This window comes from Neopelma chrysocephalum, unplaced genomic scaffold (assembly GCF_003984885.1).
Source record: "Neopelma chrysocephalum unplaced genomic scaffold, ASM398488v2 Primary Assembly neopelma1_26, whole genome shotgun sequence".
NCBI classification, from domain to species: Eukaryota; Metazoa; Chordata; class Aves; order Passeriformes; family Pipridae; genus Neopelma; species Neopelma chrysocephalum.
The window spans coordinates 16,844,891-16,916,979 of NW_020897695.1; the positions used below are offsets into that span (position 1 = coordinate 16,844,891).

General features: G+C 38.6%; 1 long non-coding RNA gene across 1 annotated transcript; it reads left to right on the forward strand.

Moving 5' to 3' along the window:
• Positions 1-15,875: 15,875 nt before the first annotated feature.
• Positions 15,876-34,243, forward strand: LOC113964206. Its single transcript, XR_003533097.1, has 4 exons — positions 15,876-15,887; positions 25,205-25,208; positions 27,821-27,901; positions 33,903-34,243. It is a non-coding gene; the product is annotated as an uncharacterized LOC113964206 (long non-coding RNA).
• The last annotated feature ends 37,846 nt before the right edge of the window (positions 34,244-72,089 follow it).

Sequence of the window (72,089 nt, forward strand, 5' to 3'; positions counted from 1 at the left end):
CGAATAGTAGCTGTCGCATCTGCACTTAGAAAATAAACTCATATTTGTCTGCATTGGGAAATCTTCAGTGAGGGAGCTGTTTTTTCATGAGCAGCAGAAAGGAATGCAGGAAGCAGTACCAATAACATTACATCTGTTTGCACACACTACAGCTGTAGAAAATCCTTAGGCCCAGACATTTTAAGACTAGATGGGACTACTGAGAGCCATTTCTCTGACCTCCTGCATCACATTGATTTTCACCCAGTAATTCCTGTAATCAAATCCAATGCTTCATGTTTAAAGTATGGTATAAATTTAATGAATGTCTGTAACTTTGATGAAACTTTTTCTGAAGTATGGAGAGTCTGCTGCATTTCTTGGTAATCTGCACCCCTGAATAATTACCTTTGGTGTCATGTTTTTGTGCTTTGCTTGCAATTGTAGTTTTGTTGCTCTCTTTGTACATACGAATAGACTGAAATTTGAGTTGCACTTTTTAACAATAGGAGCAATTTCACAAATGCTATCTGTAGTGGTTTGAACCAGGTTTTCCCCCTGAAACTAAGAAAGTGGTAACCCCCGAGGGGGTGGTGACCCTTGGGGTTTGACCCAATCAGTGCTCCTGCAAAATATAAACATATCTCTCTGGACCGGAAAAGAAGGTGTGGTACTTGTTGTTAGAAGAAGAGGTGGCCATGTTGTGGTGAGGCCACGAGGAGCCGGGGCGAGAGCCCTGGGGGCTCTGCCCCCCCAGCCCCGGCTGGGGGGCTATGGGGACTTGGAACGGTGTTGAACTGGGCTAAGTGCCTGTGGCTGAGAAGCCGAAGGAGTTTTCTCCACTGTGAGTGGGCAGACGGAGCAGCAGCAGACACAGCAGCATTCGGGAGCAGTGGTAAAGAGCCAAGCAGATAAGAAGAAAGCAGCAGAGCTGCCAAGCAAGAAGAATACAGAGATCTCTGATGGAGAGAGACAGAGACAGAGTTTCGGGGTAAGAACTGGACAAACTAAAACTTCCCCCAAACTCCTTTGAGACCCCTCCGAGGAGGAGGGAGATGGAAGAGCCTCAGAGTGCTACCACACTGCTGCAGAGAGGAGCTAAGAAGCTCATGGCCTCCTGAGAGCTACGCCAGGATGGTCAAAGGAATGTGTGTGGGGGGTGACCTTGGGCCCCCCTTGCTGCAGCTTCAGAGAAGCTAGCAGCCATCTTGAGACAGAGCACAGAAGCTCTGACAAGGGGCTTGAATTCCCTTGAGGATACCAGACCGTCACGAAGGCTTTCGCACTTCGTTGATATGACCGTGGTGGAGCAACCTTGTCTGGGGTACCGCAGCCCATGGAAAGACCCCTTGTTTGGAGACGAGGGGCCGAGAGAGGCTTGGAGGCCTCCCTCATGTGTGCTGGCAGAGAGCCAGCAACTGCTTCTGCTGATGGAAGAGAAGAAGAGACACGGCTGCTCTAGAGAGACCTGCTGCTAAGAGACTGGAAGGGGTCTTTTCTTCTTCTTCTCTCCTGGACTTTTATTTGGAGGCAGAAGAGATTTGGCCCATTGTAAATATTATTGTCATGTTAGAGATAGAGTTAAGATTGTATGTAATGTATTATACTATTTATTTGTTGTATAGTCCTGTAATATATTCCTTTCCCCCCATATTGAGTCTTGTGTTTTTGTCTGGAAACCCATCTCACACTGGGTTGAGATGTGGGAGGGAGGCTAGGAATCAAGAATTGGATTTTGAGGCTGTTCAAACCATGACACTATCTAACAAAGGGAATATCGCCTCCATAGTCCTGTTCATGACTCCAATTCAGATGATGAAGGACTATACACACATTTTGTATGCAGACTGAATATTTGTGGCAAATGGATGTGCTGCTAGCATGTACACAATCTGAGAGGCAAGACCACCCAAACCATTATTAAATCCAATCTTTCTGTTTATGGTGTTACACTGTGTTTCATGTGCATCTCTTTGCTTGTAATCAGAGGTACACATTTCACAGATTTGGTCCAGTACATATGATCTGCATGTGTTTGTTTCTAACTTTGTGGTCTTTCAGCTGGCTGCATGAAAAAAAAAACATAGTCTTTGATTGGAACCACATGGCTCAAGTATTCTAGATTTTTCTCTATGTCATATAGCTAAACCTTTCAATCCCTGCAGAACAAACCTGTTACAAGCCTAGAAGTCACAGCAGATTTGCCACCTTTTGTAGGTTTTGGTTTTTAGGAAACTAGAATAATCTCAAGGATAACTTCAGTCAGCTTCTAATTTATTTGTCCTGCTTGTGGAAATTCTGTGATTATACAAATTATTTGCTCTTGGGCCAAGCAAACTCCAAATACTTAGTCTCCTTTTTTGTTTAAAACTATTCAGAGATAAAGCTGCTATTTGGGTTAAATTTTCTCCTGTGCTGCATCGTGAGCTTTAGTGTGTTTAACAGTATACCAGGAAAGAGATACAAGCACTGCAATATGCAGCATTGCCTAAGAGCTTTGCAGCTACTTGTGGGATCACAGAGCTCCAACAGCTATTTCAGGACATTTAGAAAAAGCATTTTGCTACACATGCAGTGCATTGGGAATGCCAGTACACTCAAGAAGATTAGGTGGTCCTTTGTATTTCACCTCTGTACCCATGTTCCAACAAATCTTACTGCCATTGAACCTCACAGGAAAAGCTAATGGGGAAAGAAAGCACTCTTTAGGAGGCTGCCCCTTCTGCCAGGGGTGAATTTTGATTTAATGTGCAAAAATACATCTTTGGAATATGTAAGAGGTCAATCTGTCTGGAGGCCCTTGGGAAAAACTCCCTTACGTTCCAGTGTTTAAGATAAGCTTCCCTTGCATCATCCTGCTATGAATAAAACCCCCAATTTCGTACAATCCTTGCCCTAAAAAATTAGAAGATATTTTAATTTTTCTTTGTGCTGCCTGTATACTCAAAAGAGTTTGTAGGCACCTGTCTGTCAAGTGTATTTTGTTTATGGTTATTATGGAGATTTGTAATTGCTATTAAAATTCAAAAGACAAAGTTCATTTTTTTCCCCAATGTCACTGAGACATTTAAACAATAGCAGTGATTAATTTAAACTGAAAAATATGTTGTGGTTCCTTGTAAATCCAAATGTCTTTTTCTCCCATTTAGTGCCACTAATTATCTTAGTGACTTATGAATTCCTTGCTGGGCCTGGAATATTATGATCAACCTGTTGCTATTGAGAGAAGTTGTCTGTTTCTCCAGTCATTTCCTTGGGTCAAATTCAGCTCACACTGACTGCAGCACACACCATGCCCCTTGGCCAAACTAAAACTTTCATTCTTCAGCAGTCAGCATATCGCACAGGTAAATAGATTTTCAAATTCTGTATATAACTACTTACAAATCACTCAGTATTAGTACTCACTTCCCACACATCAGGACCAGTTGTTTGCAAGTGTATGTCCTACTCACGTATACTCACGAAGAGAGGACTCTATAAGGATGAATCCTTATGCAGGGTGAAGAAAATATGAGTTGTTCCAGCATCTATCTCCTTGTGATTGCTGACAGTACTTATCAAGTTGGTGACATGTGAGCATTGTCCAGTGCATCCATCTCTTAGAAGTAAAAATAATAATAAAAAACCTCACCTGATTAGAAGTCGAAGTGAACCACAAGAAAGAAAACCAGTGAAAGAAATCCAGTGTTCAAACAGTGATGGTGGTGGTGTTCTGTGATACAAACTTCAAAAGGAAAAATTTCTTTGCTGAAAGGGTTGTTAAGCACTGGAACAGGTTTCCCAGGGAAGTGGTGGAATCACCATCCCTGGCAATATTCAAAAAAAAAGAAAAGATGTGGCACCTGGGGATGTGGTTCAGGGGTGAATATGAATTTTATGATTCTACATAAATGAAAGACATTTATACATTCTGGAGACTGGTAGAAAGTCTACAAGAGACTGGAGACTGAAAGGAAATCTTCTCCCCACATTGGAGGAAGTGCAGTAACTTGGGGTGGAAAATTATATCATGTGGTAATCCTAGCGATATTGTTCCACCTCTGTGGCCAAAACTAAACTAAAGGACAGAAAGAGTTAAATCCTCTGGAAACAAATGACAAATAAGAGTGAACAAGCAATGATAAAAGAGCTCAGGTGAACAACGTTAAAGATTTCTTTTCAAAGGATTTGTCTGGCTACCAGTTTGGAAAAATCTGTCTACCTAGATATGAAAATGGTTTTCTATTATTAAGCACAGGATGAGTTATTTAACAGTTACAGAGCCTCAAGCCAGAGAAGAGAGTAAGTTACCAACAAGAATATCAATTGACAACAGTGAGTCATGCTGTAAGAGACGGGGAAAAGAAAGAAAAAGAAGGTCCAGCAAGGAATTTCACTCAATTCATCCCAGAAATGGAGGTGAACAGGCTACATACTGCACCAAATATTTCAAGAAAATAATAAATATACAGAAAGGCTTTTATTATTATAACTTCATGATCTATATTCTTCCTAACTCTAGATAAATAAATATATACAATGCTAATTAAAAGAAGCCTGTTTTGCACCTATTCTTTCTACTTGCTAGCCCCACCTTGCCCAGAGAGCAAGGACTTTCGGACTCAATATGCATATATAACTATTGCAGACAGATTGCTTGGAGAATGGAGAACACCACTATCTGCCTCACCCTCAAGAAATTCAGCCTAGTGTACTTGAACCAGGAGCTTCATCAAGAGTGATGAAAAGAAATTCAGGGCCATCTCCAAAGTGCATATTCAGTAATACTTAAAAGGAGTGTAGTACTGGTGGTTTGCTTTGTAAATGTGACACCAAGACGCTGTATGTTAAGGCAGAAAGTATGTTACATATTGCCTCTCAATACCCAGAGAGAGTTCTTTCCTTCCCACATCACAAGTTTAACTCAATGAAAAATGTGAGAAAAGTGTATGAGGTGCGAGGCCTGAAACATGTTTGCAAGTCCTACTTGTCATAATTCATGTGTCTGGGAGGTCACTGTTTTGTAGGTGTCTACATCTCTTGTAGGCGTCTTCTAGTCAAATCAGATGGTCAACATAAGCAAGACAAGCTGTCAGGCATGTGTTCGCTTATTTGTTTTATTTTGGTGCAACTCTAATAAAAGTCATACCCCAACCATAAACCTTTTCTTACTTATTTGTCCTTAAACGGCATCGTTGGCCTTACTGCCAGCCTGCTGTGTGATGATGTCCTAAAGAAGCTGCACAAAGCTTCTGAAATCAGGACATCTGCCTGTGGGGAAACTGGTTCCTCTTTGAGAGATTAAGGCTACCATCAAAGCAGGACCATAAACCATTACAGAATGCCTGCACCGTATAAAAGGAGAAGACTATATAAAGTGGTGTGGGTATAAAGATTTTTGCTCCTTAAAGTGCAGCAGTGGACTAAATTCTGCTTACTAATATTTGTAAGACAACCATATAAAAACATTTCTTACAGAGATGAATGATGAGAACAAATTCCTTGAAGTTTGAGTCATTCAATTCCCACCGTGTCATGTGAGTGCCTATGCATTAAAGGCACTGGTATGCTTTCACACCTGTTCTGTCATGATGCTCAATATGTTCTTCAGGGAGACTTCTACGCTTACAGAAATAGGTCACAAACCATTCAGCCACAAACCTTTATGTTGCCTTCCAAATTGTCCCATTAGTGATCAAATGGGACTAAAAAAATAAAAGAATAAAAGCTCTCAATGTTTTCTGTGTTCACTGACCATGCATTCCCATCAGGGCAAGAACGAGCTCATCTTTCATCTGTTTCAATAACTAGATACTAACACTGGCCACAACACCGAGATTAGAAGATATTGAATGTCAGGTTTCCTTACATTAACCAGGCAGTTGTTAATATGGAGGATGATGTTCATATCTTCCAGCATCCTCATAAAAGTGTGTTTTGTTTACTCTTGTTACGTGAGTTCCACATTCTGAATGAGGTATCGCTCACTTAAATCAACAAATTATATACACACTCTGTGAGATGGGAAAAAAAATATACTAAAGGGGAAGAGATAAAAAGAATATGTCATAGATGACTTCAGCATGGGTGTAGGAGTACAGCTAGCAGACAAAAGCCACACGTAAGGGAAACAAAATGCTGAGAATTTGGGCCTAGAGCCAGAAAAAGCCTTGGTGGATGCATCTTTTTTCAATAATAACTCCCACCAGAGCCTACACTTTATGAGCCTGACACATCTAAATTACATTCAGCAACATTTAAATGCTGAAATAATAGGATAAATTCAAACCAATTAGAGAGCATATGGAATATTGCCTTCCTAATGGTATGCATAAGAATCTCCTGTCAGATTTATCAGATTAAAGACCCCAACTGCTGGCAGTGATCAGATCTGTGGTGATAAACGGGCACAGGGGTATGAGCAGAGTTGCATGTGATCTCTGAGGTGGGTCTAACACAGAAGGAATCTGCATTGCAGTTGGAAGCTTCTCCCTTTGTTTCAAGGAAGCAGGCAAACTGCATTGAATTCTCAGCCCAATCAAAGGCCATTGTTTTGCCCGGTCGATTCCTTGGATGAAGCACATTTTTCTTTTGTTATCTGGGCATTGCCGTCCCAAGATGAATGTCCCAAAGAACACCCCAATTAACCTTCAAATGACAATGAAAGACTTTTCTTCCATTCTTCTTGGATAAAGTAGTAACAGTCGAAAAAAAATATCAGCTTTAAGCAGAAATGGAAATGCTAAATCCTGAGACTGAAAAAAGGTATATAAATCTCCTTAAAATATCATAAAGCAGAAAACAAAGCACCAGCAAAGTCATCAAGCCATCAGCCTCATGTAAAAACCAAGCATGAAAGTTTTTGCCCAAATTGCTGAAGTTTGGTAAAATTACAAGCAACTGAAAAAAAAAATAAAGGGATATGTTGCCACTTTCGTGTTTGATAATGATAGATTTTAAATAAACCATCACAGGTGTATAAGTCATGTTTTGTGCATATTAAATCAATCCAAGGCTTTTAAGACCCTTGTATGTGAAGTCTGAGATTGTCAGTTTGGAGTTTCAGCCTGAAGGATTGCAGTGAAGTTAAATTAGGGCAGGTCAGCCTGTATGTGCCCAGCTGAGGACCTGGTGTGTGCAACTGCTTTAACCAGTTGAAAATGCCCTACATGTGCCTTGCATGTCTACAGCTTTGATCTAAGATGCACTGTGCCAATTGAAATGCTTACAGGTGTTCTTTGAGTCTCTCCTGTTACCCACCTGCTAAGACATTCAGCAGCATCCTGAGGTGCTGTCCTAGGTATGGTGTCAGCATCGTCTCAGCCCCAAAGCCCATCTGATGAGAAGATGCCCCCCAGAGAAAAGGCCTTGGTTCTCTGGAAGCACTTAGCTGATGGAATACCTCCTCATACACCAGTAACCCTCTGGCTCATATTGGTCCTGCGCTGGGGAAGTTGCATACATAATCTCTAGCAGCATGGACTGGAAAGTATTCCAAGTTAGGCATGTAGACCTATTAGGAAAAAATGCATCCTTTCCTCAATAGCGGCATTAGCAGGACTACTTGAAATATTTAGGATCCTGGCACAGATATGACATAGGACTATTTAACCCGCCCACAAATGACCTAAAAGGCAGCCAGTAAGAAGAATGCAATTCCCTTGCTAATCCTTAGTTCCCTCTTTTACAATATACTTTCCACCTGTGTTCCTTCATCTCCAACTCTCTTCTACTTCTCAACACTTTCAGGAAGTACCTTCTCCAAAAGGCAATTCAGAACCAGTGATTTAAGTAAATGCAGGCTGGAGACTCTCAGAATTAAAGTTTTTTTGCTTGTCACACAATACTTGGCATTTTCTTTTTGTTCCTGAAGGCATCAAATTAAATGATCCATTCAGTTTGAATTTAAACACGTTAACCTAACAGATTTTTTGAAAATGTTATGATTGGCTTTTCAACATCCATGATCAACATTGTTCTACACCATTACCTGGGGTCAAAATGAAAATCTAAGAGTACTTAGTGAAACCTATTTTTCCGGCAGCCTATGCGCTTGGAAAGTGTCATTACATCTGTTTCATGTTCTGAGAAGCAACAATATAGTGTGATCAAATACTGGCCTGTTTCAATCCCTGACTGACACAAAACCCTTCTTCTATTTACATATTTCATCTGACCTCCTCACTTAGTCAAAGAATAAGTGTACAATCAGCCACGTAACCTTCCCTCGTGTTGTTTTGCCAATATCTCATTCTTTGCATGCAAGACACGTTTGCTCCAGGAGCAATCTTCTATTGTCTCCAAAGCCTCACTTCCACTTATGGCAACAGGGTCTAAGCACAAGGCTGAGACCAAAAATCTCTCTAGTAGGCGAAGTAGCTAGATTCCTAGAATACCACTGAACTGATGCCACCGTGCCCTGCCTTTAAATATTCTTTTTTCCTGCTATTAGAAAATGATGATTAAATTAATTAATGACTGGTCAAAACACAATGTAATGCAAACAATAAAGTAGTTTCTGTTCATAGCTTTAATTTCAAAACCTGACAAAAACTTTGGTATTGGCTGAGGGATCAGGTGACTCAAGAAATAACAAGGAAAGCTTATTTCTTTTGATCAAATTTTAGTACTGCTCTCATAAAAGACTATGATGTTAGTTGTTTCAGAGTGACCCATCACTTCCTCCCTCTGGTATTCATATGGATTCAGGATTATGTCTCTTGTGTTTATTTTGTGCTTTGGTTGGAGGAACAGGATGGGAATTTCCAATCTCAAAATATAGTTATTAGATGAACACAAGATAAAAAAGAAACATCTTTTGCAGGAAAATGAGGAGTAGGGACAGATGAAAAATGTTTAGCTTCACTTAAAAGAGCAAAATTAATAATTATCACACTATTTCCTTTAATCTCTCCATGTTGAAAAGCAAACATAGCATGTTATTTTCACACATCAGAATTTGTTTTTACTGCAACTACCAACAACAGTTGTTGACAGAAAAGGGGGCAAAATAAGGTGACTTTAAAAGCATTCCTTCCCTAAAGATCCATGCAAAAGTTCCCAGGGCATGAAACTGGAATAATGGCCTGCCATAAACTCTGCCTCCAGACTTGATAGTAAAATTTGACGAGAGTAATACATCTGCATCCTAAAGCAGCAGAATCCAGTCTGTTTGTTTTCACTTACTCAGTCAGAAAAAAAAAAAACAAAACCTGTAACCTAGTTGTGCTCATACCTTCTGCCATGTGAAAGCGAAATTTCAAAAATCAGGATGACTGTATAGCAACACAGGCAACAAACCCAGTAACTTCTTTACGCCTGTTGCCCAAATAAAAAGAGAGTAAATTAAACTTTTGTCTTTTCTTTCTTTCATTCAAATTTCATGGCCACTGTGTCACACATTGTGGAATCTCACCAGCCTCTATTCTTGTTTGCATAAATAAAAGCTATTGTGACAGAAATACAGTGCAAGTACATATGTCCTCAGATACTCTTGTTTCTCTCTGAGACACACTATTCTGGCAAAAGGCAAAGCCAAACATAGTGCCATGCCAGCCAGAGCTGAGCACAGCTGTCATGGAGTACTGGACAGATAGCCAGACCCAGAGAGGCAGAGCAGCGGATCCACGGTGTTGGCATGCTTGGATTATTGCCCCTGCCCTTAAATCGCTCTGTCTTTGCACTGGTGTGTCCCAAACCTCCTGCAACCTTGCAGGAAGTAGGATGAGTGGATACCATGGATGCGCGTATTTTTTTCAATGCTTTATATCAGCCTGCCAGGAACCACACTGTTAAAAGTGGAGCAGCTAAAGCAAGCACAAATACAGTAAGCTGCAGAATCATTAGTGGGAAACAAAGGAGTCTCCAGACTCAGAGGTTTGACCCCAGAAAACTCTAGCTGTGTACTTACTTTTATATTATCCTGCTTTTCAAGCACTTGCTCAGGGCAACTCTGGCGCAAGAGGTGACAGCAGAGTGGCCAGCGTGTCACGCAGCCTGTTAGATGTCTGGTCCTCCAAACCCCTGAGACCAACAGGGATTGTGCAGCACAAGCGCAAGCACAGAGGCTCAGTTCTTTACACAGAATTTGGGATGACCACGCTTGACATTCAACATGTGGGTGGGGCGGTCGAGGCAGATATCTCAGAGAAAATACACAGAAAATCCTTTCGGAAAGCTGTGGCCCAGAGAATAAAGATTTAGTCACCCAGCTGCTCCTGGTTTGACTCTTCTCGCTTTTAGCTGGCTGCTACACAGTGCCCCAAGGCAGTCCTCTCCCCTGCTGTTCCAGCACCTGAGATTCACACTTGCCAGGAAAAGAGGGCCCTGGAGACTTGACCCCTCCTGACATCAAAAGGAGCTGGGCCACTGTACAGATTGCCTGCTCACCTCCATCCCTGGGGAGGCAGAGACAGCCTTTGCACCATTTTGCAAAGCTTTGTCACACTGTGTTGTTACATTACAATGTGCAATCATCAAACAGTTTGTTCAATTTCTTCTTGATTAAATTCAGCTTCATTAAACCTAAGTAATGTCTCTGTTTAGTTTTAACAGCAACCGTATTTCAATTCTAAGTGTCTTTCTGAATATCATCTTCTCCTTTTAGACCTTTCTGTGACCTCAGAGCATATCATGTCCCATCCCATTTTTTATTTCCTTTCTCCGTCTTTTTCTTTCCACGCAGGCAGTTTCCTCCCTATGAACTTTGTTGAAGCATCTCTCTGGTTCCTGCCTTTTAGTATCTCCAGGGGTCTGATTGTGAATGTAGCCCTTGAAGCTGAATCAAACAGGCACCTTTGTCCTGAGATGATGGAAAGTTAGCTGCTTTGATTCCTGTTGCTATTGCATGCAGCGGATAAAAGTGGTAATGCTTAGACAAATCAGCTGTTTTCCTGGTGATTGTATAACTCTGCTCAGGTTCCACTTTTACACAAACATGATCTTTCTGCACAGACTACCTACATCCCCTAATTATCATTCCTTCAATACATTAATTTGCATTTAACATACAGTGTTGCACACTAACAGGCTACCATGCAAATGAGGGGGAAAGGATGTTGAAATAAAAATCTATAGGTACCTAAAATAGGCAGAGGAAGCCACAGTCAATGCAGCTGCAGCTCTCTTCACTGAGTTGACAGGAGCTGAGCACAAAGGTGTACAGGCAATAGTACCTGCCTAATTGCCCCTCAGAGATTACTGTACCCTCTCCATGCACCTTATTCCTGTAACCTGGGTTAGCCTTCACAGATACTCCACGTGAGAAATGGTTGCTTTAAATAGCTGGAGGCTTTAGTAAGGAAACACCTTTTCAGTGACTAGATTGCTGCCAGAACAGGAAAGAACTTTAGAGTAAATGAATAACAAAGGCACAGCGCAGTTCAGTGTGCCAGGTACACACTGGTTGAAGCAGGGGAGCTCTGCCCTCCTTTTCACTCATCAGCACATCTTTCCATCTCTCTTAGAGAATGTCCTTGAATTCTCCTTATAGGTACATTTGTACCGTGGGAGAACAGGGAAGTTTACTTTAGAGCCATTTTAAAGACTTCTTTTTTAATGACACTTTGAGCCAAGAGGGGTCTGCTTTCTGTTTTGGATTGCATATATAATCCAAAGGGGATTAATGTGGTGATGATTGCTAGGCTAAACCAGATCAAAAAATGTTAAAGCATAATGTACTCTATCTAATGTTTAATAATAGCTGTAGTTTTAGAGTACTTCTGTCATTTTAGACTTTTTATTCATTTTAGTAGCAATATAATCATTCAGTGTTAAGATTATTCCTACATTACCTGGGATGACTTGCAGAAAAGCAGAAGCTTTTATAACAATATGTCGGTCTCCAAAGCAAGGAACTGCGAAGACTTAGAGCAAATTTTTACCAGAGCCAAGAGGGCTCCTACTTTGTACAATTTCCTTACACTGGACTATTTTTTTGTTGGCATTGAAGTTTTTATTTGTAGGTGAAATAAAGCAAATTACTTTGTTTGGTGAATAGTTTTTAGAGAATCTGCAGATATTTTTTCACAAACCTGGATCATTCCATGAGCTGGCTTACAGCACATCTCCTCAAGACTATATTAGCAAAGAGATAGGGAGAGCAATCTGTGGGGGGGAGAAGTCTATCAACCAGTGAGTGTGTGGGTAGGAACTTAAAGTTGCTTTGATCAAAAAATTGCACTTGATCCAAAAATGTCTTGCAGTTACTCCATAGGTGAGTATAACTGACATAGCTGAGAAACAAGGCATCACAAGTCAAAATGAGGGGGAATCTAAATATTTTTTTTAATCATGACTGATCAAATAGCTTTAATCATTATGTTTCAGCTTGACACGATAGCAAAGAGAACAGACCTCAAATCTGAAGAGCAAGTATTTACCACTGAAAAGTCAATTCCTCTGTCACTAGTGCTGGCAATAGTATCACTATAATTATGAGTTTAATATCTGAAATTCGTTGATTTCATATTTGCATGCATGTATGCTAACTAAAATTAATTAATTTTAATTGCATACACCAATTACAACATCAGGCTCATTTTCCAACATATTATTCCTCGCTGATTACATATCCTCTAAGATTGCTTTAATTTTTCATTTTGTGCTTTAAAGTCAAAGAATAATATGTATTTCTAATTAAGCTCACTTACATATCTCACTGCTGATTAAATCACTATTTAATATTTTATAACACAAGCCACCTTTAATTTCCCCCACTGAGAGTAAAAGCCTTGCAAACTCTTTTCTTTCTCCCCTCTATTTCACCGACCTTGCCATTGCTGTGTTGCTACAGGCAGATTTCTTCCATCTGCACAGCAGAATGCCAATGAACCACCTTGTTGACAGACATTCATCCCTGAAGGTAGAGGCAAGCACCTTTCTGACCACAGGACTCGCTCGAAAGAGATCAGTAACCTGCCACCATCACTAGGAGCAAAGAAACTCGGGAGAGATTTTTAGCAGCGTCTTGGGGGATTGCAGGTCTTGCTGAAAGTCTCTGGAGCTGACACATTTAAAACCTTTTAGGGGATCCTGGAAGTCCCCTGTTGGTGCCTACCAAGGGCTGAATGTTGAGAAATTAAGAGGAAAAGGGGATTCTTCTCTCTTTCCCAGCCACCACTGCAGAGTGAAACTTGCCCATCAGTCCTGATCCATGACTCCATTGGTAAATCCAAAATCTTAACAGAAATTGGCAGAAAATCTTGAGAAGTCCCAAGATTGCTTTTACATACCCAGGGGTATTATGCAATTTGTAATGTACAAGATAAACATCTCTTTTCTATCACATCAATCCTGGGGTAGTAGAAAAGAGGAAGCTAAACCAGATTAAATTCTTAACAAATTTGACTTCTTAATAACCAAGAGAAGAACTTAACTCAGAACTTGACCCAAACTTTATTGAAATTAATGGGAAACTCCTGATCATGTTGTTAGAAGCATGATTAATCCCATGCATAATGGATACACTTACTTGTGTCAGTGGGATAGATTTAGGAAGACCAGTGCTGACTTGGGGTCTGAATGAAAACAAAGCATCTCAGTATCTGTGGTTTTATGCCCTGCACTTTCCCCCACTGCCCCCCACTAGTTATTAGAAAAAGGTAATTTTACCTGAATTACTTGTTAAACTATATCTTTGCAGCAGTTAACCCTTTGTTAGCATCTAATTAATTGGCTAGAGACTCATTGGCCCAGACTAATCACATCTCACACTTGGTATGTCAGCAAAGCATGGAATACCTCCCACAGGGAGGCAGAAGGAGAGAGGAGTCCCCAGGGCATGGTTGATCCCCACTAAGCTCTGAATTCTGCTCTCCACTGACTACCAAAGCTTTATCTGATTCGATACATCTAAAACTAGTTAAGTGTGCCATTGTGATAACGTCAGGTCAAAAAGCAGGGTGGGATGCTATAAGTGAGAAAGTTTCTCTTGAAACTACTGAATCAACTGGGAGAAAAATCACAACCAGAATACTCTGCACACTAAGTTTCTTACTGAATTACACTAAAAGTTATATATTGGCACAAATATTTGGTGGTACTAAAACAGGAAGACACAATCAAAGGAAAAATACACTGTCCAAACCCTTAAAATACTATGCTTCAGGGAAAACAGAAAACACAAGGAAGAAAAATGGAGATAGAAATAAAAAGAGAGGGAAACTTTTCTCCCCCTCCAAAAAAAAGAAAAACAACAACAACAACAACAAACCGGGAGGAAGGAAGAATATATTTTTTAAAACATCCCTGTCTCTCGTCTCTCAAAAATAGTCATTTATATTCTTTTTTCTTCTCAAAACTGGATGATTATTCAGGCTACATTCAAGATGTAGGTAAATGCTGTTGCTGTGTCCAATAGGATATCACAGTCCTTCCAAGGAAAAAATGAGCTCTCTGTAAACTAAGACTGATGAGCCAGCAGACTTTTTCAGACAATAAATAGAAGAAAAACAAAAGGGAAGAGAGCTCGTGTTTGAAGACATATTGTGGAAATTAGCTCAAGTCCCTGCTCGAAGTCCCTCTAAGTTTATTTGTCGCCATCTAAAAATAGTGAAATTAGAATGAGAAAGGAGCCTAAATTCAGGCATTAGTTGGCCTGTCACACTTTATCAGCTGTGAAATGGGGCTCATATTCCTTTACTTCCCTCAGACTAAAATCATATATATTAAATATATGTGTCATTTCAGGTAATATAGTAGAAGAGACAACATTGCATTTAAAAAAGAGAGAAATAATATAACCAATTTTTCAGATTTCCTTTGGATTAATTTCCTTCTTAATGTTAAGTCAGGACAGAGAAAGAGAGAAAGAAAGAGATAGAAAGAGAAAGAAAGAAAAAAGAAAGAAAGAAAGAAAAAAGAAAGAAAGAGAGAAAGAAAGAAAGAAAGAGAGAAAGAAAGAAAGAAGGAAAGAAAGAAAGAAAAAGAAAGAGAGAGAGAGAAAGAGAGAGAGAAAGAGAGAAAGAAAGAGAAAAGAATTTTTTGTTTATCTTTACATGTCAGAACCAATACAATATGTATATTTTGGCATACAGGTTTTTTTAAATGTATAGTTAAATTGCGAACTTTTTTGTTTTGCATTAATTACACTTTGCACGTTGCCTAGGTCTGTGTGCTATGTCAGAAGACAGTATTAAATAGCATGGGCTTAACCTTTCTTTAGTCTATAAAGTAAGTCCCTACACACAGCCAGCTGACCGGACTGCTTACATTGTCAATGGGAACAGATGTTCAAGAGGACCGTTTATCTTCAGTACCTTATGTGGAGGAGAAGAAATCGGACTGGGAGAGATATAAAGCCTGGTATGAATTATATGGAGCCTGAAAGGACTATTTGGTTATGGACATTCGTGTTATTCCCCAGTTCTGAACCCAGTCTTATGTACCCTCACAATTATCCCCTTATTACTCCCTATGGTTTATATTGTTTAGGGCTTGTTCAGACTTGCCCTCACAGTTTTCCCTCCAAAAGTTGTTTACTCCCTTGTTCTCCCCTGCTTTCCCGCTCCTCTGTCACTGATTGGCTGAAGTTTGCCGCAGTCAGTTGTGGAACCTCCCCTTACCCAAACCCTATTTAAGTCAGTGTCTCCCTCAATAAAGTTGCCATTGCACCCTCACCTTCTACCTGTGTGAGAACCCTCTGTGCAGTGCTGCGTCCCTATTCCCCTACCCTCGGGCCGTGGCACCTTAGACATCCATCTTCCACAAATGCCTATTGAAAGATCTCCTCCACTGGCTACAGTAAACCCAGATAGGTATTTTTTAACAAAATACCTAAGGTTTAAATACTAATCCCATGATAAAATGAATTCTGTGCTCCTGGGGAAAAATATGACTAGATTATCCAGAGTGTAACCTTTAGGAGACAAGAGAAGAATGTTTCTTGGAAGGGACAACATTTAAGCAGAATACAGAGACATCTTAAGGTTCTGATGACTGAGCATTTCCAGGGCAATGACAATGCCCATGGTTGGACATTCTTAATATGAAAAATAAAATCCTTCCCAATGAACCTAAACAAGATCCTTAAAAATTATTTGTGTTTATCTATAGTAGGAGACAGAAGACAATTTCTGCTGTTTATATTTTCATTTCCTGTGTAGAAACAATATCAGAGCTGGGAACATCATAGTTGATCCTGTGTTCGTATCCCATATGCAAGGGAAGCCCACAGCAACAAAAGAACTGTTCATAAACAATATTGATTCACCTTTTCCTAATGCATGGACAAAAATGTCATCAACAAGCTGGTCAACAGCCTGAAGCAATGAGCCTTATAATAGTCTGCTAAGCCAAGAATAACACAGTATTCCTTTATTTATTCAAATGTCACATCAAGTGCATGTAATCCTCCAAGAGATGAATGGATTTAAAGCAACAGGGGTATGATTTACAACAGCTTCTTTTGTGGGTGTCGCACCCACATTGTTCCCCAACATTGTGTTGGCTTTATAAGTTACTGAGCTGGCTTTACCTGATTCTCCACCTCCACCCATCTCTGCTGTTCTGTTATACTTTCAGTCCCAAGAGTTACCATTTCAATTTTATTTTTTCTCTTTTACAAGGCTATTAAAAGCTGTATATCACAGCAATTATGAAAGGTTTTTCAGTTTTGCTACATTAAGCATGATACAAATGTAGGAAAGTATCTTGAGAGAGAAACTGTTCATCTTAGAGCCTTTCCCACTATGTTTATTTCTCTCATTAAAATAAGTGATCATCCAGGGGAGTGGACTAGAGCTACCCACAAAAGCCTATTGATCTCTTCTAGATGAAAACTTTACTAACAGTGACTAGATAACACTTTTCAATTAAATAGTTCATAAAGGCAAGGCAAGCAGAAAATATGAAAATCCTGTAATATCTCATTTCTAAAACTACATTCAACTGAATAATAACATGGCATAAGTATAATCCTATGAACCTTCCACTGTAATTGCTATTTGTTTAATTTATAAAAAATCCAAATATACTACTCTGGGAGGTTGAAGAGCTTTGGGGAAGAGGTGAAATTTTTTTTTCCTTCACTTTAATCCCATTACAAGCTTTTCTTTGTGTCTATATATTTATACAATATTCATTACCATAATTTAAAAACATGTGAGCATCACAATAATGGGTTTATGATTAAATGTTTTTAATATTTTCCTAGTAAGAAATTTATATTCTGCTCAAGCCAGGATATTTGGATAGAGAGCAAGCATCCAAATATCAATCCATGGTAAATCACCGAATTTCAGTTACGCCCTGTAAGAAAACTCGAGTGATTTGATGCAACTTGAATCTAAGGGGGAAAAAAAGCTTTTGTTTTGAACCCCTCATGTCCACCCTAAATAAAGAGCTGTTTTTTTGAGAGCTACCTTTTTTCTCCATAGAGTTTCAGACATCAATAAAGGTGACAGAGAATGTCCATTTCATGGAATATGCATGGTTGCATAAATAATAAATATAAGTACTCAGCAGCATGGCATACATGACTCATACACACAAAGCAGTCTATCTAGCAAGCTAAAAATAATATTCTGGCAAAATTCTGGACAGAAATTTGAACAAAAAGGTTGTTAAACATTTCTCAGGTACACAGAGCCAAAAAAAATCCCCAAATCAACAAACTTTAAAATAACCTCAATGCCATAGAATTTTAGAATCATTTATGTTGGAAAAGACCTTTAAGATCATTGAGTCTAATTGTTAAACCAGCACTTCCAAGTCACCACTAAACCATGGCCCTGAGTGCCACATCTACACGTCTTTTAAATACCTCCAGGGATGGTGACTCTATCGCTTTCCTGGGCAGCCTGCTCAAACACCTGACAACCCTTACCATAAAGCAATTTTTCCCAGTATTCAATTTAAACCTTCCCTGGCACAACTTTTCCCTGGCCAAAAGGCCATTTTTTTTGTCCTGTCACTTGTTACTTGGGGCACTGATCCCCACCTGGCTACAACCACCTTTTGAGTAGTTGCAGAGAGCTGAGCCTGTTTTGCCTGTTTTGACTGCACAACCCCAGCTCCCACAGCCACTTCTCATCAGACTTGTGCTCCAGACCCTTCACCCACTTTGGTTGCCCTTCTTTGAATATGCTCCCTTCCCACTGCTTGGGAATCCAAAGAATTATTCAAAGAAAAGCAGTCCTGTAAAAAATGGCAACATGCAGTTCAGAAGTTAATGTCTCTCCGAAGTTTAAGATCAAATGTGTTTGTTTTAGAGAAAGGCTATTTGCTTCCCATTTCCTCTCCCAGTAACAATTCCAAAAAAATTACTGTGCATTTAAAGTCAGCCTAGATCCTCCCTCTCTGCTACATTACCATCAGTAAACAACGTTTGTGCAGAACTAATTAGGTGTGTTACCATATCTTAGTAATTCCACTGCCATCAATGTATATATTGACCCATCACAACATCACTGAGTCGGATACAGTCTCTTGAGGCTATCTGATGTATCCTTTTAATTAAAACTCAGAAAACACTTCTAATGATAAAGATACACAGAAAGGAGAAGAAACACAATCTCTTCATGGAGCCGTGTCACTTCTGGAGGATGAACATGAGTAAAACAAGCAGTAGAGACATATTTTTCCTGCAGAAGTCAGCAGATAAAACTCTGAACACATATGGAGCGGATCTGGTAAGTTGAACGGTGACACTTTAGTATTGTTGCTTTTCAGAAGGGAATCAAACTTTGAGAGCTTATGTCCTAAGTTGTTTTCAAGAAATTTTCTGGAGTGGTTAACAAATTCATTTCGTATAAGAAATGTCTAGCAAGCATTGTAAGATAGACACCATTATTTATGTGATCTTAAAAATATTCTATGTTCATTGTTTACCATTTAAGAAAGAGAAAAAGGGAAATAATTACATTCTATACACTGGTGAATGTATGGCGTCAATCTCTTCTTTAACAGTTTTGTTACATTTTTGTCACAACTATCAAAGAGGTCAAACAAAAATGGCATTCACAAAGCTATGTGCTCTGGTAGAAACCACAGAAATGCCAATTAATTGTGAAAGTTCCTCAGAACCTCTTGAAAATTGGAGTATCCAAAGATATACAGTTGGCCATTTCTTTACTGTCTAGTCTTACAGTTTCTGTCAGTAGGATATTAAAAAGCATATTATTTTCTTCCTTTCTGTTATGACCAAGCTGTCTATGTTAAAATAAAAATAATAAAAATTCAGAAACATGTTTTGATTCATCCAAAACTTATAGACTAGCCATACTCAGTTAGATGAAAGTTCTCTCTTGATCATTCTCTGATATTGGACACTAATGTATGAGCAGGTGAAAATATAGAAACAAATAAAATTATGGAATGCTATTTCCCCAGTATAATCAAAAAATAATAATTGGTTTTAGTCTCTCAACTTCTGGAGATGCGATCTGAAGGTAACATACACTAATACAGCAACATTAGTAGACAAACTGAATAAGTTAATTGATTTAGTGTCTTATTTTTTTCTGTATTTGGAAAATTCAGAGACCACAACCATCTCAAGCATCTTTCAAAAAATGTGAAAGCTCCCTCCCTATGACAAGACACCAAAGACCTTTCCTTTTCCACCTTGTTTTCCTTCCAGAGGGTTACAGATGTTTTGTTAGCTGCCACCAGCAAGACTACTTAATTAGAATAAAGGTTTGGTTCTCTTAACAAAAAAAAAAAGAAGATATAACCTCCACAGCAGTTATTGAACAGAAGCTTTAGTGAAAATTCCCGGAGGAGACATTGCAAAGATCAGAGACAGCTAAGCCTTATATTTAGTGATAGACAGTTTGATTAACTGAGTTTTCACATAGTGTTCCTCCTTTTCATTATTCTAAGAAAAGACTATTTCAATGTTGCTTCAAATGGCACTTTCATTTCTTTTCCAAGAACACCTTTGCCCAGCATTCTTCATTCTGTCTGATAATCTTCGAGTCCCAATGCACTACTGTTTGGCACATAACCTCTTATTTAAATTGCCATAAGCAAGCACATTTGGATTCCTGGTTTACCACCAGCTTGATTATTTACAGTGTTCAGGTTACACTGTTAGATACAGAGGTTACTTGTATCCCTTTTTCTCTCTTTGGATTGAGACCACCATAGTTATTACAGTTCACCAAATGTGCCTGAGACTCTTAAAGGCAACTGGAAAAATGCATGGTTACCACTCAAAAGAGAAAGAAATTTGTTTAGATGGAGATTTCCAAAACATTTTTCTTTTGAACACGGAAAAGTCCAAAAATTCTGCTTGAAAAGAGCAGTTACTGAACTTTTCGAAAAGATCTATTGGATCTGAACACCTTCGTCCTGTTACTATAATAGTTTACTCACTTAACTATATACAAGTGTCAATGTTTAACACATTTACCTTTAGACTAGATATTCTCTGTTGTGACATTCACTTCCTTAAGAATTTTCAAAATCATTACCAATTCCTCCCACAAGAACCTTGTTAAAATACAAGGAGAAAGTCAGACAGATTTGACCTTGACGAGAACACTACTGATTATTTTTTCAGGTATCTTCATATCACAGCTTATTATTGAATATAGTGGGTTCTGTAGAGTGATGTTTGTTCTATAAAATGCAGTTTACAGTTTCTAGTCTTTGTATCTCTTTCAAATGACAACTTTATTTCCTGCTATATTTTTCAAAACACTAATTAAGGGGAGATGTGGGGCTCAGAGAAGGCCTTTTAAAACTTCAAGCAATGAGAAGAGACTTTTCCCTGTCATTTGTATCATTTCAATAATTTAAGAAAAAGAAGAAAAGAAGCTGAGGCTTCATATTTACAATACAGGGATTGGATAATTATGTTTCATCAGATCCTAAACATTAGTGCTGTAGGTGGGGTCCTATCACAGCCTTTGGCAGGAGTAACACAAGGCATATTAGAACTCAGTAATTATATCTTCTTTAAAACTACTGCTTTAGAAACAGCAAGGAATAACTTGTAGATGTCTTTTGAATAAATGGGACAGTTTAGTGTCTCGCAAGAAAAGGGACACATGACATTTGCTTTCAGAGTGGAATATGGGAGGAGTAGCCTCAAAATTTAGCTTTTCTTTTTTCCTCTCTGCAAAGTGTTACACAATTAATCCCACAAGTTTTATTTAATTCTAATATTGTAGTACCTACCTAGTAGGCTCCTCTTCCCTGGAAAGCAGTTTATCATGATGGCTACCATAATAGAATCCATCAGAATCAACACAAAGCAGGTGCTCTTGTATGAAAATTAATGAACAGTGGTGAAACAAAAGGGGCCTTTTTTTGTTTCTACTCATGAGAAAGCAGAAAAAAATATTATCCTTGTATTTGAACTCTGCTGGAGTTTAAGTACCCTTCTTCCCCCTGGTCTTTCGATCGGGCTATATACAAACATCCAAAACTAGAACAGCTATCACATTTAAATTCAGATGATACTTCCAAACATTCTTATCCACTACGAGCTCTCTTCACAACTGGGAGTTTCTTCCTTTCCAGCCCTTCATAACATCACCCTTGCACTACTTGCTTGCAAGAGGTGTTTTTTTTGCAGGGACCCTCTGAAAGATGTGGCCTGATGGTGATGTTTGTATATTTTGCCATTTTACACAGGAAATTGCCCAACCAAAATGAAGCAAACTACCCAAGCAGTCATTTCATACTTAGCCTTTTTGCACTTTTGTGGACTGCTCTTCTCACTGCGAGCATGACAAAATGTGAGGCAACAGAATAAAATGTAACTTACTCTCAGAATCCAGATCTAGTATTTTGCACGATACACAGCTCTAAAATAATCCAGCATAGAGAAGAAGCCACATTAAAGAAGAACAAAAGGCAGATTTTTAGAGGCAGCAAACAGGAATGCCAAATACAGATAAGAAAATTATTTCTACTTCCTACTTGGAGTTGCTATACACTTAGAGTTGCCTGAATAAATGTAAAAAAAAATATACTATAGCAGACTGATGTGGAAAACTTATAAGACTTGGGGCTTGGATTTGGTTTGGACATTTACAAATCACTCACTTTGAGATTTATTTTTTGCTTCAAAATGTAGAGTGGACTGGAAAAATTATAAGGGAGTTTTTAAGTTTATCAGGCTTCTACTACCAGTCTCAATTGAATCAAAGAAAAGAAAGCTGAGGGGAAAATGCACAGGGACAACATATAAAAGAATATCTCACAGTCTGAAAAATATATGGTTCAAGTTTTTTGCAAAAAAAAATTCCAGGGATCATGAGGTAAACTATTTTTTTCCCAGCTCTACTACTGTTATGATCAAGTTCTTTAAAATTATTAGAGAGATACCTCTGCCTAAATTAAGGTGCAAATGAGACCATATGGCAAAGTCAATAGTGTGGATTTTTATTTAACAGTAAATATGAGGTAGAGAGAGATAAGAAGATATGGGAGGCAAAAGAGAGAGAGGGAGACAAAGGGAGTGACAGAGAGACAGATTAAGTAGAAAAAATATCACCACTCTGTGGATTCCGACAGTATCCCCTTGGTCCTCTTCTTGTGGTCTTCTTGGTGGTGGGGATTCCAGTCTTGTCGAAGTGATGGTTGCAGTGTGAATCTGTCGAGGGAAGCCCGGTGAATCTGCTGAGGGAGTGGTGAGGAAAAAAGCCTGTGTGGTGAGAGAGGTTAAGGAAGGCCCATGGGTTTTTATTATGCTTAGCCTAGGTAGAAATGCCTTCAATACCTCCCCTGGGGTAGGGAGTTTTACAATGGATGATGTCATACTGGATCACAGGACATTTCATGAGTCTTTGACACCTTCTAAGACACCACAGCTCCCTGTTATATCAAGGTTGAGTATATTATGGCCCATCATGCCCATCAGCAGAAATTAATATCTTGAGGCTTCAAGTGAATGTTCAGTGCTTCCCTGGATGGGAGTTACCACAGCTTACTCCTGTGTAAGAACAAAGAAACACTACCCTGCCTTTCAGGATTTGCTTCTCTCCTATCTTACCCAGCTTGTAGCTCGAGGTGGGAAGTGTGCACGCCCTCAGCACCTGGGTGGTTACTTTGCACATCATCAGCTTGCACCTTGATTGTCGGAGCCATTAGCATTCCAGTCTCTCATACTTATGGATACATTCTGCTCCTGTGATAATGTGACAATAGTTCTACCTTTATCTTATCTCAAGTTCTTGTCACAGTCCAAATTAGTAGGCATATTAGGGAAGGGCTGGGCTTCAGTGAGCAATTGTTTCTTTGTACAATTTGCTACAGTGGACAAAAGTCTTTTGGTGATCTTAACAAGGTTTAAGTCATTAACCATTTCAGTCTCTTGCAAGTATGACACAGAGACAATTTAGGAAGAGATCGTATTTCACTTAAAAAAACAGAGATACTGTGAACAATACAATTTAAAATGGCAATACATTCCTTCAGAAGGATACTATTGAGCCATATAAAATCCTGATGGGGAAGATTCAGATCCTTTGTAAATTCATAAACTACCTACAGATAAAAAAACCAAATGAAGTTCTGATAAGTCAGCATCAGGCATTAGAAAAATCGAAAAATAGTCCCTTAACACAGAAAAAAACAGCATTAATGCTTTGAAGTGCTAAACTTTCGCTCAAGCCTAGTGGGGAAACAAAATAGCATCCGAAACAGCTCTAAGGGTTAAAATTGAAGTGTTTTAATAAATTCACACAAGACTATGCTGCCTCTGGAGGGATATTTTGGTGCCTGGGCAGTTTAATGCCCTAGGAAAACTAAACTGATCTAGGTGTTAGATGACTTGAGGATACAAAATCCAGGCTCTCTCCACCAATTCATAACTTTCTGAGAAAAGTGGGCAGCTATCTCACATGTATGTTACTGTGTGTCTGATTTAAACAGTGACACAGCAGACCCAACCGGACTTTAAAAATTGCCCTGACGTGGACATGTCCTCTCACTGACATGTCCTCTCACTGACATGTCCTCTTAAGAACTGAACAACATGGAATGCAAGGGTTAATACTACTCTGCTATCCTGAGTTTTGATTTATTTCTGTAAAAAATGTTACCGTTTTCAAGAATACAACGGAACATTATGATCTAGAAAGGTTGTAAACTAAAATGATTTTGTCTAAAGTTTTTTAAATGACTCAGTAAAATCAATTGAGTACCATACAGGTCAGCATGATATGATTTGGCAGAAATGTTAAACCTGAGTAAAAAAATCCCATGGAAACAAGAATCAAAGCTGTTTTGCAAGCAATGCATTTCTCTTACTGAAGGCGTAATATCTACCCTTAAGGTTTGGATATTTTAGTTGATTTAGAAAAGCAAGAATAAAAAGAAGAGAGTCACTTATTGTTTTACCTTAAAGAACAAGATTAATGATGTGCACTGAACAATGAAATGAAAACATTCGGTTTGATCCAAAACAATACTTATTGGTTAGCAGCAGAGTTAGGCTTAAGTGTGATAATTTTTAAGATTGCAAAGAGGAGGGAGAATGAAGGTATCCAATATTTTTAATAGTGTTTTTCCTATGTTTTGGATCAATAAAACCATTTTTTTTTTGCTACTTTCACATGTTTACACGTGAAACTGCTTGGTTTTATTGTAAGACAATTTTAAAAGTAAAAGGTCTTACAGATTCCTACTTCTTCCTTTCCATAGACCTGTCACCTCACTTTCAATTTTTAAAATATCAGGTGGGACACTTCAGCTATCTAAAAATGGCTTATTTTTTTCTTTAAGTAACAAGGAAATTTTTGTAGAAGAGAGTTAGTTACTCTTTTGTAAACTTAAGCTGCAAAAAAATAATTTTTAAATAGAAAGACTATAGAGTTTTTGAGGAACTGCTTAGTAGATCACAACAAAAATAAGACACCTGTCATCCCAATAGTTTATATCACATTGACTACATAAAAACATTCTAAATAATACACTGAGGCTCTATTAATACTGTATCATTTAATGACTGCTTAAAAAATTTTGCTTCATATTGTTTAGATTCATTGAAGTCTTTTGCAAATTCAGATGTATTACACATTTCTTACCTATTCTCCCTCTTTTCTAACATTCTTGTGGAGAAAGAAAGTTCTTCTGACTTAATTTATATTTTTCATGCTTTCCACTTAGAGAGGAAAAATATTTCAATGCCGTCAGTTCAGCAAATACTGTGTTTGCTATTTGTGGGTGTACTGCCACCTATAAGTATACCAGGTATTTTGTGAGAAGGAAAGAGAAAAGAACAATAAACTTCATAAAGTTACTTCACTAAGTTGAAAACTATTCATAAGAGGATTTTCATTCTAAAGAGGAATGTGAGATTGTAAATATCATCTTTGCATATACTTTCAAATCAAGATAAAAGGGCATCTAGATTAATAATGGCTATAGGGAACAGGTCAAGGATATTTCTTCAGTCATGTTCCATCTCCAACAATAAACAGATGCCCAAGAAAGACTACAAAGCATAGGGCACATAGAATCAAACACAGGTTTGAGTTGGAAGGGACCTTAAAGATCATTTAGTTCCAACCTCCCTGCCATGGACAGGGGCACCTTCCACTAGATCAGGTTGTTCAAAGCCCCATCCAGCCTGGCCTTGAACACTGCCAGGGATGGGGCATCCACAACTTCTCTGGACAATCTGCTCCAGCATCTTACCACTCTCACAGTAAAGAATTTCTTCCTAATATCTAATACAAACCTACTCTCTTCCAGTATAAAGCCATTCCCCCTTGTCCTGTCACTACATGATCTTGTAACAAGTCTCTCTCCATCTTTCTTGTAGGTTCCCTTCAGGTACTGGAAGACTGCAATTAGGTTACTCTGAAGCCTTCTCTTTTCCAGACTGAATAATCCCAATTTGCTCAGCCTTTCCTCATAGGAGAGGTGTTCCATCCCTCTAATCATCTTGGTAGCCCCTCTCTGGACTTGCTCCAACAGGTTCATGTCTTGTCTTTGCTTGTAAATGAAACATTCCCTGAATATTCTTCCAGCTTTGAGTCTTTAATGGTTGTAATTTCTGTTTTTTCACTGTTTAGTCTTTTAACCTCTACAGACATAATACTAAGATCTCACTCTGATTTCTAAAGATTATCTCAGAACAAGTCATTTTATATATAAGGCTAGGACAGCATTCTTCCACACAGGACTTTGCACCTACATTGAATTTCATCTGCGTTTAAATCTAGCACAGAGCCTCATAAGGCTCTTGTGAAATTCTTCTCAATAAGCTTTCTTTTTTTGCTGCCTTGTTTGTTTTGGTATAATTAGCAAAATTAATCATAACATTGTTCAGTACCTTTTCTGGGTCATTTTTATGCTCAATAGCACAGTTGCCTACAGGACATCATTGGTAACCTCTCTACCCCAAAAAGTAGTGATTTGCACCTATTTTGTTTCCTACTTTTTGGCAATATATAGAAGGACATTCTTTGTTATTTCACGCTTTTTAATGTCCCTAATTTTTTTTTTTCAGTGGTGATGGACCCTACAAAAATATTTTGGAAATCGAAATATTATGTTATAAGTGGAGTCTGCCAACTGGAACTCTCTGTTCACATGGCTGTTGACATGACAGTTTGTGAGGTGGATCTTTTTTAAATTATTTGTATTTTAAACAAAAACGAAGTTCATGGCTCCAAAGTGAACCATGGATCTTTTAATTCTACTAGTTTCCTATTCTGTTTCCTTTTCTTTTGACTAGTATAGACAGACTTACATTTCTCTCTCACAGTTAACATCCTGTAGTTCTCATGGTCTCTTCTGGAACCCTCTAAAAGTCCTTAAAATTTCTTAAAAGACTGATATCACATTTGCCACCTTCCAGGCCTCCAGCAGTTTTAGAGGCTCTTAGAAAAGAGCCTACATACCACAGGTCATGATTCTACTATTTTATCTGTGACTTCCACTTTTAGGTCACCACTCGCTTCAACAATTTGTTCCACAATCTCTTCTTACAGGTATTTCAATTCCATACAACAGTCCCTGATGTGTCCATTACCAAGATGGGTTTGGCTCTGAGCTCTCTGCCTCTTTCCACACTACAGGCAAATGCATTTTTAGCTTCCTTATGTCTTTAAAAGATAAATTCCTAGGGATCTGTGGAAACTAGAGAAGATCCCATTGAAATCAGAGAATTCTTATATAAGCTGTACACCAATTCTTATATAAGCTGTACATCAAGACCTAGTTTGGCCTCCAGAATTGTGGGGTTCGTTGCTCAAACGGTTTATAGGATTGCTGCATTGCATGAGAGTTTGTGTCCTTATAGACCACACCATGCCTCCCACAGCATTGATTCCATCTGCTTCAGGTGTAATAGGACCTAAATGGAAGATAGCTGCATATGGAGCAGAAAGACATAGAAAGGGAGAATAATCACCAATATTGTGTAACTCCAGGTATTTTTAACTGCTATACGGATATCCAAATCCCTTTTGAAACTTTCTGAGCTCTTGACCTCCCCGACTTGCATTGCCAGTGAATTTTTCAGATCACTTCTTGAATGAAAATGTGACTGGTGGGCAGAAGTGTTACTAAGCAGAATACTCCCATCAGTTATAATTCAATAGATATAATCCTGCTGTTTAACCATTGGCAACATTTCTATTTCTTTTATAAAGGTATGTGGCAGCAACATTTCTCTGGAGCAAGGCTAAAATACAAAGGACAGACTTCTGAACATGACTTCTTAGACTATTTAGCTGGAAATCCCTGGTTCCTTACAGCACCTGCAGATCTCAGCACTCCTTTTTACTTTCAGGTTTTTTCCTAAATCCAACTTTGTCTTCCCACAGGTGAAACGTTTAATCTTAGTTTTATTCATTCTGCTTTTTTACAATCCATTAGCTTGCTTTCTGTCAATTATCAACAGGCTTTTTACATCTCTAAGTGCACAAGTCAGCACAGAGGAAATGTCTCTAAGGAACAGTCTCTAAGGCAAAGGCTCATTTGAGGAATGCTTTTGGAAGGACCAGAATTTGACCAAGCTAATAATATAATATAGGTACAGCTGCTATCTTGTGACTTTTAATACAAAAATGAGCACATGAATTAATTTACTTGATCATACTGGTTCAATCTAAGGATACCTGCAATAATTTACATAATTCCCATCTCCTCTCTTTCTGTAGGCAATTTAGGACAATGTGTAATGCTTTTAATCAGTCTTTTATTAGTATCCTAAAAATGAAATCTTCCAAAAACAAGTTGTGAAGCAATATAAACTCATGTACAATTAGCTCAGTTTAAAAATGTTTTCTCCTAATGGGATTATGTTCTGTAAATGATCTTGTTGCTATGGCAACTACCACAAAAACCACACTGTGTTTTCAGTTCAATAGCAACTATTGCACCTGTGTACCAGCCTTTCTTTCTGTGGTTTATGTTTTTGCTTCTCAGACTGAAGTGTGGAAGCAAAAACAAAAACTGTGACCTAGAAAAGTTCAGGCATTGTTTCAGCTACGCTTGCAGGTACTATTGTTACTAGTACTTCTCTCATAATTTTCTTGGCCTAAGTTCAAATTATCTGTATTCATCAAGCTGAAAAAACACCCCAAAACTGTTGGTGGGGTATGTATGCATATATCTGCAGGGAAATTAGAAAAGCACACTACTTATGTTTCATGACATATTAGCCAACTGGGTAGATAAATTGCACAATGAAAAAAAATTGTCTTACTGTTTCAAAAAAGGCAGGAGAAAGCTGTGACTGGTATCAGCAATAGCCAACAATGAACAATTCTCTGTGGCCACATAGCTCTCTATAAAATCATATATATGAAAAGCCTCTCTCAAGCCAAGGAGGCATCAAAGAGTTATCATTTCCTTATCCTATATCTCTTGAGAGTTGACACTGGAAACACAAGGGAATGGGGAATTACATTTAATAGTATCCAAAGTAAGGTGAGGTAAAAAAAGCTCCTTTTTACTTGTAAATATGTGGCTGAATTGCATCTGGAGTCAGATGCACTGACTTAAGTGATCGAAGTGAATGCAAGCTCAAGAAGGCAATGTGGGTGAGGAGAAAAAGAAGATACATGGTTAAAGTGGAATTTAGTGGAATTTACCACTAGAAAAGATCGTGTAGAAACCCCCAGAAAAGTGTAAGTCCATTTTCTCACCTCATCTTTTCTTTAAATTTTAACTGAAAAATAAAAAGCATCAAACAACCTCAATTCCCTCCTTAAGGAAGAGATGATGCTGCAGTTATAATTTTGAGGGGCAGGCAGACACAACAGTGATGAATTTGCTGAGTTTGAACTCAAATAAGATTGGGTTCTGTTCCTCCAGTACCCATTATCATTTCTGCCTTATCAAAAACCTATCATTCATATACTCTCTCAAAAGGAAAATTATGCCCTTTTTTTTTGCAGGAAATTAAATGTAAATCAACATGCTATTTGCAAACTGAAATCACTAAACAAGCTGTATAACAATTTTTCAAAAGACATCCTAGGCAAAAAAAAGGTCAAAACCAGCCTCCAATGAAGGCTGAAGAGTAAAGCTTTGCTGTCCATAGAATGGCTAGCCTATTTGGAGAATAGGGAAGAAGGCATTACCAGATGTTCCTCAATGGAATACTGCATAATCCATTGTATTGAAGAGAACTGATGGATCCAATGCAGTTAAAAGAGACATTTTATCTATGGGTGTTGAGACCCTGAAAATAAAATCCTGTAACCAATGTGACCTCTCAGCAACAGCTACACCTGAATAAAATACCTTCATATTCCTTCCTTCGTACACAACATACTCCTTGCCGCATCTCCACCAGTTACCATGGAGGTACCAGGAGTGTGGGGAAGGAGCCCTTTCAGACAAGCAGTCAGGAAAGCAATGCAAGAAGTCTGTCTTTCATTATACTTGTTGCATACTTCTTCCCTGAGCCTTATCACATAGTGAGGTGTTTTTGTTCTGTTTCGTCAGTGAATAGATCCAAAGGCTGCAAAGGCTCATTATAAAATAAATCTTTTGGAATATGGGTTATCAGAGATGTCTGAACTGCACAACAACACTTTGGTATCAGTATTTCTTGGATCAGACTGATTTTTATTTTGGTTTTACTAACTTCTCATTCTTTTCAGACAGTGCTTAGAAAACATGAAACATCTTCAGTTTATGGCAATAGATTTTGATTGAACAACAACGTTCAGTTCTCAGTTCTATCTCGGACTTCCTTTGTCATTTGGAGGACTTCACCCATCTGCATTGCTGTATTTTCTACTACCCTCACCACAGATTGTCTGGGTGCCTGTGCTTTTATTTGGCATGGCATAACCAAATCCTAGGCATGTGTTGGACTTCCATAAACTACTGGTATAAAAATTAGCCAATATGTTTGGATTTTTAGTACGTGTTCCCAGTCTCACAGGAATAATTTGTTCTTCTGCATGAAGATACAAACACCACCCATCCTTCCCTTTCTCTTATATAATTCAGATTCTGCTGCTAAGCTGCACAGAATAGATTCCCTTTGTCATAGAATCAGAAGGAAACTGTTTTCACCACTTTTAATCAAGCAACAAGCCACAGGACCATGGTCCAACAACCTGAATACAGAGAATTAAGCCCTACCACCGAAAATGAAGATAAAATTAGAGTTACATGAGTAACTACTTTTTGGTTCACTTCTGTTCTTGCAAAGCTGATGCAAAAGGTGCTTCCTATTACCTGAAATATTATTGATTTTTTCTCACTATATGTGAGAAATAAAACATAGAATAGTCCTAAACAAAAACCTCAGACTTGAATAGCCTGAGCTCACTGTAGTTTTTCATCTGCTGACTGAGGACCAGTGTTAAATTGTTAGAAATACAAAATTGCTATGAAATGACAGGTGTAATGTACACAAGTAGCTACCCACTTCGGCTTAATAATCAGATGCAGGCAAAATTCTCAAATGACATTAGAAGGAAGTGATCAGCTTTACTCACAAGACATGAATCCTATTGATTAACCTACACTTCTTCACACTGTTATAAAATAATTGCATGAGATAGTAAAGTATCTACTAATATATGAGCAATGTTCATCATCTCTATGGTGACATATGTTAAGTCAGACAGAAAACTGTTTGTTGCCAGGGATTATTGCTCAGTCATTCCCAAAGCTTTTAGGCGATGGCAAATGGGAGACAGTTTTTGACTGTAAACTTTTGCCCAAGAAATAAAAGAGAAAAAAAAAAAGACAATGAGCAGTTCAGGACGAAGTGAAACACTATGTGCTGGGGTCATTAAGTTTTCATTCTGTGTATTAAACATTAATGAATAAACAAGAATGTAAATAGTGAAAAATAGAAGAAAGACTGTTTTGTTTTAACAATTCTTATTTAATTCTCAGACAGGACATTTTGTTTCTGAAATATTTAATTTAGAGGTTCTTGATAGCCTCTTCAGTTATCAAATACCAAATGCTAATTGGATCTTGAGACTTAACTAGCTGGACTGAAATGCCAAAAAAATAAAGGTTATTTAATCCTCAAAGTAATAATAGTTCCACTCTGAAGAGAGCTCTTGTACAGTTTGCTCAAGCTAAATCAAACTGTAGTGATTCTTGAATACAAAACACCGCAGGATCAATACTCACAGTCATGTAAGTGTCAGAAAACACAGGCTTTACTCCAAGCATTTTCCAGAACATAGGAGAGAACCCTCACTTCATTGCTCAGTCCTGCCCTACTCTCATTTTTATATGTATTAAAGAACATATCTTAGACTTTAAATCTCTCCATGAAAGAGATGTTTGTCCAGTATCCCACAGCCAGTGCTGTCACTACTACCTCCCAGCAAGATGTCCACGGCCTACTTGTGACCAGGAGCTGAAGATAGTGCCCTGCTCACACAAAAAGTTTGTCCTTGAAAATAAATTACTTATGGCACAACACAATTGAATCTGTTTCTGAAGTTAATCCATAATGACACAGATGGCTGGTTTTGCCTGTGAACTCACTGTGTTAAGCAAGTGCTGATCTTCCTGGGAAAGGGAAGTGAATCCTGCTAACTCACCAGTACAAGTGAGGGGTTGGAAGAAAGATTGGGAATGACCCTGAAAACTTAATGCATAGGCAGAAGGGCCCTCAAGGATGCAAACTCAGGGACATATCTGGAGGCAAAATTCAGTTCATAATAATTATAAATATAAGCGAACAGTCACTCCATAATAAGATTAGTTCTGACAGTCTGAAAAACATGTTGGCTATATTAACAGCAGTCTGAGAAAACTCCCAGGCAGGTGTCTATAAGCCATTAGTATCTATCTAGAAGGCACTAATAATTCAAAATGAGCACAGAAGGTAACAATATAATTTTGGGGCTACGGGGAACTAGAGAAGATAGTGTAGAAGAGTGAGAAATAGACTTCATAAGCCTTACAAGTTCTGTACTGCCCCCTGTGGGGTGAAGTTGTAGCCCCACAATTAAAGTTTAAGGTAGTGCAAAAGTTAGGCCGTGTTCCATGGGAGCAGTGGAGCTGGTTAGATGGTTTCCATGGACACGGCCTTGGGTTGCAGGGAGTACAAGGTTAAGACGGTTTGATAATGTGCAGGTGCTTGGATTCCTGGATGTTGTTGTAGGAATATGTTTGTGTTGTGTGTGTAGTTAGCAAGCTCAATAAAGGCTGCCTGCTGCGCTGAGCAGGCAGACATCTCTTGTCTCACTATCCTTGTGTGTCTTGTGTGTCTTGTGTGTCTTTCTTCCCCCACCGGACCAAGGCCTCACGACAAGATACCCTGCGACAGCCCCCTCTTTGATAAACTATTCATCCAGTTTGCTTTAAATTCAAATAATTTATTATTACATATTCAAATACATATTATCATTATTTTTAAATTAAGTTTCTTTCAGAGAAAATACATTTTTACTTCCCAATCATGTGAAAAGAAACTTATAAGATGTTCCAAAAAGATAGGCTGGAACTATGTGAAACATTTCTTCTACAGAAACTACATCATATGGATGTCTGATCAGAAAACTAAGATCCTGATCTCACTTTGCACTGTTGTAATCAACTCCAAGTGTATGCTCTTTTACTCTCATAAAAACAAGCAGAAAATGAACATAGTGTTTCCATGTGATTTTCTATTTCAGGAGCACTGGAATGTAAGAAAAGTGTTCTCTAGAGGCAGACCAATACATTGCCACTTTTCCTGCACTGTGACCTTCCTTTCTTATATCACAACCAACTCTAAATTCCTCTTTTAAGACAAAGTTAAAATAAAAGGACAACTGAAATTTAAAAAATAAAATACAAAAGAAGCGTTCTCATCGTGTCTCAGAGAAATCATAAACAATTTACATAGTTTGTCATGAAAACCAGGGGAAAATGTAGGCATATGCCTGAGCTCTGTTTTTCTTGTGACTAACTGGAAGTCTGAACTTCTGAGTCCATCACCAAAACCAAACCAGGCTGTTGACACTTCTGTGATTGATCTCTGTCAGTCTTGACTCTGTAGAAAACACTGAATATTTATACCCAGTGGAACTGAGTATTCCACAGTCCAGTGCTGTTGGCTCTGGCCTGGAACATAGGAAAGCGTTTCTAATCTCCTGTCGCAGTGACAGTATAGTTCTTTGCATGACGTAGAGAAGCTTGCAGACTATTATGTATATGCCTATGACTTCTCCTTTCCTTCCCATCTATCCCTTTCAGTCAAAACTTTCCCATCTCCTTACTTTTATCGAAAAGAAACTTCTTAGAAGCAACTGTAAGGATATTCCTATATGAAAAATAAAAATCAATTCAATGATCTGGTTTTCCACTGGGAACCCATGTTCTCAGAGAAATCTTTACTATCTGTAAAAATGGTCCCCTGACACCTAGTTACAATCCTCTTGGGAGAGAATCATCAGTATGAGCAAAATCTCAGCTCTGTCCAGCCCTGACTTCTGAGAAATGTGGACTCTGGATCTTCTCAAGTGTTGCACAGTAAGCAGAGACAAACAACTGACAGGCACATAGTCCCTAAAAAAAAAAGGAAAAAAAAAAGATGTTTATTTATCTTTCTGCAGCCCTGAATCCCAACAATGGTACCTGCATGTGCTACTCACTGCCACTCCACCACCTCTGCAATGTGTCATGGAGGACTTGAATCATCTCTGATGGACGTCGGCACACATCCCGCCAAGCATCTGACAGAATAATCTGCATGATCTGCTTGTGATTGACGCCAACCTGTTAGAAATCATTTGTCTCCAACAAACTGTTCTGAACAGTTTGTTTGATGTATTTGATAGGAACTGGGAGGAGAAAATAATAATTTAATAATGCAACATGTCAGAGCTAAATTATTTTTTGTTAGGAAAACTGTGGTTTTGTCATATATGTCGCTGAATTAAACTAAAACAGCAAATGCTCAGATCTAGAGTGATGTTCTGGTAATGGATTAAGTGGTTCTAGTTGTATCGAGAAGCATAACAAGGGTCAACACAAAGGATTTATTTCTTTTGCTGCCGTAGTCTGCAAAGAGCAACCCGTCCTTCTTATCATGTTGTTGCACTGCCAAGCAGGGCAGTACCTCATGCAAGACAGCTGCTCTCAGTACTGGCTTAAATCCTGCCTGGGCAGTGAAGAAAGCCATTTGCCCTGTGCTGATTTCCTCACAGCTGACACACTCCAGGAGACAGGAGCCCATGCTTGGGTAGAAGTGTTTTATGTGATTGATGGGAGATACCAAACAAGATCCAAGAGAGAAAGGTCTGAAATATTAACCATATTTTTAGCATGTTTTAGAAGTTAACCCCCTCCCCCCAAAAAAACCAACAAGGGCAATATTGCAGAACAACATGACATTAAAGTATTTTTGCCCTTTGAAAATCAAGAGGAGTGCTGAGGTGATGGACATCTATGTTTGGTGGCACTTCTTTGACCCTGGTAGCTCAAACTCCACTAAAACCTTAAATAGGAAGGGATAGATTTACGAAGGTTCTTCAGCTGAGCACCTCTGTCATTTTGTCTTGGGGAGGAGAAGGAACCAAGACCCAAATGCTCAAGAACCCCTTCACAGTTACCAATGAACAGTAACAGATGTCAAACTGTCATAAAGTAATAAGAACTGAAAAGCCCTACCCACAGCCACAAGTTCTCAGAAAAATTTTACTGTGGCTAAGAACTTTCTTTTCCTCTGCTAACAGCACAAACTCAGCTTTACCCATGCTGCAACATTAATGAGCCCGGCATGGGCTACAGAAGCCACTCAAAAACTGGGAAAATATATAAATGCTTATGTATACAAATTGCTCTGCACTGCTGCAGCTACACTGACATCATCTGCAATCTGGTCTGCACTGCTGTGGAGCCACACTGATATCAGATCTTTTGGTACCTTATTTAAAGCTAGTTGATCCAAGAATCCGAGTCCTATTTTCATCTGAACCATACATAGACTCTTCACCTTAAAATGAATCTCAAATTCTCCGTCTAATTGTTTTTTCATATCTGCTTTAGTTTTAGCCATTTAATCTTTGCAAACACCTTTCTCCTGTTTGGGCGGGATTTTTGTCCAGAAGTATTTTAAGTTTAATTTTTAATTTTTGTTTAGAAATTTATCATTTCAGGCACTTTAAGTGTCATTTTAAGTGTCATTTTACTTCTCTGGGCTGGTAACTATAGTGTAAATGACACCAGTTCAACAACCCTAGACAGAGAGTGCCCCGGCTTCTCCAGACAAAGAAAGCTTTTCCTGGAGATGAGGCATTTAATGGGCCATTATCTGAAATTATTAACTACCAACAAATATCACCTCATCCTCCTCCCCTTGCCCCCCCCACCAGTTTTAAAGTTATTGCATAGTATCTTCAAGAACTGGAAGATAGATAACTTTGCTGACAATTTATTCAGCAAAAGGAATAATACATGACAGACAATTGTGAATTCTAATCTCTATAACTGCACTTAGGAAGCCTCAGCAATATCAGATGAGAATGAATCTATAGTTATTATTTAAAGCATCTTTTATTTTCTAAATGCCACTGAAGCAAGGAGTTTCATAACAGCAATAGATCCAGGCTGAATTTTTCTATGAGGTGGAACAGGATGATCTACATTGAACTCCAGTAAAAACAGGGAAACATATTTGCTTTGAGAGACATCACATTGAGGAACTCCGTGGCATGACAAAGGGTCAGTAAATGTCAAGATATTGGGGTCTGGCTGTGTTTGCTAGGATGCCTAGCTGAACCACACACATTCAATAGGTCAGAAAATCCAGACCAGTTTCGCTGGAAAATTTTAAGAAAGTTTCTTCCTAAATTTAACCCTAGTCATGGGAGATCATATGCTATACTAGAACAGCTAGTATTTTTGTAGAAATTTTCAAAATGACAATTTGTAGATCCAGGTGATGTTTATACTCCTGTTTCATGTAAGAGTCAACTGTCTCTTGCACCTGTGTAGGCTTTTGTTTGTGACCAAACAGCTGAGTTCCGCAACCTCAACAAATGCCACATCTCTTTTTGGCACTTTTACACTGAAATATTTTAATTTACTTTACTGCACCCTTCTTTCAGAAAAAAAACAAACAAAAGAAAAAAAGTCACGTTCCACTGATATTTACATGTTACAGTGTATCTCTCATGACCATCCCAAAGTTAGGGAGCTACTTAAAGTTAATCAGGCAGGATCCTCCTACTGTCATAAGGAAGAAACAGGTACACCTATAAGACCATTCCATCCTCCTTAAGATAATATAAAACATAACAGCTGAAGATACCTTTCCTATCAGAAGTGTTTTGTTCTGTATTTTTCTGTGCAGAGAAAGTAAGTAAAGCTGTCTTTGCTATGCAAGAGGACTAATTTCAAGGTTCTCCTCACTTTGTTGAATAAGTTGTTCTGATTTATCTAGCTGCCACAAGATCCTGCTGTTGTAATGTAAGTTGCCCTCCAGCAACATCACAGACCATGTAGTTCTAAAAGCCAAGAAAAGCACTGCTTTCAACTATTTCCCTACTAAATAATGCATTTATTGTAAATGCCTGTAACTTTTGGGGAACTTGAAAAAATACTGTGGTTTTTTTCTATCACTGAGGCAAGGTTATATCTATCAATTATTATATTAAAAAATTAAAATTTTTATGTTTGTGTGTGTCTGTCAGACTCAAAAAAAAATGTAATCTCTTGACTATTACAGATGCTGGTACTTCATATACTCAGGCATACTTAGGGAAGTAGCCAAAAGAAATCCATTCAGTGGCAATTTTATTTTCTGAGTATAAAAAAGCTATCTCTAGAGAAAGTACTCCTATATTCCCAGACTACTTATTTCACAGGAAATAAAAAAACTAAGTCCTAATCCCTTCCACTCAATGGCACATTTGTATTACAAGAATCACACTCACGGTAAACAGCTTCTAACAATGCTTACCACTTATCCCTAGAAAAGGAGGATGAAATAGGAGAAGACACTGAAGATCTACATGAGGCTCAAGATCAACATGAGGCATTAGGAGAAAGATTTCAGATGTCCAATCCCTAGAAAGTATTCATAGGCACAGGACCCTTTTTGACAGATGGATAATTTCCCTGACTATATGGCATATCTGACCTTTAGGAATCAAGCCTGGTGTGACTGATAAGAAAAGTGCTAGGCTTAGAGTAGAGGTGATAAGAATAGAAGAGGTTTGACTTGTAATCTTTTTGGTTGAAGTGTACGGAGAAGGAATGGGATAAACAAGGCTACAGCAATATAAAACTATCAGAAGACAAGAAAAGGAATATCAAGCAAAATGGAAACTCTATAGGAGTGGAAATTATTCAAACAACATATGCAGTTAAATGCATAGGTAAATGCAGTTAAAATTGGACAGACCAGATAATTGCCTAGAAATTAAGAACCTAGATTATAGATGGTGTAGCAAATATTTTATATCTCTTTGAGTTTGCGATAGTAGATGTAAAACAACAAATTTAGAATTTTTTAGTTAATAAAGGAAAAGTTGTTTTGGTCAATTAATCTGACTACAAAGATGGAAGAGACTTTGAAATAAATTCTGAAGGCAAAAACAATTAAAATATATGCTAAGCGAAAAAGGAAATATGTATCTGGGTCTAGACTGCATTGAACTATTTTCTTTTTTGCTAATGAATCTGATTTTTACATGAAGGAAATGCTATAGGTCTCATTTATTTGGACTTAATTAAAGCATCTTCCAAGGACATATGGGAAATTGTTAAACTAGAGAAAATTGGTAGTAGTAAAAATATTATGACACCTATAAAAATAGTTTCTAGAGAAGACAAGAATACCAGTAAGGGAGAATGGGTCTTTGGCCAACCCTATCTCACATTTTCATTAACAACTCAGCCATAATAAGTAAGAGCACACTGGTGATATCCAAGGGATGATTGATGCTGAGAAACATCAAAATGGTAAGGACTCTGGCATTGTCTTGGAAAAGCTGGATGACTGAGAAATAGATATAAGTATGTGATGAGAATAACTACTTTTAAGTGCAAAGTCACAGATTTCAGGACAAATATCAATAATTTCAGCTAAGGTTTTGGAGTTCATCCTATGAAGATGAAAAGAGGATGAAAGAAAGAAACATAGCAGTTTATTTCAGGATGATCTACAAGCCACCAATGTATTGCTGCTGTGAGAAATGCAATCTTAAGTAAGATGCCTGACACAAGGCAATTCCTTGGGAGTTAAGGAAATAATAATGGTTCTGCTGAAACATCATGTGAAACACAGCTCTGGCCAAGCACATTTAAGTCAGTTCAAACTGGAGTGTGCATGAGGAAGGATGACAAGGAAGGTCATCATAAGAATGAAAAGTTTCTCTTACGAAAAAAGTGAAACAGTTTGACTCGTTTAGCATAACGTATCTTACAACGTGGTGGGGCAAGTACAGGAAATGAGGTGGAGAACAAAAATGCAAGTTATATAAAGTTGTCACAAGCACAGACAGGTAGCCCGCAAGGCTGACATGATTAATACAAACCCTGTTATCAGCCAACACATGGTCTGTCATATATTTGATTACCTTTGGGTTCCCAGCACAGATTACCAGGTATTTGTAAGGAAGGAGAGGCTTCTCTCAAAGTGAGAAAGAATATCATGCTATTGGAGTGACAGACAATTTTCCACTCTCCTTCTAGAGTCCACATAAGCTCAAAACTGCCTCTGCAGCAGTTTCATGATGAGGTTTCCATTTAGAAATCTACACTCTCTCTAGCTGTTTCCTTTCTTGTCCATTGTGCGCATCTGCTACTTGTAAATTCAGGATTTTTAAAAACGTATAGATATCAGTGTTCAGAAAAACACTTTTTTAACCCTTTAGGTTTACAAACAAAGAGGTAAAACTAAAAAACTTCTGTGTATTCCTACACTGATAAATCTTGCTGGATTTTGTCCAGAAATAAGTGAATATGTTCAACATATAAGAGAAGGCAGCACACTGATAGGCTAATCTGAAGAATGGCCTGAAAGGAATCAACCTCATCATTATACCTCACTTACATTGTACCTTTCCTTTACTATTTATAATCTTACATTTTCTTAAAAGTCAGCTGTCAAAAAGAAACCAAAACAATCATATACCTGTTCACAATAGGCAACTAAAAGCAAATACTCAGCTCTGTGTGGGATTACTTCTAGTGAGTTTCTACTAGAACATGCCACACACTTCAAAACCTTAAAATTACTAATTAGACAATCAAGAAGATGACTGAGGGTGCCATTCTCCAACCCAGATTACCAGAAAATAAACACTGAAAGAGAAATAAAATTATTGATAGCTTCAGCAACGGTTAATGCAGCTTAACACCACATATAAAGGAAAACACAGACCCTCAGGGAGCCTTCTAGCAAACCCCTAGGGCTCTAGGCTGAGACCCAAAACTGCCCATCAGGAATGACAGTGGCAGAAATCAAAAGGACTTTGGCATATTTGGCCCCATTTGGTACCCCTCTCACTTGACCCTTTGCTACTGCTAGTTTTGTAATGCAATCCCATTCAGTGCATTGGTGGGGGAATAAAATAAACTCAGCCTACATTCTACCAGACCACAGGGAAATTAAGGAGCTAATTTTGAATCACCATGTTTACAAACAGTGGCCCAGTTTACAGAAATCTTCAGGGAGTTCAACTTTTAATGACAGTTTTAAATACAGTGAAATAGGTTTCAGAAGGAAAAGCAGTAGTTGTCCAGAGACTGTAAGGTGTGGGTGGGAGCAAATGGCAGTCCTATAAAAAATGGAGCAGCTGCTGCCAGTTTGGCATAGTTATACAGTATTTCACATATATCACCCCTGAGGGTGATTATCTTTCTGTCATGAGCATAAAAGACAGATAACTCATGAGCCAGTTGAATGTCTTTCTCATAAGTGGTAGGGAGGTAATGCACTGGTAACTCTTTGGAGGTTAAATATATTTATTCTATTGGAATAAGCTTTTATTATTATGGTATTTGAAATGGACAGATATTGTCTGAAATCCTGATTTTTCATTTCTCTGTCTGTTTGGGTTAAGCTTTTTATTATATCTGCATTATGCTAGCTATAGTAGAAAGCATGAGTAATCCAGAAGAGGCAGTGAAAAGAAACATTGGATAAGCATATACATTCCTTCATTAGACTTCATGGTGCAAGGACATGCACATGTTTTCTTTGGGTAGCTATGTGGATGAAAACCTGCCCAAAGGGGAGATCAGTAATACAGACCATTATTAAGAGCTCTATGTTTTGTTCCTGTGATAAAATAGCGACAAGTAAGAAATTTTGAGGTGGAAGCCATGGAGCGGTACAGTTTCTCTAAATCCCCCAAAATTCTCTCTCTCCTCCAACCCCACCCCCCTCACTCCACCCCCTCAGCACCACCCCCATTTCATAGCAATGTGGACTTGTAAAATGAGCAACAGAAACAGTTTACACTGTCATGAGACCCTGACCCATTCCCCGCTGAGCAACGCTAACAGCCCAGCAGGGCCACGTCTAGGGCAAATAATTACTTTAGGACTTGATTAGGACATACTTGATTATTTGATAAAATTCTCAGAAGCCCTGGCCCGAAGTGATTTTTTTTCTGTGAAATATGAGCAACTCTGAGTCAAATCTTCATTTGTTAAGCTAAAGCAATTTTGTCAACAGAGAATGGGCAAGGTGCATCATCAGGGCAATAGCCTGTATCAAGGATGCTGGAGCCTGCATTTCAGTCTTTTTGGCATAATCTCATTGTTAACTTTAAAACAAGAAGAAGAACCTATGCACAGCAACAGTGCAGCTGAGAAACACAACTACAAGCACCAGTGGGACACTTTCTTTTCTATGGGTGATTCACTTCAAATTTGGCTCCTAGTTTGAAGGGACTGATCCCTTTTACTCCTATATTGGACATCTCAGTTGGACGGTAAAACTTAAAAAGGAATCTAGCTGCAACCTTCATGTTCAGAATGGTGGTCTTTGTGTCATCATAAGAAGGATCTATCCATTAGTTATTCATCCTTCTTCATTATCAGCTTAATCTAAAACTGCATTTTAAAAGAATAAAATAACAATACACAGGTTCTTGACTCATTGTATCTTCATAACCCTCATAAGATAAGTTCGTTTGGTCCTTAGTATAACCAATATGTTGAAAAAAATTTTAAAAACCACCACAACTATTTTTCACAGAAATTGCCTTACAGCTGCTTTCGCTTAGAGGGCAAATAGAGTACGGAGACAGAACTCTCCCTTCACTTCCTTCCTTTTGCATTATAACAGCATTATATAGAGCAACGCACTAAAAATTTAAAAAGTAGGCTACTTATATGTTGAGCTGAAAAAAACCTGCTTAAAATTCTGATTGAGGCTGATTATTCTAACTGCTGAACAGCTTTTTCAACTGCAAGGCTCAGAAAGATTTATCCATACAATGAACCACTGTCACTCAATCAAAGAAGTTTGATAATCCACTTTTGAAAGCAATAATTTCCTAAATTCTGTGAAAAGATCAATCTTTTTCCTCTCAGAGTTTATAAGTTGTTCCTATTACAGCATTTTTTTTGATGTTAAAAGACAATTAACTGTATTACTGAGAAAGCAGGTTGAATGGTACCATAGAAGGAAAGTAAAACAAAAGCCATCTGAGAGATGTTCTGAATGCCTTGCTGTAGCAGGGGATTGGGGGAGTAGCACCTTCTCAATGACTACAGGCAAGTACAACCTTAGAGGATATTCTCCAGAAAACTGGGATAACTTTTTATTTGGGGCTTAGATAGCTTTCATAAGCAAGTACATGCACCTCAATAGCTCACATTTCTATTAGTTTTTGACAATTTGCATTAATAAGCACATAAATAGCAACTTTTCAGGAAATTAAAAAAAAAAAAAGCCACAAAAAAAGCCAACCAACCAACCAATCAAATCACAAAACCCACTTATTTCATCAGTGCCTTCTCTGAATGTTTCTATCCTTTGTTGTTTCTGTAACAGTTTTTAAGTAGTCCACTCAAGGTTTTAACTGTTTTGTGATGTGAAGTCTAGTACAATTACGGCTGATAATAGACCAGTTCTCTATCTGTGAAATGAGGATAGCAATCATTCCTTTTTCTGCTTTTAGCCATGATGTTTACATGCAAAGTAGTCAAAGGAAAGGGTGTCTCTTAATATTTACATACACAGTAGTTGGGCATTTCTCTCATCTTAATGCTCTGTTCCTCTCTTTCATTTCAGAGAACTTTGATACTCAAAGCTCTGTGCCTATTTTCTGGTTTTTTTCCAGAGAGAATTTGTCAAGGCTCTTCATGACATGACATTAATATTTATTTTTTTTATAAAGCTGCTAAAAATAGAAAGAGCAAAACCAACCCCTCAACCCCTTCACCAAACCCTGCATTCAAAATCAGTTAAAAAAAATTCTACAGGAATTTGCTTTCAATTATTTTAGGCAGTGTTACCTCCTTCTTTCACTTATTGGACCCCAACAGAGTCACATCAGTAGGTGAGTAGGGCTACTTCATAACACCTATGTAGACCAAGCATATGATATTTGCAAGACTCATCAAGGTACCAGTCAAAGGAAAAGAGGGTAGGTAAGATGGCTAATAGGTTAGCACTCCAATTGGGCAAGAAGTAGCACTGGAAAGGGGAAATGTACAACAGCTTAAAGTTTCTACCTGTCTCAGGTGACAAGAAAATTGTGTAATTTCCAATGTAGCAGAGACATTTAAAGATATCTTTCATGTTCATAGTGCCACTCTTGGGAATCACAAGGGGTTTGCAGAGGGTTTACAACCTGATGCAAAAAGATCTTTCTGTTCAAGCAAATATTTAAGCATAAGCTTAACTAGAAATTTCCTATTAAAAAAAAAAGAAGAAAAAAAAGGTTTACAATTTTTCATTTCCGTATTCTCCAGGAAATATTTCCTTTGACTGAAATATTTTAAGAATCAAATATTCAAATATCAAAGCAAACTGACATGAGCTGTCACAGAGTCTCAAGGTTCTTTCCTTATCTACAGTCCAAATTCACTGGTCAGATTGCTTTGCTCTAGCCAAGATAATGAGGTATTTCACAGATAAAAGAGATGTAGTGTAGCAACGGAGCTTCATCCTGAGATGAGAAACAGCATTCTCAGGAGGCAGAATGGTAACTCACCACACAAGGTTCAACACTGAATTCAGTGTTGAATGTTAATGTTAAATGAAACATTCCTAAAGATTTTGTGCAACATTTATTTCAGTATTGTTTGGGCTTTTTAAAAACTTAAGAATGTAAACAGAATCTGAAAGACAAACTTGTCCTCAGACCCAAAATTTTATTAAATACTGACCTTTTCACATGATAAAATTTCTTTCTTCTACTTTCTGAGGATTTGAACACATACTTTGATGCTGGCTTAAGTTAGAAAGCCATTCTCTTAAATGTCTGTAGACTATGTATTAGTCCAGTCTCTATGAGATGGAAAGCATTATCAAATCCTATTCTTTTTATTTACTTACAGCAGTATAGCTGTTGAATCAGGACAACAGACACCAAAGAAAATTTAGTACTTAACCCCTGAATTTTTGTACTTCTGTTCCCACTCAAACTATTTTGAACTTTCTTGTCACACAAACTGATCAAGAATTTAGGACAAACTTTTACAAGTCCCAAAGTTTCTTTTGATATTTTCAGTCTATTCTGTTACAAAAATCATAGTGAACCACTGTTTCTATATCAATTCCTACTGTCACCATTAGAAACGAAGAGGTGGACAAACAAATTGAGCCATTTGGAAGATATGATTTTTCTTATATTATCTAAAGAAATTATTTCTAATAAAACAATGCTGATGAATCATAGAAAAATGTGATTATACCAAGGTAGGGTAAACAATAGTTGTGCTATTCCCCAAAAGCATTTTCTAGCACTTTCAGAACACTTTAGTGATGAACATTCCACAAACTCTTAGGCATGAAATCACCACACCACCCCCTACATATTTAGAGTGTTCTTGACATTCAGCATTACTTACGCATCAAATTAGATTTGCAGCGAGCTACCCATTTCACTACCACCTTCTGCATTCAGCCTTATCTGGGACAGCTGGGTTTTTCTCATGATGTTACGCATGGGAAAGGATTGTTGGAACATGAGGACTCTACCATGTTTAGTGGGTCCAGACTAAAGGAACACACTCAGCAATTGCCAGACAAGAAAAATTTTTGACTTTGACCCAGAGTTAAATTCCTAAACTATGATATTCCTTGCTTTCAACCGCTAAAGTTGGTATCAACAAGAAAGCTTCAGCTATAAGGGTATAAAATGGTAGTTAATGATACAATAGTTCAACTGCAAAAAGCCAGCAAACTGGTCCTCATCTAATTCTAGACAAGCTGATGTGGTAACACTCCAGGTACCAAAAAACAAGAGCCAGGGAATTCTCTCTCTCTCTTACACACACACAGTCACACACAAGAACACACAGGTGAAATAAAGACTACAGAAATAAAGGCTCTCTACACAGTGTCTATACTGAACTACTGGTGTAAAACAGTTCCTGATATGAATATAAAGTGGGTTTAGATCAGAATAGTTTCCCTGAATTAGAAGTGAATCAAACAAAACTGAATTAAGGCAGTTTTTTTCTTTTTTTTTTTTCTAAAATGAGAAAGGCCTTGCATGATTTTAATGTGGTTTAATTAATCTAATTTATATCAATTAACCTGGATTAACTTCTGAGAGAAGACAAGTTCAAAATTCAGGTTTGCCTGAATCAGCCTTTGTACTTGCATAATAAAAGCTGATTTGAAATATATAGACTAAGATGGTAATCCCACTAACATTCATTATGACTGCTCACATACCTGAAGAAAGATACAATTTTAAGTGCTTACATAAAGCAAGAGCATAAGGTGATTAAAAAAAGGATTTTCAAAATGGATAGTCTAAAGGAGCATAAAATAGAATTGCCATCAGACAAATGAAAAGATCAATATTGCATTGTAAAGGAAGTGTTGCTTTACGGCATTATGGACCAGTTCCATTAACATATGAATAGGTTTTCATAACATTACACCATTTAAATGGAAACAGTCAAACCAGTGGAACTTACACTCTCTCTTTTAAAACTGATCCACATTGCATTTGTTTGCTCATGTGCAAACGTTCCCTTTCACATCCAAGCTGGCTTGTCAGAGCAGTACTTGCTCCAGTTGGAGGTTGCCTTCTCCTAGAGAGCGTGGGACATCTGACAGAAACTGGGGTATGTCTGCTTTAAAGATGCTTAACCTGCTTCAGACAAATTCAGCCTTTAGTGGGTTACCTGAAACACTTAAATCACCCAGTTTGGTTAGTGCAGGTGCTTTTGCCCAAAGCAGATTAGGACACATTTCCACAAACCTCCTACAAGGAAATAAATTAAAGAATCCTTGGGCAGAAACCTTTCCATCAGCCCCATGGGACTCAGAAAACCAGAGTCAGACAGCACTACATGAGTGTATGAAATGAAAACCAGACTGAGGCTTCTGAGGTAGTGAATGATAAAGGACAAGAAGTGGTGAGACAAAGGATGCTGACATTATTTTTGTCCTGTCCTGTCCTAGCTGTGCTCAGCCAAGGAGAGCACAGCTCCCTTGTACTACTGGACTACCTTATCACTGATGTGTGTTAGAGGACAGGAAGTTTTGTCAGACCTACCAGTCTTCGGCATAATAGCCTTTTCCAGTCCAGGTCATCCTGACTGAATCAAATTTCATCAACGGAATGCAGCAGTAACTGGAGGTTAATCACTAGAGCCTGGAGGGAATAAAGTCTTCACACGGCCAGGGCCAGTGAAACAGGATGCCAGACCACAGCCTAGCCAAGCAAGAATAAGATAAAAATAAACATAAAATCAGACAAAGGGTTGCACGAGTGTTTCTGGTTGGTCCAAGAAACTACCTCATCATGAACAGAAAAAAGCAGGTAATATGAACCTATTTACAAAAGCAGAGAGCAGAACGATGTACACTTCAGTGAGCCTAGACGGACTTCTTTCTTCCAACTGTTTCGCTTCTTCTGTCTTTTTGTCTCCCACAGTGTGGGCAAGAGCTTCTGCCAGCTGTGACTCTTTACGGTTTCTCTGGTGGTCAAAAAACATCTGCCTTTTTGTCCTCTCACCATTTTACTTAGCCTGACTCTGGGGCAGATAGCACTAGTGTTAGGCTAAAGCCAGAAATAGTTCCTTCTGGGGTTTTCCTCCTAGTCCTCTCATGTGATATTCCACTACATTCTTTCACATTTTGCAAGCTCTCTCTTCTCAGAAGTAGTCATGAGTCTTAATTTATAGCAAAATTAAGTGGTTGTAGAACAAAAGCAAGAATCAAGCTTTAAAAGCTTCTTCAGCAATTATTAATGCAGTTGTTTTCAGCGCACAGAGAAACGTCACCGTGTCTTTGGGCAGGGTCCAGCTGTCTAAATGTAGGTACCTAGAAAACCAGTTTGTCAGTATCTTTTTTAGGATGAAGGAAGCCCAAAATTGGACAGAGGCTCTGGAGACAGTCTCACAAGCACCAAATAGAGATGAATTAACACTTCAACCTGCTGGCTATAGCCATGCTGAAGCAGTGTGGCATGCAGGCAGCTACCTTTCCTTGCTGCCAGGATGCACTGCTGGCTCACAGTCTACTTTTGGTCCACCAGGACCCCCAGATAATTTGTGACAGAGCTCTTCAGCCAGCTGATCAGCCCCCAGTCTGGGCTGCTTCCATCTCCACTGCAGGACTCTGCATTTGCCTGTGTAGAACTCATTCCTGCAGCCTGATGAGGTCCCTTTGAATGCCAGCCTGGTCCACCAGCACATATAGCAGCTGCTTTAGTTGGTTGTCACATGCACCAAGTGCACTTTTTCATGCCACTGACAGGTTATGACTCTAACGTGTGTAAAGCACAGACATCTTGCTGTGCTCATTGTTGCTGCATGCCCCAAAACAGAACAATAACTCCAGAAGAAGAGGAGCAGTGGGAAAGGTGGCACTTTAAGCAAAGAAAACTCTCTTCCAGCTCATAATACTTGAGGAGTCCTTTCTACTATTACAAAGATTTTGTCTTTTCCGTATCCATCCCCTTTAACCACAAGGCAAATATCAACCAGTGACAAAGTGAGAGAAAGAGCAAGTTGGAGATGCTAAAGAGTCTTTGGAGAGAGGAAAGTCAAACTCCTGAGAGCTGAGGATAGCAGTTCCAGCATGATTAATACATGCACAGTCCTGAATGCAAGCACTAATGGCATGCAATAAAATCAAGCTGTCTAGGGAAATCAAGCAGGACACACTTTGCAACACCACAGCCTTCCTCTAGAGTTTAATTTTCCTGTTTACCACTATCAAAATCTTTTCCCTGGGTCTCAGCACTTTCCCTTGGTTTTCTCACAGTTATCCTGCAACTCAGGTGAGACAAATCATTTTGAAATTCATCCCAGGGACCTGCTTAGTGGATGTGGGTGTAGTTCTACAGAAACTCCACAGTTATTTCAGCTTTCACATACAGTATATGACAGAGGATAAGTTAGAAGCATCTTTTACTGTTTTGCCAAGCCATGCAAATATGGGCTGTGCTTTTTTCCTGCCTGATCTCTGCAGTTCAGCTCTTGGAAAAAAAGAGAAATTTCAGAAAAGCATCGTGGTTTATGTAGCATTGCTTCATGACTCAAACTTTAGTATACCAACAAAATTATACTTTTGAATGATGATGATTAAAAATTGGTAGGAGTCTGTTATCTTAGTGATCAGTTTTTTGCACGTAGAAGCTCTAAATGTTCCACATTTACTTATGAGGGGAAAGTTGTCATTCCAAGACTTAAAGCCTCCTCCCCTCAAACAAATAAAAATTAGATTGTTTGTTTGTTTTTTCTATTAAATGGTAAAACCACTTAGCAGAACACTCACTTAAACCTCTTAAGGTATCACCATTTCCACACAGTTCCAATTTATTTCCTTCACGAGCTAGTTTACACTTAATAGAATTTGACACTCTCAAATGCTCTGCTGAAACACTATCAAGCTACAGAACTAATAAAGATAATTACCCTTGCAAAGTGGAAAGTACTTCTGAATGGACTTATTGAACCAGACTATATCAGCTGCAGAAGACTTTTTTCAAAATACTAACAAAATTGTTACTGAATGCAGGCTATTAGAAAAATGTGGTACAATCCCCTGTAATTTACACCTTCCAAATCATAATTTAGTCCAGGAGTAGAAAATGTACTATTGAGTACCAAGTATTTACAAAAGTTTGAATATAATGGTTCATGTATCCTACAGAGAAAAAGAAAGGAGAAAAAAAAGAAAAAGAGCATGTCAATTTGTTTTCTAGACAACTCCAAATGAGAGAAAAGTGCATATCAGTATCTTGCACGTTGTCCTGGCATATCAGAGAAAAGTGCTATGGGCTGATTTGCAAGCTATTAAAAATGACCTCTGTTAGTCACGAAATGCAAAGAGATGCCATCACCTGCCCACCAATTCCTGTCAGAGTTGAACCCATTCATTCTTTCTACCTCCCTGACAGGTTGTGTTTTTCTTCTAACAGCAATCACTAAACATGACGGATGTCCTCACCCTCCTTGCTTTGTCAGTCATTCTCTGCCTGAACTGAAGTTGTCACATGGGAGGAGCAAGCTCAGCCTGATCAATGGCACATTTAATATATGTGGTGGTCAAAGGATCTGCAGCTGGCATGAGCTGCTTTAACCTCACAAAGTTAATGGAATTAAAACATTTTCAATGCCAGCTGGCAAATGACCCATCTTCTCTATAATTATTCAAAGTAGTCAGATTTGTAAAGAGAGAGAAACTATTTTGCTGTACCAGTTGACTGAGACAGATAAATTGGACAGTTTTTTAAGCTTCTTCAGGTTTTCTTCTGACTTTACACTTTGTTTCCCCCAACTCGCCCACCCTGTTACCAAGATGATGACAATTGCATCTCTTTTGTTTGTCCTTAGTGATTTCCAGCCCACCCAGCTGTAAATATAACTTGCACCTCAATTAGGGATAGCTACTATAAACAGATCAGATTGCTTTCTGAATGTGAAAGTATATCTGTTTTTCCCAACTATATATATAAATCTAAAATAAGTCTGTTCTTAAAAATGTTGTTTCTCTACCATCCTGTAGCAATCATGACTATCATATGATCACCAGGAGAGAACATTTCTGTTTATGCTTTTACAGTGTTAACTAATTTATGTTGCACGCTGCGGATCCAGCTTTGGCATGGAAAGGAAGAGAATGACCCCGCAATTAACAATCTGGTGTTTCTCTGAAACATGAGAGGCATTGTAAAGTAAAATTAATCTCTATTAAAAAAAAAAAAAACACCCCAAAAAATTGTTTATGTTTAACAACTTGTGATTTTGAACAGCACTGATCTATGTTGATATCCAAATTGACTTAGCTAGTCCTCATGGATGAGATTTATACCAGTTCTGTTACTGTACCTGACTTGCACCTGCACCAAGTGGAATCACTTTCCCCAGACCTTCTGGCTGCACTCTTTCTAATACAGCCTGGTACGTGCTGGGCCCTGGTGGCTGCAAGAGGTGCACTGCTGGCTCTTGTTCAACTCACCCACCAGAAACCAGTTTTTCCTTCCTATTGCAGCTGGCTCTTTGCCTCTGCTGTGGCATGGGATTATTCTGTCCCAGGCATAGGATTTTCCTATCTTGAACTTCATTAATGTCACCTCTTTCATCCAACCTGTCCACTTTGCCCTGAATATCAATTCTGCCTGCCAAAATACTGACTGCTCCCACCAACCTGATATTCTCCACCAGCTTGATGAGAGTTCACTCTCTACCATCAGCTAGATTATATAGTATTGGCTTCAATTCTGATCTTTGAGGTACACCAGTGGCAACAAGCTGCCAGCTGGGACTTTGCGCTGCTGCTGTTAGTCCTGCCAATTTTCCACCTACCGTATTATCTGTTTATCTGCTCTATATGTCAGTTTGGCTATTTGGACATTAGTAGACCATGTTAAAAGACCTTCTAAAATCAAGGTATACTGCATCCATGAATCTCATTTTATCTACAGAGCCATTCCCTCGTCACAGTAAGCTGTCAGGTTGGTCATGTATAATTTGTAGTTGTAAATCCATTCTGGCCAGTCACCATCCCCAGTCACCTTACTCCCTTTCACACAGCTGGAATTGGCTCCCAGTAACAATTTGTTCCAAGACCATCACAGAAGTAAGCTAAAGCTCACTGGCCTTTACTTTCCTGCATAATGCCCTTCTTGAAGAAAAGTGTGGTGCCTGTCCTTTTCAAATTTTTTTAAAACCCTTCTCAGTTGCCATCACCTTTCAAAGGTATTAGAGGGTGGCCTCAAAGTGACATTGGTCAGCTCCCCACATGCATCTTATCTGGTCCCATGGACTTGTTTACGCTCAGCTAGTTTAAACACTCCTTACTTTACCTTCCTGTAGTGTGAATAAGGCTTCACTTAAGGTTTCCCTACAAGAAACTTAAAGGCCAGAGAACAGAACTCACCAGTGGAAAAAAAATCAAGCCGAGGACTGAGCTTCTTGGCCTTTTCCCTGTCTTTTGTCATTATGTACCCTGGTCCATTGAGTAACAGGCTCACATTTTCCTTCTCTTTTCTTTTAGTACAGACATATTGGAGAATTTTTGTTGGCCTTTACAATCCTTGCTAGTTTCATCTCCAGCAAATCTTATTCCATCAAAGTATATTGAAGGGCTTTTTGTATTTTGAGATCAAAGGATACGTGAGCGTGCATGTGTGTTTCAATCAGTGTGCCAGTTCTGTCAGTTCAAGAAAGGAAAAATTTTCTTTATTTTTCATGCAGAGTTGAAGGAAAGCTCTTCCATCTGCCCACTCAGATTAGAGCTTCTAGGTTCTTACCATGGTTGTTCAGCTTCCTCTTTGGCCCGCCCAGTAGAAAGGTGAAAATGGAAAGAAAAACTCCCTCAAGAGATGTTAAAAGGGTAACTTCCTCCAAACGACGTATGTCACCATTGTGTACAATAGGGAATCAAGTAACTACCACTTATTTCTTCATTTAAATGGTCTGTTCACTCATTTTAATATTGATTTTTTTTCTTTTCCAATAGGAAAAATCTGAAGAAAGAAGATGATAATGTAGTCTGCCTCTGCTGTACATACATACACTTCACATCAATGCTTGAAGCCCTGCATTATCCAGAGCTATTAAGTAGAAGCCTGCAACTGTAGTCAGTCTTGCATAAAGAGTTAGAAAAGTTGTACTCTTTTTAAAATCAATTTACCACTGTGCTCACCATGGTCTCTGAAGAGAGACATTAGGCCATCCTCAAAAAAGGTTATTGAATCATTGTTTCTCCAACAGTGGTTTTCAATTACAAACAAAAGGAGGGCTCCATTCTGCAAATCTTTACTTGTGGCCTGTACACAAATACTCTTCTACACACAGAGGGTGAATGGAAAGGATTATCAATTAATGTATGAGATCCTGTTGACTTCACAGGGGTCAGGGACTTGACTTAACTTTCATGTTTCCAGGCTATGACCTTCAGCAAGCAGAGCTGTAAAGTCCTGACTTTGCAGAAGGAAAAGACCTGAAATTGGATCATTGTGATTAAAATAAAGCAACAAATGAGTCAAAGTGTACTGTAGTTTTAAGAGTGTTTAGGAAAGGTCATTTTACACTATACAATGGATTCAGTTAGAAGAGTCGCTTCACTGGCTTTTTTGAAAATGAAGAATAGCCACATGGTTTGTATAGCTGGGGGTAAAATGGCCTGTTTAACAGCCAAAGCATAGTCTCATGCTCATAATTACTGTATCATATTCTTCTAGTGCCTAGAAAGTGCATGGCTCTTTACAGAGGACTGAAAATAATGCTGAGTGATGCAGAGGGTCTAAATTAAACCCTCCACAATGGATGAGAGCATTAAAAAAATCTTTTGCAAATATTGTTATTGTTATTTAAGAAGGTTTGTGTGTTTCAGAAAGGAACAAAGGGGAATAAGTACTGTCCTGATTAGTTTGCCAGGGATATTTGTACAAGAAACAGGTGAGGAACTGTCTGTGGAAAAACGACCTAAGGGACAAGGAGCAATTCATGACAGATAATAAGTAGCAGCAGGGTTAGAGTGTCCCTGCCCATGGCAGGAGGGTTGGAACTAAATGACCTTTAATGTTGTTTCCAACCCAAACCATGCTATTATTCTATGATAAGCCTTTTGATGAAGCATTCATGAATAAGGACTGTTAAGGAAACTTTATTGTCTGATCATTCAGCAGGCACTCAGGCAGTCACACTCTCACCATCAGAAACATTAATTGCTAAGACTGAAGCCCTTTCCTATCAGGAAGCTCCAGTGAGCTGATGGTTGCCCTACTTGACTCCCTACACACTCCTCTCTCACACAGTCAGACCACATTTCCTTACTGATTCTTGGATCCCAGGTTCCCCTTCACAAAGTCTAAGACCTCTGGATCCATAAAGCAATTTATTCATGGCTCAATAACATGGTGATAGCTCAAGCTGTCTATGCATGCAAAGTATGGGATCTTTCTTCTGAGTCACCAACTCCTGCTGTGTCTCTGACTCTCTGGTCACCTGGCCACAGGTGCCACAGGTCCCCATACCCTTTGTTGTGCAAAGAGATGGCAACAGCTTCTTGCTGGGGCCCCCACTACGCAGATCTGAATCTGCAGTTTGTACGCTGAGCTGCCTGCACTAAATGTATTCCTCAGCAAGAAGAAAAGTCAAAGCAGAAACTACCAACAAGTGAGTTTCAGCAAGGTGTTAAAGAAGTTTCACGACTGGAGAGCAGGAGGGGACACTAAGGACCAGGTAACAGCAGTAAAGGATCATGCGCACAAAATGCAAGAGATTCATGACCTTATGTCTACCAGTTTATAATAATATTAAAGGTTTGTTGGGTGAGATGCTTCCTTTTAGACAACAAAAGGGCTACCCAGCACAGAGACACTGATCCCATGACAGTCAGCAGAAGTAACGTCCAGGGAGGCAGGTCTGAGGGACTCAAAGCCTTTAACCAAAGCAATAGAATATATCAGCTAAAAATGACAGGTATGCAGCACTATTCCCTTTCTGAGTGTTCAGCGGGTATTGAAAACAAGCCTAAGAGGGGAGTGTAACACTGAAGGCAATCACAGAGTAGGGAGGAGTTTTGTTCCTTCAAAAGGCAGAGGGAAATATAGCACAGATTAGACACAGTGTCTGACAAAAATTCCCCTCAAACAAAAAATCCCATGCAAATTGTGTTCTCAGTTTCACATACTGTGAGGGTAGAGGGTTAAAAAGGAGGAAAAGAAAAGACAGTAACCAGGGAATACGGTGGTTTTTTGTGGTATTTGACCTAAGTAGGGAAGTGCAAAAAATACAAAATGCCGTGACTCATGTGGCCATGAATATAAGAGGGACGTTTTCATTAGAGGAAATCACATCTAGAGCTTTCTTCAGAGACCAGTTAGATGCAATTAAAATATGTCATGAAATAGTTTAATAAACAAACTCATAGTGAAATTATATTGTTCCATCCCTCCAGGTATTAATGTCAAGCCCATTCCAGAGAAAACTGGAAGGTTCACTTTAATATCTCATCAGTCTTACAGTATAATAAAATCAGTCCAAAAACTTCCGCTGGTAGTAGAAGAGAGGGTAGGGGGAAAAAAAAAAGGACTTGGAGGGCAGACAGTCTTGAAACTGTGAGATGTCAAACAAATAGATGCATCCTACACACCGTTAGGATTTCACTGGATGTTGTCTGTATGGTTTAATTAACAATAACTATCCACCCCCTGTTTTGCTGCTAATGTAATCTCAAAAGCACTACACTAATTCCACTTGCAGATTTTATGGTAACATTTAAATTAAAATACTCTGAGTACACTTAACTACACATTCAATTCTGATTTAATAAGGTGATTATAGGTTCATGAAGTAGCAATTGATTATTAACTCTTTGCTGGCCTACAGATGTGAATATTTGGTAAAGAATGGTGTATTCTAGAAAAGATAATCTGCCCAATAAGCTAACTTCTTAGCTGGCTCCTTAACTCATCAGTCTAAACCATTTTGTCTATTCAGTAGTGAACATAGGATCGATGTTGTGGCAAAATGCCCGTCTTCATTATGAGCAAAATGTTTTGTACTATGACAGCTTTGTAGTGAATAGTAGCAAGTAGATTTTGTCTTCTCTAGGAAAAAAGTAGCTATGTTAAAGTATACTAATAGTTATAATATTACATTTTCTTTGATTTTATTGATCTTGTGAACATAGCTGGAAAGACTCTATAACCCACATGCTTCAAAAAGCAATTCAGGAAACATAAGTCTGATGGAATGCCAACAGGACATGTCTAATAGCACAGCTCAGTGCACAGCAGACAAGAGCAGTGCTCTACCTGCGCTCATCTGCTCAGCTCAGGGTAGGTTACACACTTAGTGACAAATGACAGTGGAAGCATTTGTTTAAAATCAGGATGTTACGATGGTACATTCAGAAGTAGGACCCAATACGCAAAGTGCATTACTGCCTGTCACCTTCTCGTGTTTTCTGTGATTCTTAAAAAAAAAAAGAAAAAACAATTCACTTTCTGCTGCATTCCTAGTAATCCTACTTTGCTGTCTTTGAACTCTTTTACTGTTGTCATTGAACAGGGAAACCCATTTAATGGAAGTCCATTTAAAATGTCCATTCTCAAAATTTTTCATGCAGAGGGTTTGGAGGATTCCAGTTCCACCACTTAGACTCAATAACACTTCAGGTAACTTCTTCACTGTTGTGCGATACTAAAGTTTACCAGGCTCCAAGACTGATCAAATCAGTTTTAACCTAAACTGGCAATATTTTAAGAGCATTCCCCAGATCAAAAAAACCATGCACCAGTAACCTAACCATTTACCAAGTGTTACCAGACAAGATATTTACATTGCAAATACCTAGTACTCTTTAGCATTTCACCTTGCAGATAATATGCTTGAAAGCTTATTACCAGCGTCTGCTGTGCCTGCATCTGTATAGATAATACTATTTTTTGAATCTCACTTCAAGAACTGAGTAGCTAAGGAAACAAACAAAAGCCAATTGCACTGAAAAGAACACACAGTAACCCCAAACCCCTGCTGTATATTCCCCAGGCCTGGCATGTTCACAGACAGCTGAGGACCGTGTAGTTTCTACCAAGTAATTGAACAGCTTTCCTCTAAATTTCCTAAGATCAAACTCTATTGATTACTGGTTTAGCCTCTGCTGCACCAATTTATTTTGTTGCATTTCATAACAGAAAAGCCTTCCTCTTACCCAGGTGAGGAGGAGCACAGTCAGGAACTTCACAGCTTCATCCTCATAACCTGCTTGCTCTAATCCACAGATCTGAACTCAGGCTATATTGCACTACTAATGGAATAATCAGGCCCCTCACACATAATAAAGTACAACTTTATTAACTTAATTCAAGTAATTCCCTGGTGCATCTGCTATTCTTGAGCTCAGTTAAAATGACTTTAATGAAGAAAGCAAATCTTTTGCTAGTTAAATGCCAAACGTGCTTTTTCCTTAAAGTTTCTCTTCTACTTTCATTAACAAGCTCCCTTATCAAATAGTTGTGTGCATGTAAACAGTGAACTCAGATCCACGTATCCAATTAAATCACCTCATACAATCACAACATGCCATGGGATCAGCAGTGCAGACATGTATTTTAAGATTACAGGTATAAAGCCTAGTTTCTTCCTCTGAAATTAAATAGAAGATCATTTTACATTCCAGATAAATTAACTAGATATTGCCAGAATATCCTTCTTAATTGTTCCAGTGATAAGGTGCAGAACAGACATCCTAAAGTGTTAAAAGACTGCAAAAATATAACTCATTCTTTGCATTTTACTCACTGGGGTTGATAAAACATAGAACATTGTAAACATTAATTGGAGGAAAATTACTGAAAGTAAACATGACATTTGGGATCTCAATCCAGATCTAAGTTTCATGACTAGCTCCAGTTAAAGCTGTGGATCTAGTCCCTTGCCTCAAGTCTCAGTAGGCTTTCTGTATTCCAATGGAAGTAAATATATATTAAAAAAAAGTATGCTTTTTTGACTAACAGAAAAAAGACACCCATACACAACAACAAAGAAAAGAAATAACTAGCCACCATTTAAAATATATTTCATCCAAATGGATGTCCTGAATTTAAACACGCTTGATAAAAGAAGCTATTAGTGCTTTTAGTATCCTTTCTTCTTGGAAAAAGAGTCAGTTTTCTAGCTGATCCGACAAACAAAGACTAAAAACAGCCTTACTTCGTTTCATTCATTGTGTATATACTGTAATTCCACAAAAAATTTTTTGTGTCACATTTCAATAAACTTGACATCTCTAATAAAGCTTAGGTTACACTTTACTTCTATTAAAATATTTTTCTCCTCTCGGGATGACATAAGCCAAACTCATAGATTGGTGTTGCCAATATGTCTACTCTGTTATATATAGTAAATGGAATCGATAAACACTCACCTGCCATCTTTGCACATTTACGCTGAAGTCAAGACACACTGCTTACTGAGTCTCTCAAGGAAAAGAACTCAAAAACCTCCTCTTTATAAGCTTTAAGCATTAAAGAAATCCTTCAACACACAGTTTTTGACCTGGTGTTCTTCAATAGCTCCTCTGAAATCCAGAAGCCACATCCTTAACTTGTATAAATCACCACTGTTTCACCATCAGCTGAGCTTAACCAGCATGCAGAAGTTGGGAAGTTTACCCTGAGGGCTGCTGTGCTATCAATTAGGGTGCATATGAGCAATGTGAAATGAGAACGGGAGGGCTTGACTTCGCTTTTCTCCATGTTTGTCTTAAAGTTGAAAAGGTGTTTGAAAGGCCTCTTCTAGGTTTGGTTAATGATCAGATTTAACTTAGAATCACAGAATGGTTTGGGTTGAAAGGGACCTTAAAGATCTACTTCCAACCCCCCTGCCATGGACAGGGACACCTTCCACCAGACCAAATTGCTCAGAGCTCCATCCAGCCTGGCCTTGAACACTTCCAAGCATAGGGCACCCACAACTTCTGTGGGCAACCTGTTTCAGGTCCTCACCATCCTCACGGTAAAGAATTTTCCCCTAACATCTAAGTTAAACCTACCCTCTTTCAGTTTGAATCCTTTCCCCTTTGTCCTGTCTCTATATAGTCTTTAAAAAGTCCCTCTCCATCTTTCTTGTAGGCTCCCTTCAGGTACTGCAAGACTGCAATTAGGTGACCCCTAAGCCTTCTATTTTCCATGCTGAGCAAATCCAATTCTCTCAGTGTTTCCTCTACACAACTTGGACTTGCTCCAACAGGCCAGTGTCCTTCCTGTGCTGGGGACCCAAAAGCTGGATGCAGTTATCCAGATGGCAATGCTGGCAATGTGTCCTTTGATGCAGCCCAGGACACAATTGTCTTTCTGGACCGCAAGGGCACATTGCCGGCTCATGTCCAGCCTCTCATCCACCAGCATCCCAAAGTTCTTCTCAGCAGGGCTGCTCTGGATCAATTCATTCCCCAGCCTGTATTGACACTGGGGGTTGTCCCAACCCAGGTTCAGCACCTTGCACTTGGTCTGGTTAAGTAAGTTTTGTGAGATTCCCATGTGCCCACTACTTGAGCCTGTCTAGGTCACTCTGGATGGAATCCCATCCTTCAGGAGAGTCAACCACACCACTCAGCTTGTTGTCACCTGCAAATTTGCTAGGGGTGCACGCAAACCCTTTGTCTATGTCATTAATGAACACATTAAATAGCACTGGTTCCAGTATGGACCTCTGAGGGACACCACTTTTCACTGATGTCCATCGGGACCCTGAGCTATTGACCACTACCCTCTGACCATCCAACCACTTTCTTATCCACCCAACTCCTCAAATCTATTTCCCTCCAATTTAATGAAGGATGTTGTGAAGGACCATGTCAAAGGCTTTACAGAAGTCCAGATAAATTATATCTGTAGCACAGCTTCTAGGAGGAGTTGTTCCATGATCTTCCCAGGCACAGAGGTGAGGTTGACAGGTCAGTTGTCCACAGGGTCCCTTTGTAAAGATGAGTACAATGTTTTCCCTTTTCCAGTCACCTGGGACTTCACCTGAATGCCTTGACTTTTCAAATATCATGGAGAATGGCTTGGCAACTTTATCAGCCAGTTTCCTCAGGACTCTGGGATACATCTCATCAGGTCCCATAGAGTTATGCACATGCAGGTTCCTCAGGTGGTCATGAATCTGATCTTTACTTACAGGGGGAGGGACTTGGCTCTCCCAGTTTTCATCCTACTGCCCATCCACTTGAGAGGTGTGGGTAGAGAGGTTGCCATTGAAGACTGAGGCAAAAATGTTGTTGACTACTTCAGCCTTCTCCTCATACATTGCTATGAGTTTTCCAGCATTGTTTATCCATGAGGTACACCTAATTTGACTTTCCTTTTCTAATTAACATACTTATAGAAGCCCTTCCTGTTATCCTTTGTGTCCCTTGCCAGGTTCAGTTACAAGATTTCTTTTACGACTGGGTGCCTTTGAGCAGTATGAACGACCTGCCATTTAAAATGAGCACAATAAACAAGCAAAGACAAATCTGCAGAAAACACAGCCTTCCTTTTTGATGAGAGTAACTGTTTATTCTTGCCTCCACGCAGGATCTCTTCCCTTCTCTGCCATCAACAAGTTTAGAGTTTAGTCTTCTGCAAACCCGCCACTGTAAAATTGAGATTTCAGTACCAAAGTGTTTCAATGGGACCGACAAAATGAGTGACATACATCAGAGAGGGATGTTTAAAATGTAGGATGGTGAGTGTTAAAGACCTCATTGACATCCACGTGGATAAACTGCCTAATTTTGTAAATAGGCTCATCACTCATGAGTAAAGCCAATGTTCCAACTGCATGCCAACATTTGCACAGCACTACCTCAGCCTACAGTATCTTACATGATGCTGAAAGGAATATGTCGTGTCTGCAAAACACAGCAATCAAAATTGTAGGATTTAATTATGTTCCCTGGTGTGCATGTGCTGTGACATAGCTTTTATTTACCTGATTTCCCTCCCCTGAAAGTCTTCACTCAGAGTGCATGGTAGGGAAATCATTAACTGAACAAAACATGTGAGTGATAGGGTCCCTAACTTGTTTTTTTCTGAAGCTGGATATGCCTGAAGCAACTATTCTGCACCAAAAGTTTGTATGCAGTAGGAGCAGTACTAGTGATAATTTCTAATACAAAAAAAATAAAAATACTATTTGCATTGTTTTAAGGAAATGCATGAGATATGATTATGAGAGAGCTTTCCAAGAGAAATAGTGAACATCATTGCCAGAGAACCTATGAAACCCGAAATGCTGCACACTTCCTTGATCACCCATGCTCAGAAAGATTAATCTATTAACAGAACAGGTGCAGTGAACATCTTCTACCATAATCAGAGTGAGGAACCCCTTTATTTAAGGAAACTAAAAAACTTGGCTGACCTAGTCTAGTCAGAGAAAGGCTAAGGGGGATATGATTGCTGCTTATAAACATATCAGGGAGTGAGAGAAAGGACAGTAGGGAATTAAAAGAATTAATCAAAATAAGTACATTTGTGCAAGAACTAATAGGTATAAAATTGCCAAAATGCATTTAGGCTGTAGACTAGAAGAATGTGTCCAACCCCTTGAGCTATGAGATTTTTAAATAGTAGCGAAGGCAAAATAATGAACCACTTTCTAAAACTGAGTTTGAGGGGTTTCTCTGTAATGTTAGACTACAGAGCAGACTGGGAGGCTCTGAAAATCACTACGTGGGCACATAACTGGGATTGTCTGAAGTTATAGAAGGTGTCTGGAGGTGACTTTGAAAATAACATTTTCAGGAGGAGAAAGAAGCAGATGGAGTCAGTCTTTCCATAGCAACGGGTTCTACCCAGAAAACAGTGAGTGGCAGGCTATAGGGAAGCCCTCTGCAAGCATGAAGCATCACCTCTGCTGTTGGGACAAGGAAACCTAGGAATCTTCCTCAGCAAGGTTTAATTGATGCATTGCTCCATAAGTACGACAGCCACGTGATTCTGGCTAGAGCTTCTCTTAAGTTATTTGAATTGAGAATATGTTGTGTAAGGATGAGGGTACCACAAGTAGTGTGGATAACAGGGCAGAGGGGGGCCCTGTGCCATGCTGTTAACTTGGATGTAGAGCCATTCACTTTTGGCAGATTTAGAGGAAGACAGATATAGAAAGGTCAAAACTTGCTGATGGCTCTTTCTCTTCCTTTGTGAAAGCTAGTCTTGTACTTGCATGCACAATTCTGCAGATGTTGTTGTTGTGATACCTCTTTTCCCTTACACTGCATATTACCAGCTAAGACTGAGGATTCAAGTGAATCTAAAACCCAAAACTTAGGTATTCACAAAACAGAATAAATATTAGAGCTATGAGGTAAAATTACGTGCCTCCTAACCTACAGACTGCTGAGCAGGTGCTGCTGATGTTAAAATTTTTATTAACGTGCTCTGCCAGGATATGCATTAGGTATCTTCTCTATTCCTGAGGTCACATTCTTTTTGACTGCGCTGTCAGACAGCAAGATTAGCTGAAAGCCTATAAGTATCATATCTGAATTCATAGGCTCAAGTATCTTGCAGATGAGGATTTCAAGAGCAGGTGGTCAGCTCATTAAATCCCAATTCACGTCAGCAGGCCTTCTTCTTCCTTGAGATGTTTCTGCCTCTACCCTCTTCCGCACCTATCTGTGCTGGGGAGGAGTGTGCCTAGCCCTTTGTAAGCATAACAAATGAAATCTTCAATAGGTTTGGTCCAGTCTCTCAGAACAAAAATCTGCAGCTGTTCCAGAGATGATGAGGCAGGTTTAGGTCAGGGACTAGTCAGATCTGAAATTGTTGTCTTCTTAATTTACAGGACAATCATCATCTATATGCATACCTGGAGGACTGCAAGTGGAAGGGAAAAAAACTAGAAAAGGTAGGGGAGAAAAACTCAGTATTTTCTTCCTCCTTTTTAAATTTTTTTTCCCAAAGTGTTAAGGATTGGCCAGGGTGACTCATGGAGACCCATGAATAATATTATGCTGAAATGACAATGATTGGCCCTTTTAGATAGAAATTAACAGCAAATTGTCCTTACAGAGCCCTCTGTGACAGAACTTTGTGTCAGTGGCCAAAACCACAGGATAAATTTCATAATGATCCACAGCCATTAGATGAAAACGGTTTTGGCATTGAAAGCATGGACCAATAGAAAAAAATTGGTTCTTAAATTTTTTGTAGGTTTTGGTTGGTTGTTTTTGGTTGGTTGTTGTTTTTTTTTTTCCCCAGTGAGGTAGCATTTTATTTATGGGGCTGGATTTCTGATTTGTTTTTTAACATGGTCAAATTTAAATTCAAGTTTGAAAGTAACACACAACTCTATTTCTTTTCTAAGTCTGCAAACTCTCTATCTCTCACCTCTTTTTTCGTTCCTGAGGGAGAGAAAGTAGCACAGAGAAAGTTTGCTTCCTTCCTGATCCCCCTATAGGGTCACATAGTTCTTGCCAACAGTTCATTGCTAAAAAACCTTTGCTCCCTCTGCTGGCTATTGTGTCCCATCATAGCATGAAAATTAAGAGCATCTGTGACTTCGATGACAAAGTTTCAAAAAACATAAACGTACCTAAATATAAAATCCAGAGTCATCTTCTACACAGCCTTCAAGTGAATCCAATTTGCACTTAAATTATCTGGCAGAATCACTTTGACTTTATTCTTGTTAACTTTGCTGGATATGCTGTTGCCCTAAAAAGATGTAGTGACATCCCATGTTATATTTAAAATTCAATCTGTTTATTTGCCTTGGTCCTGATATTTATGTCTAGAAGTCATTCCTGTATGTGTGCAGTTGGAACACCTGGGTATGCTCATTCAGAGGATGCATTCAGCACAGATGGATGTGACCCATGGTGACAAGGACCCACCACAGGGCCCGGCTTCTCTTTTAACTGTTTCACAAAAAGAAATACCAGGAGGACTTTTCTCTGCTTATGGCAAGAATCATAGTTGCTCTATTAAGTAAAGTTTAAAGAGAGAATTTGGCTGGCAGTAACAAAGAGGATTTGCAACAAAGACATTCTTTTGGCTTTTATGGGGCATAAAGAAAAAGGCCTATTGCATTTATTTTTAAAGAAAGAAAAGAGCAATTGCTGTGGCATCCCATGGAAAAAATAATAACAGAAAAAATTTTCATAAATATTCTGCTACAAGACGCAACTGTATTGATTTGTTTTTTCCAGAACTGGATCAAATTCCTCTTCATTTCATTATATGTGCTGCTTTTGTTTTTATTCTGGTTTCTAAAAGTTTCACTTGGCATCTCAAATTTTTGAACACTGGTTATTTCTCTTGTTCATGAAGTTAATAGGAACCTGCATCCAGCATCAACATTTCTGGTTTGAAGCCAGCTGACTTTAAAATCTGCTTATATATTCCCAAATAAATCCACATCCCTTTAACCATTAAGGGGTTAAGCAAGTTGCACCAGGGGATCTGTCAGAAGTTATACAGGTTACTGGAGGATGCCAGTGGGGTGGGGGGGCAAGGCAAAAATAGAAGAGAGGCCATACAGTAAAACATTTTATTGCTTTCCCTGGGCAAATTCATCTACTTAGTACTCAACAAGATTAAGCCTCGCCAACTTTCTATTCGGCAAAGAAAAAACCCCTCCCTCTACTAGGACACAAAGTATTAATAGAGTTCCTCTTCATCTGACAATCATTGCTAGAAGGAAGTGGCAGCACCAGTTCGACATCACAGATTTATGTTTCTGAGTCTAGAGTAATCATTGTTCAAGCACCACTAAGCTTCCTTCCTCCTTTGCATTTTGGTAAATGGATAAGTTGAAAATATACTTGGCCTTTGTCCACAAGCCCATCTACAAGGTTCAAGCCCCCTCCCCCCCCGAACTATAAGGCCTTAAATATATTTTAAAAAACTCCAACCGTTGACAAAACATCAAAAAATTGTGTGCTCAATTTGAAAAAAGAAAAACAGGGTCTGGCAGGATTTTCTCCAAGGTGCTAACAGGAGTTAAGTTCCTCCTGGCTGCCCATACATCACAGCAAAGTCAGAGGGTACTTCAACTGAAGATGGAAAAACCCCAGTCGCTTCTCCTAGTCTTCCCACAGGCCTCTCCCTTCACAGAGGGGAGCCAAACTGGATCCCACAGCACACAGTAGAACTTCTGCTGGAGCCACAGTGTGGGTATGCTTAAGCCCCACACTGGCACAGGGAAAGAAGCAGAAAGAAAGAAGAAGGATTTAGGCTGTTATCTCCTGAACAGCTCATGCATTTGAGTGTGTTGTGGTGTGCTTCACTGCTGACAAATCGTGAAATCAGTCTAACCACAGGCCCTGTGCTATACCACCGTGCAAACTCTATGGAGAACATGCCTAACAGCGCAGCTGTACTTCAGGAGCTTTTAAACAAAGGATACATACATACGTATATAAGTCCTAGAAGGTAAATTTTAATTATGTATATTACAAGACTGGCTGGTCCTGAAAGTTGGACAGGAAATTTTGAAATAAATCCCAGAAAAGCTAGAGTCAACAGCAAAAGATAAATGATGCAGTCACAGGATTGCAATAGATCTATTTCTTCTCAGGTACACTTTTTTTCTGATACCATACCCAGATAATAAAAAATTTATACATGTCACAGCTATACAAATTTGTCCATACCAAAAGAAAACACATAATGTGACAGACCAAAAATGAGCCTAAAAAAATCACAATACACAAATGAAAGAGGATTTTCCCCATGAAAGAGTAGGAAGAACTCTGAAGGCCTTGAGAAATGCAATGACCCAGTTGAGATTTCTCCAGAACTAGTGATCTAACACACCCAGTTTCTACAGTGGGTAGAATGAAATCTTTACTGACTGCATATCATTGGAGCCCTGCTTTTAAAAGAAGAAGTTTAGATCATGCTATATTTTAGCAAGATCTGCATTCCCTTCCAACCATAACAATTCCTGAAGACTCTAGACCACTGAAATTAACAAGTATTTTAGATATTCCCCATACCTGGATGTCATACCATATGAAGACAAATGCTGTTTAAGATACTTGCTATGCATACACTTAATCCCAATGACAAAAGCTTTTCCTCCCCTAAACTCTTATTCAGTCTTAACATTTCTTATGACAAAAGCTGTTAGTTCAGTCTGTTGATGATGATAAACAATTCTAACTTGTTATTTTACCACTGAACTGTGTCTGAAGGGTTTGTGAGTGTTTTTTTTTTTTTGACAGATCAGAAGCCAGGCACTGCTCTCTAACATGTTTCTGCACAGAAACCCTGAACAATTCCGTTAGCAGTGTGTGAGGCTGCAGCACGTCAGCAACCACTAACAGATGCACTGGAAAGAGTCATACAAGGCCATGAAATGCCATCTCAGAGCAAGGAATATGCATGCACAGATAACAGACTCCTTAGGAACACCAGAGAAAAAACACATTTTGAAACACGTCTCCCTGAAATCAGCAATAAAATATAAGATAAATAAAACCATGATCCATACTCAAAAGTGAATGTGGGGGCTCAGACAGAGGTTGACTCCTATGGATGTAAATGTGCAGTTAGTTTCATTAGTAACAGGATTTAAGCACGTCCAAGAAGTATTTCTGTATCAGGGTATTATCTATCTATGCACTTGCCAAGTATGCTGCAGGGTCATTCTCTGAAAACATCTACATCCATATTTTAACTGCAGGTTTTAACTGAGCCAAGCCTGTAGGGTCAACATGTATAAATGGACACAATGCCAACTTTTTTTTCTTTTATGGAATTATACTTATTCAGAGCAGCTGGAGCTGCCATCCCTTGACTTTAATCAGAGTTTATATTCACTCTTTGAGTGTTTGGTCATGTCTTAGCTGAACGTGGGCCACATCAATTTGTGTAGCCCAGTGGAGGAGGCATTACTACTGCAATACTAGCTTTTGCATCCCTTGAATAGTTTTGGCGTTAACAGCGGAAACTAGCTTGTGGTATTTCTGGCTTAAAGGGATATATTAACAGGTTAAAAGTCAACACATCCTAAACTGACCATGCACGGAATCCACCAAAATTAATTAAAGTGCTAAAACTGATTTATTTTTTAAAAAGTCTTGTAAACAATTGAAGTCTTCCTGATATTCAACAATCACGTATGCTCCCCTACTTTACCCCAAAGACATTTCTGCAGTGAAATGCCTGATAGTTTGCAGAGTGAAGTCACTACCAGCAGCCAGTTTTCCCCTAACAGGGAGTCAGATGCTTGCTTATACTGCATCAATCTATTAACACTTGCTCAATGAAGCAGACATCTTGGTGGAAGTCAATATTTCCTTATTACTTCAGATTTTGAGCCACGTCAGGACATGTACATGTATACACACAGGAAATCACTAGCAAATTTAAGGGCAATTTTCCAAAATGCTGAAGAAATGGCTTCTGAACTCCCTTACCTCATTAGCAGGTCAGACTCTGAGTCCTCATTACATTTGTACAGGGAAGGGCTGAGTTTAAAAAGAGGTGAGGTCAATATCTCTGCTACAGAACACCTCCAGTTCCCTTCAAAAATCAGGAACTTTCCATGCTGGAGACAGCTGGATCAAATTTTAGAGCCAAAACCACCCCATGAAAAATGTTGTTATAGAACTATAATGATGATGTTTCAGTTAGATATTCAGGACAGAAAAAACAACCCTGAAAATCTCCCTCTTTCAGAAAACTTTCTTCTAATTTTAATTCAAACTTATCTTCCAGGCTTAATAATATCTATGTTTAATTAAACTATTATTTATATTTCCTTACAGTTTATTTGAACATAAAATTTGAATTTGAAAACAAAATGCTTTGAAATTCATTCAACTGAAATTTACTTCTTTACTTTCTTAATGAAGTAAAATACCTTGGAGGGGAAAGTTGTTCATTTTACCCACATACAAATGGATCATCTTAGGATGATTGTGAACTGAAAAATTAATGATTTCCGCAAAGTTGGGCTAAGTGTCAGAGAAAGTGGCAAGGAAAAAAAATCAGGTCCTGCCTCAAAGACTTTGTAATAAATTACTGAACAGGTGGAGGAAAAGAAACTATTCTCTTGGCATTACAGCTGACTGGAGCTAAGCTCAGAATGATTTACTGAGCTGACCAAAGTCACACTGGAAATCAGTGTTACAGACAAGAATTGAAACCAGATTTGCTTTGTTCCAGACAAAAATATTTACCACGTGCTTTTTATTCTTTATAACTATCAAGAGACTTAGGTTTTGAATTTATAAATATAGGAATATTCTCCATTTTGCACCTTAACAGCAAAGAAACAAATAAATAAATAATAAGGAGAAAAAGCTTGCAGCTGGTCATGGCTTACATCTCACTTCCGAGTGAGACTTTCTGATTAAGTATAATATCATAGAACATTCAGCAAGTGCAGCAACATAAGTGCTGCTCATGCAGAAAGCAGCCTTTGCACTGGCTGATGTTGATTAAAAATGGAGAGGAGTTGATGGAGACATTTTATATTCAGTGGTTCCACAGTTTCTGATAAATGTTTGTGTTTCCATGGAAAACTACCCATCAGAAAATTTCTAAGAAAGAATGAAATTTATTTCTACTTAGCAAAGAATGAGTTACAAAAAGAAACATATTGCAAAAGGGGTGAGATTTCTGTGAACCTTCTGCACAGCTATCACCGCAAGAAATAGGAGCAGTTTAATAACAACTGAAGCTGTACAAACACCATTGTTTTTCACTTGCTGGCTGGGATTGGTTACAGACTACCCCAAAGGAAAAAATGTATGGTTTTACGGTGAAAATGAGAGCAATGTTAAACAAACTTTTGAGGTTATGTCAAAATTTTCAAATCACCCCATTATGCTTCTGACTGAGGGAATCATTGCTCTTTTCAAAACAAAAAAACATATTTAAAATCAAAATAGAAATGTAAGGGGTTTTTTTCAATGAAGCATTCCAGTTCTTCAAATTATTTTTTTTCATGGTGCTTGTTGGATATAGAATCAAAGTATATTTGAGTTCATAAGTAGTGTAAGTTAGCTCAGATAGGTACTTTCAATAAATAAAACATGCTCCATTCCTGTATCTTCCTCATTCCAATATTAGATTCCACATCTTGCATCCAGAGGTATGGGAGAGGTCCCTTCTGTGAAACATCAGCAGGAAGGGAACAAGATCACAAAACCTTTCCCTTCCAGCACACAACACAACCAAGAGTAAAGGAATAGGACTGGACAGCCCAAAGTATAAATTTATCCATTCAAAGATGAATCACTGCAAAAGTCTGAACATAAATACTTCAAGATATAAATCTGGGACTGGACTCAGTAGTAGGAGGCTTTAAGGAATTGCCCAGCATTTATACAGCAAAAACTGTGAGAGAATTACTGTGGTTTTAGGTTATTTTTGTAAAACAAAATATTTTTAAGAACAGAAATATTTCATACGGTAACAGTATGTGAATTAGGACGTTGACTTCTTTGGGAACATTTGCTAGGGACAGCTATGGTTACAAAAGTAAATTTACACTGGAGCAGGTAAAGAAGATGCAAAATGGCTGGTTGTTAGAACAACCATCAAATAAAACATCTCATATGAAATTACATGATCTGATTATCAAATTTATCCAAAGCCTGAAATGTTATATGATATTTCCTTAATATTTCCTTAATAATATACTGAAGGGGTAAGACAACAGCACAGTGTAAACTGAAGGCTAATAACTAGACTATGCTAGAGGTAAATGAATACAGGAAACTTCCAATGGTTTGGGGAGTGATGAAATGACTAAGAGTCATCAGGAGAAGGGATCAATGCCATTTGAAGATGTGAGATTTCTAAATTTATGACAGGGACTGTTTACAAAATACTAGCAATGAAAAATTAAACTTTTAATTTGAGTCCTTGGTACCTGATGTGCTGATAACTTGAGTGCCTCTGAGAGAAGAATCAATCATCTTTTGTTTGCGCCATTTTTACAAGCAATTATGCTTGAACCTCCTACCAATTGCCTGAAAAACCCCCCTTCCACAACTAGTTTCTGCTGGTTTTATTTCACTTCCCACTGCAGCACTGGAGCATGCCACAGCTAGACAGAAAACATTGGGCTGCATAAACTGGCTTGCCAGTCTCACTAAATTCCTTTAGGCAAACAGTGGCATTCATAAGTACAAGAAATAGGTAGAAATCAGCTTATGTAGAAATTTTCCCCCTGGTCAGATTAATTGCATCAATAATCCCTATCCATGAAATGAGAGGTTGGAATTGATGGTCTTAAGGTCCCTTCCAACACAAACCATTCCATGATTCTATGACTAAGGTTTGCTTTCACACCCATTGGGGTACCCTCAGTTTCCTAAAATCGTCTGAGAATTTTACCCAGTAGGTTTCCCTTGCAGATTCAAGCCCTTGACCATGGCTTGATCTCTTCTGTGGCATATTACACTTGTGGCATTAGTGTGAGAGCTAGGAGGCATTTGCCATCCACGCTACAGGATATGGAATGAACCCTTCTGGGTCCCTCTGCAAGCTTTGATTTCCCTGTCCTGTGTTCCCTCCACCCCGCAGCTCACCCTTCATCATCTTGAGCTGGATGGAAAGCATTATATAAGAGAGAGTATTTCTACCTAACTCAACATATTCAACTTTACATACATAGACTATATGTAATAATTTAGATGTGGACATTTTTCATTACTATGGTAATACGTTTTCTAGTGGTCCCAATACTGTAAAAAATGACAAAATTACTTTCTGAGTGTGTTGTTTGTGGTTTTTTTTCCCTTGGTGAGAAACCTACTGGCAACAAAACTGTAACATGAGGGCTTTTTTACTCCTCTGATCCCTTGCAGAAGTGTTGCTGAGTTTGCAGTTCTGTAATTGAGGATATTTTTTTCACTCCTGTGACAGGTGGTTCCACATGCACAGGTGTGTTGGGAATTGTGGAGCAGTCTCTCAGCCTGTCAGCTGGTGTAGTTGTCCCACTGATGGACTGCCATGTCTTCTTTGTTATCCTAGAAACATATTTTTTTATTTTCCTCTTTTCTTTCCCCCTATTTTGGATTTTGAGGGATTTTGGTCCTACTGTGAACAAAGCTGTTGAAAGTTTTATTATTAATTCTTCATCAAGTCTCTATGGGCACTCCAGTGTGCTTTAAAATATGCGCATGTCCCCATAAAATACTCCACAACTCCTGCCTGCATGTATGTGATGCACTACATATGTTCAAAACCCCATTGACCTCTTGGCTTGCTTAGTGAGATGAATTTTCTCGTTGCAGTTTTGACTAATAAAGTTTCTTCATTTCTCTAAAGTCATCATGCAGAGACAACATTCTGGTTCTCCAAAGGAAATCTCAAGAACAAGAGAAAACGCTAAAGACAGAGCAACAAGCATAAAAGTTTTCAGTTTGTGCTGTTCTCTGGAGATATGCTTTGGCTATGGGGATTGTATACAGAAAATGTGCACACGTAAGTTCAGTATATCACCTTAGCCTGGCTTATTTTAACTTGCTGCAACCAGCTCACTGACTTGATAAAAACATATATTGTATTCCAGGGCAACATAAAAAAATTAGGCCTGAGTTAATAATTAACAGCATTAACACAAAAGCAGAGATATGCCTTCAGCCTAATCCCTGGGCCAGAATTCCTAAAATCATTTACTGTTTAAACACTGAAAAGCCAAACTATGGTTAATCTAAAAACTATTCTAACCCCAACTGAGCTTGTTTGTCTTTTGCCTCTTTGACATAGAAAGATTTAAGCTACTACCTTAATATAGCTCGTAAGACAGCTTCATGACGTTAGTTTGTCAATCAATAGTTCTGCTAGAGTTAACCCAATGCCCCAATATCTCTGCAAAAGAAAAAAAAAACAACAGCAAGTGCTCAGAGCAAAAAACCAAAGCCGATTAACTCCACGGAGACTTGTTTCTACAACAGACTGCATGGCTTATTGCTTCTGAAAAAGACTGCAGTGTGAGGCACACCAGGCTGGTGACACTGAAATTACACAGACACACACATAAAAATCAATTTGTGAGCAAAACCATCTGAAGACTGTGTGAGAAATCTGCCCAAAGCGTGGGGAAGGGAGGTGGAGGGGGAAGTTTACATTGCTATGTAATCAACTCTGCTCTCTGGTCTTTGCAATGTTGACAGAGGTGGGCACTTTTTAGTACCTGTATCTCTGATCGCTGTATCCCAGCAGCTTCCTCTTAAGGTCCTGACTTAATAAACATTCCCTATTCATCAGACACTTAAGCATCTCTTTCAATCTGTTTAAGTGGCACATAAGCAGGTTCTAAAGTGCTTTGATGAACGGGGTGGATCAAAGCATGTGCTTAAATGTTTTACAAAATAATTAAAAATTGGCTTGAAAGCTGGCATACAGGCACTTGCTGAAAATTACTAAGCTTTATGAAAATTAAATGAAGCAATTAAGTTTAGCCTTCCTATCTCTACTTCCAGAAAGACCTATTAAGTTCAGCATACAAGCCCTGGTTGTTGGAAGTGTCAGGATAAGTAAGTCTAGGGTTAGTTAAGACAACATTACCTTTTTATAGAAAGGCCTTGATACAGACAAAGTGCTTTGTATATCTCTTACCTTGAGGTAAACCCTGAAGGAAAGCTTTTGAGAAACAGCCTAACAACATAAAAATTATTTATACCTTCATCTTTCTTAGGATTGCAGCTTGCAAAAGGTAACTATAGCTACATAAATCATAGACTCTTTTCTTGTGGAGGCAAAGCTGATATCCCTACTTTCATTGCCCCTTTTCCCTTTAGCACAAGTTCTTCAAAGTCTCTGAGAATTTCATTTTGCTTGACCCTTCCTACACTTGTGTTAATTCCCAAACTGTAATCTTTCTAAACTTGAACAAAGCTGTTTTATCTACATAGGACTTGTTATTCAGATAGCAAAGCTAAAAGCTAAAACCAAAAACAGATGCATAGGCAAAGTCTACAGGGATGGAGGCGAGTCTGTTCTCCGTGCAAGGGCTTGCTAAGCGTTATATTGCATAAAAAGATCTGCAGAAACATTTGAATTTCAGAAAAAAGTTGCCAACTTAACTGAGAGTTTATTTTAACTTGCAAAAAACTGAGTTCATCTTGTGAATCTTGTTTATTTCAGTCTGTTTTGCTCAGTTGTCCTTTACCACCAGAACCATTGACACTAAGCCCCAGAAAAGTTCATATTTTCCTTGCATGAAAACACATCAAAATCATATGGTAAGAGACTCCTTCATACTGAAAAAGAAACACCATACTTGGAAGAGACAGACATCAGAAAATTGTGAAGAAATTTTTATTTCTTGAAGTGAATTAAAAACACATTTGTACTTGAATATAAAAGAAATATATAATAAACAATGCATTGGGCAGTGTGCTACTACAATAAGCAGTTCTAAGGTGGAGCCTGAAAAGTTGTATTACAAGCAAATTTCTTATATATTCTTGCACAAGCACCAATCCTGAGAGCTATTGCATAGGGCACCTCAGCCCAGTCCTGGCTCTACTGCTCAAAGGTGGTCCCTGGGCACCCACAATCCAGGATGGCCACAAGAAAATGCTGAGGCTGTTTCTTCTCTCATCACCAAGGGACACTTTCCACCCTTGCAAAGAATCTGCTCTGTCGCTGGCATTCTTGCTTCCAGCTAGTTGAACCCCTTCTTGTAGTTGGGCCTTCTTGCCCTCTATGCCAGGTTATTCCTCAGCC